Raw genomic sequence first — 72,089 nt, forward strand, 5'->3', positions numbered from 1 at the left:
TCTCAAGTCGGATGAATCCCAGCCGATGAGGGGATCCAACGGCTCTCATACAAGCTCTCATTTAAGTCTCATGCGGCCTTGTGCGCAGGAGACCGGGACTCTATATATATATATATATATATATATATACAAACCATTTGTGGTGGATTTTTTGATTTCCTGAATTTGTATATTGGAAGACTTTTAATTCTTTTTATTTATTTATTTAATTACCAAGTTCCTTATTTATGCCCATTTTGTCAATTTAGTTGCAAGTTTAAGAACTAAGGCTACCAAACTCACTATACACAATAGTGGGTATGGCATTTCCGGTGGATAGGAATGGAGACTGATATATGAGAGTGCTACAAAGAGGGGAGTGGATTAGGTGCCGCCCCGGCCTCACCCAAGACAATGCAGCCCTTACCGTGGGGCCCACATTGATGTACATATTCTATATACACATTGTTCATCTGTTTTGTCATATAATTTTAGGGCATGAGCGTAAAATGAAGAAGATCCAAACTCAGGTGGACCATACAATAAGAAACAATGGTGATTGAACGCCACACCATTAACAACTTCCTAGTGCCTGCCATAAAACAATGATTTCCTAATATTTATTTGCCATCCAATCTGTTAATAAGGTCACATAAATCTGGATGAAGGGATAAAACAAATATCAACTTGATTCAAAACTTTTGTAGCCTATTGATGTTCAATCACCATTGCTTCCTATGGTATGGTCCACCTGAGGATTGGATTGCTTCATTTTTGGGCTCATTCCCTAAAACGATCTGGCACAACATATGAATGGTGTGAATATAGAATTCATACAACAAGGTGGGGCCCATGGTAATCCCCTCCCTGCAAGGAGGGGGTACAAGCTAGAGAGAGAGAGAGGGTTTTGACTACATGAGAGAGAGAGAGAGAAGGGGTTTTGACTTCATGCACGTTGTTACTCGCATCAAATATTTAAATTAAAATGTTAGAAATACCCATTAGTGGGCAAAATCAGCACACCATAAAGCAAGCGGTTAAAATATGAATGGTTTGTAAAAGTCACCACCAAATTGCCTAAATATCTCATCTTTATCTAAATTTCATTTCCATTTCTTTTGAAAATCCAAGGTTCGGTTCTCTCCAAAAACTAGTTGCATAGGTAAAATTGTCCCTAACCACGCAGCATCATATATAGTAGAGATTATGAATTTGATAATTATAAAATTGTGAAATTACTGAATTTAATCCCCATCCAAACACCCCAAGCTGTTTTTTTTAACATTTGTTTGAATACCGATTTTCTATAGTTAAGAAAAAAGTGATTGCTTATTGCCAAATTGACATAGTTTTGGAAGAAATTGGAGACCCTTTTTGGCCGTGGCGCGGTTTCATATCTTGATCTTGCAGATGGCTCGGTCTGATCAAAACCTAATCCAACCATCGGTGTGTCCAATTTCTACAACATTGCTCTCAATCCCCATCTCTGCTATCTCGTAACAGGGAACATGGCTATTTACCTAGCCATTTAACCCTATAATGAGGACAGGGCTACTGATAGGCTAGGCCTACTGATAGATCCGTTCACAAGTTAATTGAGCTTAGTTCAGCTATAATCTAGAGGCTATTTAACCTTGGATTTGAATTTAAGTAAGTACATGTTGAGGAAAGCTCTATTAACATGTATAGCTTGTTCATGGTTTGTCAAACTCATTGTCAAGCATATATTGACGAATTCAAAATTAAATAGATATTAGGCTATAGAGGAACAAGCCCTATATCTACAAAAAATTTCTTATGCTACTAGCACTTCTCCTATTACATCTCGCCCACTTAGTGAACATACTTGCTAGATTTTCCGACGGAGGGACATGGATGGTAAGCTCCACCAACATCCAAATCCCACACCTGCAATTCCTAGTCTCCTAATATGTGGTCGAAGCTGTGGAGGTTAATAGGGAGGAGAACACTGGGTTCCACCATTCTGTGACGTGAGCCATTGATATTGTGGGACCCACCAAGGATGGAAGATGTGCTTTTAAAAAAATTGGACCTGTATGGAACATAAGATTAAATGATATGGAATGTAGGATTATTATACAATGATTACATGTCTGGAAATACCATGGTATTTTGACTATTCAATTCCACTTTTGAGATCAGATTCTTTCTTTAGGAAATATACCTCATTAAGTAAAGCTTGTGATTGGCGGACTATGGAACTGTAATTGATATTGACCAAATTCCACAACTAATGTTGGTCTCTTATACACATGCAACTTGAATGTTTTAAAGGGCATATATGGATGAACACATGTAAATGGCACACATAGATAGACGGTATGGATAAAACATATGCATCAACTTAAAGCCTGATATAGTGATTTTCAAATTCCACTAGAATTCTTGCAATATTTATTATCGACTCTAGATGATATAATACCTCTTTCCTATTATTTTCAAATGTTGGGGGAAATTCAATGATCCCGTGGCTTCACCAACTCCATAGCTCTGGACACTGCTTATGTGGATCCCCAACTGTGGGACCCATTGTGATGTATGTGCCTTGCATTCACTCCGTCCATCCATTTCAATAGCTCATTTTAAGGTATGATCCTAAAAATGAAGCAAATCCAAATCTCAGGTGGACCACACCGCAAGAAGCAATGGTGATTGAATACTCACCATATAAACTTGGGCCGCCGGAATGTTTATTTGCCATCCAACTCGTTGATAAGGTCACAAAGACTTAGATGAAAGGACCACACAAATATCACTTGATCCTAAAATTTTGTCACCCCCAATAAGTATTTAATGGTCAATCACGACTGTTACCTAAGGTGTGATCCACTTCAAATTTGGATCTATTTTATTTTTGGATGATGCCCTAAAATGATCTGCTAAAACAGATGGACAACATGGATGTAAGGCACATACATCATAGTGGGCCCTATATTCAAGGATCCACTTACCTCAGTGGATCAGGTGATTTTCCGAAGCTGCGCCCCATAGCTCTATCAGAAAATTATGTCCCACATGTTGCGTACAATCCGCACAACTTCGGTGGATCCCCATACCATCGAGGTGGTTGGGATCCTTGACTGTGGAGCCCACCATGATGTATGTGCCTTAAATTTACACTGTCCATTTGTATTGAAAAATCATTTTAGGGCATGATCTAAAAAGTGAAGTACACCTATATCTTAGGTAGACCAAGGTATAGAAAATAATGGTAATTGACTATTAAAAACGCCTCATGGGCCACCAAAGTTTTGGATCAAAGATGATACTTGTGTGGTCTTTTCATCCAGGTCTTTGTGACCTTATCAACAGGTTGGATGGAAAATAAACATTTTATTAAACCCGTGAAGTCTTTAATGGTAGGGATTCAATCACAACTATTTCATGTGGTGTGGTCCATTGGAGATTTGGATCTTATTCGTTTTTGAAATCATGTCCTAAAATGATTTTTCAACATGGATGAACGGCATGGATGTTAAGGCATGTGCATCATGCGCATAGGCGCCACAATTAGGGATCCCACCCACCTAGGTGGATCCGGGGATCCACTAAAGCTGCGCCTGCATACAACAGCCCCACCATGAAGATGCATGTAAAGCTCAGCATGGCTGACTCTTGTCGGGTGGGCCACCCTGTTAAAGAACAATGTATACTTGAAAAACCTGCCAGTGATCCGCATATACCTGCATATATGCTAGTGATTGAATATTTGGGGCGCTGATTGGCTGATGTCACCAAGTTCCGTAGATTCCACCATGATGCCTATGTTTGTCCACACCAACCATCCATTTGGAAGAGAACATCTCGGGATCGGAGTCAAAGAATGAGGCAGATCCAAAGCTCAAGCGAACCCTACCACATATAACAATGAGACAATACAAGTTGAAATCTTCTTAGCGCCACTATATATAATGTTTATTTGAAATTCAACTCATTTATAAGTTTGTATGGACAGCAGGAAAACAAAAATATCACCTCGATGGAAAACTTATGTAGCCCTTGAGAAGTTTTTAATGGTAGGCGTTCAATCCCTACTACTTTATGTGGTGGGTCCACTTTAGCTTTAGAGATATCTGAATTTTTGTTCATTTCTTGAGATGATTTCTCCAAATGGATGGTTGGTGTGGATAAACACATACATCATGTTCGGGCAATTCTGTGATATCACTTAGTCCCTATATGTCGGTAGCTAATCTGCTTCCAAATATTTGTCGACTGGTCTAAGTTTTGCATATGGTCATTTTTATTGTATCCTAAAAGTTGATTGCTCTATAAATCTATTGCACTTAGAATACTATATAATGAAAGTAAATTCAATTTCAAGCCAAATAACTTATAGGACGTGACTCAATTATTTAACTATTATATCTCATTTATTTTTATTTTCTTTTTTATTTTCAATTTTAATAGTCTATTTTATTCAACCAAATAATCCAACAAGATTTATCACAAATATCATTATAACCTCATGGTACCATAAAATTCATATGAAAGGATTGATCAGCGTCATGCATTTTCATCCGTCCATGGCATCAAGTTCATCCAAAAGGCTTAATTCCACTCCGTCTATAACTTGTGCCATTTTTCCAATTTGAGATAAGACCGAAATCGTTTATTCGGTATTTACATAGATGGCTCTCGTTCAAAAGTCACAACACTTGGACGATCCCAGCCTTATAATCGGTGGGATACATATGAACCCCAAAAGATAAAACTCAGGAATGGTTCCCGTTTAGCAAAAAAAAGGGTCCACCCATTAGAAGGTTGAGATGATCTAATAACAATTTTTTTCTCCAAAACCTATTAAAACGGCATCCCATACGATGTCTGGTTTGGATCATCGTAAAAATATGTCACGTGGCACACGATATGGGGACGCCAAAATACCATACTCCGGTGGGCACGGAAGCTGCTCCAATAGAGTTGCAACTGCGAATTTTCTACACAATAGAGCTGAGAAGCCCGAGTACGCGGATTTCCTGTAAAAACCTTTCGCAGGAAGTTCCTGCTCGAGGATTCTGCGTGGGGGCTACTGCAATGTTTGTGGGAAAGTCACTCCGTTTATCTATTTTTCGATCTCATTTTAGGACATGCCAGCAAAAATAAGATGCATTCAAACCTTAAAGGGGTTGCATGAAAAGAAACAATGAGGATTTAGTGACTACTATTGAAATATTTATATGGCCATAAAAGTTTCATATCAACTTAAGTTTATAGGCTTTTCATTTCATTTCACTGAAAATGACTTTATAAATGGTTTGGATTGCATATGAACAACAAGGTAGAATCTAAGAAGGTTTCAACTGGGCATCCCTTTTTCCTGTGTTTCATCTTGTGTGGACCATTTAAGTTTTGAATGCACCTTATTTTTTGCCGAATGTCTTAAAATGAACTCTAAAAACGGATGTACAGAGTGACTTTCTCACGAACATTACAGTTGGCCTCACACAATTCCTTTGATAGGAAATCCACATCCTAAGAGAAAGCAAAATACTCTGTGGGGCCCACCATGATGTTTCTGCAGCATCCAATCTGTCTATCATTTTCTCTCTCATTTTTGGATTTGAAGCCACCCATATCTCAAATAAGCCATACCACGTGGAAAAGCCGGGATGGAGGCGCTACTGTAGAAATCTTCTTGGGCCCACCGAAATTTCGTATCAACCAGATGTTTAGTTCCTCCCTTCATCTTGGTGAGATTCACCTTATGAATGGGTTGGATAGCATATAAACATAACCAAGGGCTTTCCCATCTCCTCTCCCTGTGGTGTGTCATATCTGGGCATTGGACTGTCCTGAGATTTGTCTTACTTCGTAATATGAGCTGTTGAAAAATGATGGACGGAGTGGATGAAACATGCACATATCAAGGTGGGTCCACTGAGCTTTTTTCTGGGTTGTAGGAAATTCAAGTCTCCGGGAGATCCATTGGGTCCCACCGAGGCCTGCAATAGAACAGTAAAAACTAAAAACTAAAGTTACATCGATAAGTCAGTTAATGGACGGTAAGGATTGGACGGTTCCATCACCAAGAGTGGGCCCACCGTTGTCTTCGAGGTTTCGGTGAGTACAATTTCAGAAGTCCCGCGGACTACATCGAACTGATTTAAAATGAAATTAGGGCATTTTTCTCCACATACATCTAAAGGCTCCACGGAGACGAGAGGAAATAATCAGGGGCTATCAATGCAATTCCCCTGCTTCTTCTTTTCACAGAACTAGAGTTTCTCTTCCATCTCTTCTCCCAAAACCCTAACCCTAATATCTCTATACCAAACCTTCATTTCTCTCGTAAAATCATACCTCCAATGGTGCGATCCAACGGTGCCAGGCTCGCCTACTGGTTCGCGCGCAGGTCTCTCTCATCCAAGCTTCTCGAAGATTCTCCAATCATCGTAAGCCTCCCTATCTTCTTCCTATTTCTTTTCGAATCTCCTTCGGTGGCATAACTGTAATTTCATGCCATTCCTTCAAAGGATTCAACGCGGCGGGGATTCGTTTCCGGAATCTGCAATTCGCGCCGGGTCTTGGGAAGTGGGGATTCGGAGACAGGTTGGTTTTTATTTTTTAATTTTTATTTTTGTGATGTTTGAGCTAATTAGGATTAAAATTCTCATGAATTTTGATTCGATTTTTCTGGTTTTGTGGATTTTTTGGTTTGGGATTTGCTTTTATCGAGCAGTGAAACAGAGGAATGGGATATGGAGCGGAGGATTGGATTGCAATTTGGGTGCAAAGAGATCGATTCATGCCACAGGTATTTGAAAATTTTGTTTTTGTTTTACATATATTATATATTGAATTGATAATCACATAATAGCCACTTCTTTTTTACTTTTTGAATGATCACATTACAACTTCGCACTATCACATTATCATAATAAGTGGAGAGGGTGGGTGTTAGAAGTTGTTCCCTGTTCGCATGCATATGTATATGTGTCCATTAATTTATTTTTGAGTAAATGATTATTTATTTAATTAAATTTTTTTTTTTTTTGGGCTTAGGATGGAGGTCGATGGCAACAAGAGATTATTATGATGTTCTCGGAGTGAGCAAGAATGCAAGTCCATCAGATATCAAGAAAGCTTATTATGCGGTAGGTTTTAGTTTTTCATATATATATATATATATATATATATATATATGTATTTTACGTATCTTATATTGTGTACGTGGAACTTAACAAATAACATCTTCAACTACCAAGAGGAACAAAAAAGGAAAAAAGCAAAAAAAGAAGACTTCGTTTGCTTGCCTGAAGATGGCTGATCAATTATGTGGATAAATAGTCGAATTACTATCTAGCCATCTGATAACTAGGAAAAGTTCTCCAGTTGGGCAAACTTAGCCATCCAATTATTTCCTTGCAAATGAATGGTTAATTTAGCTCTTGAATGCCAATTGGCTCATGCTTAGTGTTTAGGACATTGGTTGGCATTGTTTAGGTTTCATTGTTTCTTATTGCCTGAGTATAATATTCTCTTTGAGGAATTATAAGGTCCCGTTGCATCGGAACATGACTAGTGCCCTGATGCACAAGTTGGTACAAATGGGGCACATGGCTTGTGAAAGATGTTGATCTGATTGGCCCTACCATGGATGGGAGATCCCCCCCCGCCAAATCTACCGGATTAGAGGTTCCTAACCCTTTGGCCTATCATCATGATCATCAAAGCCTTATCCCAACTAATCAAGGTCAGCTACACGAATCCTGTTGCCATTCCACTCGATCATGGACCATATCCTTAGATAAATCATAGGTCCTCGAGTCCTTTCTTACAACCTCCACCCATGTCCTTTTCGGTCTTACCCTTGTCGAGCCTTCAACTTGAATTGCCTCACTCCTAACGGGTGTAGTTCTTGGTCTCTGTTGCACATGGCCAAACTATTTAATTGTATTTTGTCTCAACTTGTTACCTATTGGTGCTACTCCTAAGTTTCCTCGAATGCATTCATCCCTAGTTTTATCCTTGTCTTGCTACTTGTTAGAGTATGGGCTAGCATTTCTAGTCAATTTGTGGAGTACAATTAGGGGAGGGAGTGTGTTTGTAGGTTTGTGGTACTGGAGAGTACCATACAATTGTGGAGAGATCTTGCTTATCTGATTAGATATGTTAATATCTTCGTATCTTTGACTACGAATAAAGGACTTGCGAGAGGAACATAATAAGTCTCCAATTTCTCCCGAGTCCATTATTTATAGTCTAAGATACGAAGGGATTAACATCTCATTAGGTAATCATGTATCTCATCGGATTAAGAGAAGCCAAGATCTCTCCACAATGGTATGATACTCTCAAGTACCGCATAGCTACAGCCTACATATACCCTCACTCCCCTAACCATACTCTACACATGCATTGGAAACGAGAGCACCATACCATTGTGGAGAGATCCTAGCCTATTGCAATATGATGAGATATGTTAATCTCTTTGTATCTTTAACTATAATAAAGGACTTGGGAGAGGGGACGTATCAAGTCTCCAATTTCTCCCGAGTCCTCTATTTTTAGTTAAATATAAAAAGAAATTAATATATCTCATTAGATAAAAAATATCTAATTAGATCAAGAAAAGCCAGGATCTCTCCACAATGGCATGGAACTCTCAAGCAATGTTTTCCTTATCGTTATCGTGTAATGTATTAGACCTTTGGGATATGGATACATATTGGTTATCACATAGAATATATCAGTTGTATTGCGTAACGTATCGTTGTCGTTAGGAAACATTGGGAAATTGGTCGGATTTTTCAATGAAACTCTAGGGATTGTTTAAAAAAACCCATCAATGCACACTTAAAAATCAAAACATTACAAAAAACAAGTACACAAGATAGACTTCATCTGCATGGGGTCCTAATCTATGCATTGTTTGATTGAACTAATGCAAGTATTTTCAAAATCCATTCATATCATTTATAAATGTAAGAAGGTATATATGGAAACACAAGCAATACATTCAAAAGCAAAAGAAGTATAAAGCTAGAAATACACGTGAATAATGTGTGCGGCTGTGGCTCAGACCCACACGGAGTTATGCGGTGGCTCAAAATCATCATCTCAATCTTGATAGGGCTAGGCATAGTACTGCTGTTCCACAAACCGACAATACTATTCTTAGGTCACAGTAGAAAGATACCAATGAAGATATTCTCTAATATAACGTTGGAACTCTTCCTCCCCGATTTGAGAAAATTTGGGGAAATTTTAAAAATTTCCCAATTTTCTACAAATCGGCCCATCTTCCCCTAGGTCCCAAAATTATGTTGTATGTGATGATGATGATTTCATCAAACACTCCTGAATACTCTAAAATGGGGGCCAATTGACCGCCGATTGAAGTGGAATTTTGGAAAATTTTTTTTTTTCACATTTTAACTAAAAAATATTTTTTTCCTGAAAATCCCCAAATTACCAAGAATCACTACATCAGATTATATGCATGTTTGATTTTGTGTTTGGACACAAAAATTGCAACCAATTTGTAAGAAATTGGGAAATTTTATTTTTTTCCAAATTTCGGCAACTCGGCTTATCTCTCCCAAATCTCAAAATTGAAGCTCCAAATCAATAGTTTTTTTTTAATGCAAAACATGAAGAATCATGGATTTGTAACAATTTAACACTGATTTAACACGATTTACAGCAAACAAAGAAGGGGTTGAAAAATGAAAATGCTCACTGGATTGAACAGGTGGGATATATCGGTACTACCTGTGCATTTCGTATTGCACACGTGGGATACAAGATATATCGTGGATATATTGGCCGATATTGTCGATACTGAAAACATTGCTCTTAAGTACCATGCACCTACATACACTCACTCCCCTAACTGTACTGCCCACATGCATTGGAAATGATACTTTATCCTCTAACACCACTCATTTGTCTCAACAGCCTCATTTGTGCTATGCTCATCCTATGAACATGTTGTTCTTTGATTGCCCAACATTCTTCTCTAACAAACCATGGCTGGTCTTATACCTATCTTATAAAATTTCCCCAGTTTCACTGGTGTGCAGCTCACATAGAACTCCGGAGGCTCATCTCTACTTCATCGACCCAGCTCTAGTTCCATGGAAAACATCTTTTTTCAACCTCATCACTTCCCTGCATTATTGACCCAAATATTGAAGTTGGTCATTTCGAGGTAGTCTTGGTCAACAATCTTAACTAATTCCTAACCCCTTGATCCATGGACGACAAATAGATAAGAGAGAAATGCTGCAACAGTTCAAAGAAAAGGCCATGGATTGTGATTGTCTAGCCAGAGTCTTTCAATCTGGAAAATGTATTGTTCACCCCCTATCGACAATGATTCCCACAAGATCAGTAGTCTAGATTGACAAATCATTGGGTATTTAGATTGTTCTGTCGATGGCATGTTGGAATGCTGATCAGTTGTGTAGGTCATTTTCTGGTAAAAGTTGACTGGATATTCTGCTCAAAACAGCCAAAATATTTGTCAGTATTATGATTTAATGGAAAATGAAGGATATATAATTAAAATGGTCAACTTTAGGCTTGACAGCTTGACGGCTCAGTTCTTATAAGCGGGCTTGACATCTTGGATGAGCATATATTTGTGCAACATGTCTTTAACTGATGCATGCTCTTGCAGCTTGCAAAGAAGCTTCATCCAGATACAAATAAAGATGATGCTGATGCCGAAAGAAAGTTTCAAGAGGTGCAGCGTGCCTATGAGGTATACTTTAGCTTTCAATAAGTTGTGAGTCAGCGATGTGCTATGATGCACTTTGTAAAGAATAAAATAGTGTCTTTCTATGTTTTCCTCAGGTTCTAAAAGATGAGGAGAAGCGATCACTATATGACCAGGTGTGTTGGTTAACTTCCTTTTACTAGTTATCCAAAATGTTGTGAAAATTGGAATACCATCATAAACCATTGGTGTTCAACCAAATCATTCTTGGAATTGTAAGATTTTACTGATATTTATTGAAAATTTAGGTGAATGTTAGAATATCATAAAAAAATATGGTATTGGTTAAATATCCATTTCCATTCGCATCCATTGATTAAGCAACAAAGATTCACACTGCGATATTTATACAAAAACCAAATTGTTAATGGAGTTGAACATCAGTTGTCTTTTTTTTTTAGTCACCTTTGAATCACATCAGTTGAAAATCGAGTTAAGCATTAGTTTTGTCATTCATCATCGATCATGGTTTCAGAAAGGTCCATCAATATAAAATGCATCTTAAGAAAATCGAAGATCCTTGTAGCTATATCCCCACAATGATATGATTCATATGAAGGTTTGTTTCTCTTATGTAGAGTCCTCTTGATTTGTAATTAGATAAACAAATTAATTGGTTCTGTCAGGCTAACTTTATTTGATGTAATATCACCTATGTCCACAAAAGGTGGTGAGATGATATATTGAGTAGTTGTGTCTAGGGCTCTTGATGCAAATGTATGCATTCCGTGTACCATATAGATTACTTCTGACCCCTTCCAAATATCCTACTACAGTACCAGAGTAAATATGATCTCCACCAGACATGTAATGCTTTAACGAGTACATGAAAGTGTATACCATAATTCTTGTCCATCAATAACTATTGTGAAGTGGCCTCTCTTGCTCAATTTGGGCAAACCTTGATACTGCATTGGAAAAGATGGATCGAAATCCTATTGACAGCTACAAATGTTTGCTTCCCTCCAAAGAAATCCATTGTTTACAAGAAATAGACAGGATTACACAACACAGTCAAATTCTTTCGGTAAGCATGCTGTATCAGCCTGATGAAAGGTACTAACTATTCAAACGAGCTTATCTTCTCTAATGTTTCTCTAACAAATCCCATGTGGCCTTCTTATCATGCTTGCAGTTTTGTTAATAGGATTAGCATTAGAGGTTTGTGCTCAACCTAGAGTCCAATGGTTGTACCTTTTTTATTGTTAAAAAATATTACTATATCTTTTGAATGGCGCGCTAAACACAAATATTGGGCATAAAGTATATGAAAGAAAAAGAGGCAGCTGCTACCACAAATTGAAGGAGAAGCCAAGAGATCTCGTTAAATTTTGTTTTATTTAGAATGTTGACTCAACTTCAGTTTACATGTCAGAAAGAAACTGGAAAACTCTTTACATGCTCCCAATTTTCTCCAAGTAATCTTCTAAATGATGCAGGGACATGTGATGGCCTAACCTTAAATGCATGTATAATCAGGTTAAAGAGATTCGAATAATAAAATTAATCAACTAACTATTTTCAATCAAGGGGATTAAGCAAATCTCAACACAGAGATGAAATCATTCCGTCAGGCCCCTTAGCATCACGTAAACAGTAAAAAAATAGAGGACCTAGGGATATGAGGATATCCCAGATCTAGCATAAGCCAGTCCACAGTCAAGTTTGGATCCGATTCTCCTGACTAGCCATCTCTCTTTTCCGTTTAAACCAAAAGGGAATATCCAAAGAGGAACGAAAGATATGAATAAGATATGGGTTCGAGATGAAAAGAAGTACGGATTCTAGGGCATCAAAGAAAAGAACACGACTGATTCTTACATTTTGCTGCACCTCGAAGATCTGGAAAGAGGGAAAATCTGAAACCGGAGCGGAATCCTCAAACTGTTAAGGGCCAGTTCTGAAAACCTAATCTCTTTGGTAAAAGAGGAAGAAAGCATACAAATTCTCATTCATTCAATAATAAAATAGGGTTTCTCATAGCGTATATACAAGTCACGGAAAAAAAAGTGCACTAAAGCCCTTGAAAATAGGGAAAAGAACAAAAAAAGACACCTAAAACTAAAATACCCTCGTGACAGGGTGTGATAGGCCGGCGGTCAGGGTGCAGTCATGCCACTCTTGCACTCGTAGCGCGTTAGAAAATGGGTCCGATGGACCCCACGTCCATCCACATCAACTCTTCCGCTCAAGTATTTTGTTGGCGACGCCTCCTCTGGTGCACTCTTAAGGGGTGTGCCACTGATGTCCGCATCAATTCTCCCCAGGTAGGAAGAATTTGCCACGAGAGAAAGTGAACTTCTGTATCTCTCGAGAAAATCGGGGTTGATGCGCTGCAGCTCCATCTCTGTGATTCAAGAGTATCACAAGAGTTATCTGTAACGGTCCTGTTCCTCTGTAACGGTCCTGTTCCTTCACTTGACTAGGAATTTCTGGAAACCCTCAGAGCGAGTGGAAACCGTGGAGTCCAAAATTTCCCCTATCTTGTCTATTGTCGGTGCAGGCGGAAGAGAATGTAAGATGGGTACAGGAAAGTCAGGCTGTGGGGGGGGCAAGAAACAGGGGAACTAGTAGATAGAGGTGATGACTCGTGATAGGAAACTAGATTTTACACATTAAATGTGGAACTGATGCCCATGGTAGCAGGGATATCAACAACATAAGAATTAGACCCCCAACCTTTTTACAATTTTATGTGGGCCTCTGCTACGGGCATAAAGCTTCTTCACGGATCTAGGTAGAAACCGATCAGACCTAATACGCACCATGACGTCATCTCTAGGTTGAAATTCCCTAAAACTCATGTGAGTGTCAGTAGAAAATTTATAATGTTCATTACTTGAATTTAATCTTCCTCCTGATCTCACTATGTAATGCATGTAAATGCTAGGCGAAGGACCCCTAACTCTGAAGGACGTAGTGGTGTAACCATGGGGATCAAATCCATGGGGGCTTGGCGTCTAAGACCTAAAACAATTTCAAACAAGCTCATTCCTGTCGACCTGTTCACCAAAGAATTATACGCGAACTCTGTTGTGGGAAAAACAATGACCCAGGTCCTTTGGTGGTCTTTAACCAGACATCTCAACAAATTCCCTAAGCTACGGTTTACTGCCTTTGTTTGACCATCCGACTGGGGATGATATGCTGAAGAAAACTAGAGCCTCGTATCCAAAAGATGCCAGAGAGTTCCAAAAATAACTAGTGAACTTAGTATCTTTGTCGGACATCATGGATCTAGGTACTCCACGAAGTCTCACAACCTCTTGAAAGAATAACTTAGTAACGTGGGAGTCATATGAAGTCTTATAACAGGGTAGGAAATGGACCATCTTAGAAAACCGATCAACAACCACAAGTATGGTATCGTGCTTACAAATAGTCTTAGGAAGCCCAAGCACGAAGTCCATACTGACTCTTGCCACGGGGCATGTGGAATTGGTAAAAGATTATATAAACCTATATTTTGTTTCATCTGCTTCACCAGTTGACATATCCGACACTGCCCTACAAACTTAGCCACATCTTGCTGGAAATTAGGCCAATAAAAACGATTAGACACAAGGGCAACTGTTTTATCTCAACTAAAGTGACTTGCCATCCCTCTAGCATGCAGTTCCTAAAATAGAAAATCACGGAGGGATGTGTGTGGGATACAGAGCTTGTCCTCTCTAAAAAGATATCCATTTGTACGGATGAACACTGCACTCCTCGAGGGCGGGTCACTAGACAATGACACATAAATGATCCCAAAATCAGAACAATTTAAGTACTCACCCTTGAGTTGCTCAAAGCCTGTAACTTCAATGCTTATGGACCGCAGTGTCATGACAAGACGACTAAACTCGTCAGCAACCTTATTCTCTTTTTTGGCCTTGTGCTTAAGCACAAACGTGAACTCTTGAAGAAATTGTGCCCCACTTGGCATGCTTATGGCTCAACTTCTTTTGAAAATTCAAATATTTCAAGGCCTCATGATCAGAGAACATGACGAATGTTTGCGGTAATAAATAATGCCGCCAATGGCGCAATGATTGCACAACCGCATAGAACTCTTTGTCATAAGTGGAGTAGTGTTGTTTAGCCTCGTTCAGCTTCTCATTGAAAAATGCCACAGGATGTCCCTCTTAGCTTAACACTCCGCCTATGGCAATTCCTGACGTGTCATATGCTACCTCAAAGACTTTGGCAAAGCCAGGTAGACGCATGATTGACACGTCCGTCATCTTCTTTTTAATTTCTCAGAAAGCCCGCACCGCAGTTTGTCCATTGAAACTTTCCTTTTCGTATGCAATTTGTGATGAGAGCCATAATCGAGCTAAATCCACAGATAAACCGCCAATAGAACGTAGTTAGGTTGTGAAAGCTTCGCATGTCGTGTATGGTACGCGGCCCATGCCAATTGACAATGGCCTTGACTTTCTCGGGGTCTGCAGACATACCCTCTGATGACACAATCAACCCTAGGAAGATAACTCAGGAGGTCAAGAAGGAACATTTTTTGAGGTTCGCATATAGCTTTTCTGCGCGCAAGGTGCTGCAGACCCGCCTCAAGTGCTCGATGTGCTAGCTAGGGGATGTACTATAGATGGGGATATCATCGAAGTACACAACTAAAAACTTGCCCATAAAAGGGTCACAACACCGGGGTCATCACCTTCATAAATGTACTTGGGGCATTGGTTAACCCGAAGGGCATAACTAACCACTCGTATAGCCCGCCTTTCGTCTTGAAGGCAGTCTTCCATTCATCTCCTGGGCGAACACGGATTTGGTGATAACCACTCTTGAGGTGAATTTTCGAAAAGATAGCAAAGACGACCATAATGGGAAACCAATACTTGGCAGTGATCTTGTTTATGGCTCTACTATCGACACACATGCGCCACGTGCCGTCTTTCTTGGGCGTAAGAAGCGCAGGCACGACGCATGGGCTCAGACTCTCATGAATGAATCCTTTTTTAAGCAATTCATCCCCCTGCCTTTTCAACTCGGCATGCTTGGTGGGGTTCATTCTATAGTGAGAGAGGTTTGGTAGGGTAGCCCTTGGGATGAGATCTATCGCATACTGAATGTCTCGCATCGGTGGAAGCTCGTCTGAAAGGTATTCAAGGAAGACATCCTGAAACTTCTCTAGGATCGGACGAACCTCTTGGGGTATCCCCATAGCAACTTCGAGTGCTCTCCCTAACCAGTTGGCCCTACACCATAGTCCCCGCCTTGGTCTCTCTCAAACTCCTTAGCATTTATGATGTGGAGATACTTCGATTGAGGCGCCCTTTGACTCTTAGAACCAATTGGGGATGCAACATCTTTCGCTTCCGTGGACGATTTGGGAGGGAGCGGGCTCATGACAAGCTTCTTTCTTTCATACTTAAACACAATTATTCGTACGCTGAATATCATGACATCTTTGTGCTAGAGCCATGGCTTTCCCAATATGATATGACTAGCGTCCATAATGACCACATCACATCATAACTTGTCCTTTGTATTGTCCAAACTCATTCGGAACAAGGCATCGCTGGGTCACAGGGAGGGATGTCACATCCACTTAAGAAACTCCGAATGGGGTTGGGGTGAGGTATTGGCTTCAACACCAGGCGACTCAAAGTAACTAGAGAAATTACATTCTCATAGCTTTTGTTGTCTATGATCACTTTGTAGCTCTTTTGTCAAAACTTGGCATAAGTGTGGAAAATGGTGGTTCTGCACCAATCTTCATTTTCCTTCACATGGGTCAAGGCGCACCTCACCACTGCAAGTGGGGTAGTCTCCACGGTATCATTCTCGACATCACAAGTCAGCTCAAGGGGTTAGATAATGATCTCCTCATCATCTTGGTTACCTTCAACTTTATTTGCCACTTCTTCTTTTGTGTGGTGTTCAGAAACAAAGGCAATGCGCCCACCCTTGTTTGAACACTCCGCGACGATGTGACCCATGCCACCACAACGGTAGCACTGCCTTGGCATTGCGGGCCTATTACTTGGTCTAGCCGCGTTGTTACCTCGATTTCTGTTGATTGGCTGGCTGGGTACTAGGTCGAGCTCTGGGTTGATTTTCGATCTAGGGTCTCGCTCCCTGCAGCGCTACTCTAGGCACAATAGGTCGAAGATCAAGTGCCCTCACATTGGACTGGCGCACACAATGCTCCATTTCCTGCACCGCCTGGTAAGCATGTTCTAGACTAGTGACCATGTGAAGCGTGAGCTCTCGCTAAAGTTAGGGCCTGAAGCACATACGGAAATGGGAGAGAACCACAATAGGGTCCTCATCCACATCTCACCTCATCATGTGTTCATCGAACTCAGCAGTGTATTCTGTCACCGTCATGGATCCTTGGTGCAAAGTGTGCCATTGATCGAACAACCTCTGCCTGTAAGAAAGGGGAACATACTTATCTCGCAACAACTCTTTCATCTCAATCCAAAAGAGAACTGGCCCCTCTCCAGATCGCTCGTGGCAGCACTCCACATTTCCCCAATATAGTTTTGCTTGGCCCACCAATTTCATCTTTGTGAACCTGACCCGTCGTGGGTTTGGCAGACTACGCCACTCAAAGAAGTGGTTCATGTCTGCTAACCAGTCGGAAAAACTTTTGGGTCCAATATCCCATCAAAACTGGGGGCGTCAACCTTGATACCCTTCATAACCCTAGCGACAGGGTCCTCGTGCTCATGGTATTTCTGAGGTTGTTGAAGACGCACCCCACTATGGCCCTCTCATTGGGTGGGAAGAACAGGATCATGATTGTGTGTGAGTGATAATGGATCCCACCATGGCCCTCTCATTGGGTGGGAAGAACAAGATCATGATTGTGTGTGAGTGATAATGGATATACCCCATCGTGTCCGTTGCTGGGCCCACAGGCCTGGCCTACGCCCAAATCATCCCTAGGCAGATCAGGGTCCACAACTTGGGACTGATCGACAACCCAGTGTCGGGGGTCGCTTGGGCACCACCTACAATGGCGGTTGGAGTACCGGCCTCTGAACACAACTCTCTCATCTAGACGCGTGAACCTACCATCCTGATGCGCAAACTGGTGCGCGATCTCATCCCTCAAGGTTCAAAACTGTTGATTCATTCTCTTAATTAGGCCCTTCATAGCCTTGGCAAATTGATCGGAGTCCATTGTGTAATGGAGACCCAATCCATGACTAGTGCGCATGGGCATACACTGGGAATGAAAAGTGACAGGTCCTAGATCTAGATGCGCAAAGGGGTAAAAAAAATATAAATGTTGATACCAGCGCAATACAACTAACCTATATGGCCTAAATCTATATGCGGACACAACAAAACCTAGGAAAAGGGCAGAGCGCCCTAAAGCTCTACGATTTTACAATTTGGGTTAAGGGGTTCTTTAGTAAAATTTCATCACAAAGATTGTCGACAGACTGACCTACTATAAAAACATGGCTCTGATACCAAAACTGATGCAGGGACATGTGATGGCCTAACCCTAAATGCATGTATAATCAGGTTGAAGAGATTCAAATAATAAAATTTATCAACTAACTATTTTCAATTAAGGAGATCAAGCAAACCTCAACACAGATGAAATCATTCCGTTAGGATCATGCCCCTTAGCATAAAATCACGTAAATAGTAAAAAAAATAGAGGACTTAGGGATATGAGGATATCTAAGATCTAGCATAAGCTAGTACACAATAAAGTTTGGATCCGATTCTCCTGACTAATCATCCCTCTTTTCTGTTCAAACCAAAATGGAATATCCAGAAAGGAACGAAAGAGATGAAGAAGATATGGGTTCGAGATGAAAGAAAGTACGGATTCTAAGGCATCAAAGAAAAGAAGACGACTGATTCTTACCTTTTGTTGCACCTCGAAGATCTAGAAAGAATGAAAATATGAAATTAGGGTGGAATCCTCAACACCCAAGGGCTAATCCTGAAACCCTAATATCTTTGGTAAAAGAGGAAGAAAGCATACGAATTCTCATCATTCAATAATAAAATAGGGTTTCTCACAGTGTATATATAAACCACGGAAACAAAAAAAAAAAAAACAGAAAGTGCACTAAAGCCCCTACAAACAAGGAAAAGAACAAAAAGTAAGCCTAAAACTAAAACACCCGCACGACAGGGTGCGATGGGCCTGCGGTCAGGGTGCAGTCATGCAACTCCTGCACTCGTAGCGCGTCAAAAAATGGGTCCGATGGATCCGGCGTCCATCCACATCAACTCCTCTTCGGTAATCTGTCGGCGACGCCGCCTCCTCTAGTACATGCTAAAGGCTGTACCACTGATGACCGCATCACTAAATGCAAGGATCATAGTTATACTCCCATTGAGATCTCCACAGTTTGCCAACTTGAATTGTGAGAATGAACATTCATGCAAGCATCTACGGAGGCCAACTCCATTGTTGAAGGGGTAGTTGAGGAAGTTGTACATAAGGAAACGATGCTTTGGAGTATCTAAAGGTCATTCTCAAGCATCCACCTTGGACTTTGGAAGTGTTACAAGTCACAACTCGCAAAATAATAGGGTGCCATTGGTAACCTGAGGTCAATAATTGGGTGATTTACCCATCCTCCTGAAACCTTGGGTCAACTTGGTTGTAATGCTCTCTCAGCAAGTTTGCTCAATACTTTTAAAGGATAGGGCTTTTACTTGACACAACTTTCTCTCAAAATGAAGCTTTAAGAGACTCATTAACTCGAACAGAGAATTGCATAGTAGGTGATAAAGAAACTACCATCGTATCCAACCATCGATCGGGTCCATTCTTTCAAACATGTTGTGAAGAGATTATATTATAATTATATTCCTCTCCTTCCTAAACCTTTTGTTCAAATCTAAGCACTTGCAAGCTACTAGAGTATTGTCAATTTCCAAAATCTGTCTACCTCACAACCCTGGCTTATGAAATCATCCTTATACAATACCGAGTTGGTGAGGCACTAGAATTTAGAGGCTAAAAATAGCATAACCAAGATGGAACATTTCTACTGCAACTTTAGTAGGAACAGTTGTAGAGGTGAGGCTTTAGTAAAAATCAATGATTAAGAGAGTCCTCAAAGTGGTGAGCTTTGTTATCTTGGTATTTAAAAGGATCCGGTTATTTAAGGAGTTTCCAATAGAGTTAGAGCTAGGCGGATGAAGTGGAGAAATGCTTCTGAAGTGTTATTTGATTACTGCATGCCTATGAAACTTAAGGTAAACTTTTTTATAAGACAATTATTAGACTTGCTATGTACAGGGAGCAACATGTTGGCATAGAAGGTAACATGAGTAGAGATTGAGTGATGCAGAGATGTGGCTCTAGTTAAAATCGATGGTAAAGAGATTTCTCAAAGTGATTAGTTTTGTCATCTTGGCCTTTTTATTTATTATTCATTAGGATGGGGAAGTTGAGGGATGAGTTTCCAATAGAATTGAATCTGGGTGGATGAAGTGGAGAAATGCTTCTTGAGTATATTGTTATCATGGCCAGTGTTCGAAATATCAGTATCGCACAATGTATCGCACCCTTGAGATACAGATACGTATCGGTTATCGCACGGGATATATCGTTTGTATCGCATAGTTTATCGCACTTTTTGGGAAACATAGGGAAACATTGGGAAAATGGTTGAATTTTTTAATGAAACTTTGGGGATTGTTAAAAAACCCCTTAATACACACTTTTAAATCATATCATCTCAAAAAAAATATACACATAATAAGTTTCCTTTGTATAGGGTCCTAAGCCATGCGATGTTTAACTGAACTAATGCAACTATATTAAAATTGGATGCATGATATTTATAAATATATTATAGTCATGTATGAAAACACAACCAATTCATTGAAAAGACAAAGAATAACTGAAAAAGTAAATTTTGAGAAATATACTTATGATTAATGGGGATATGAAGTGACGTCACCAAGTTCTGAAGGGCCCACCATGATGTATGTGTTGTATCCACATCGTCCATCCATTTGAAGATATCATTTTAGGCCATGAGAAAAAGAATGAGTCAGATCCAAAGCTCGAGTGGACCCCACCACAGAAAACAGTGGAGAGAGTGATGCCCACCATTAAAAATTTCTAAGGGCCACAAAAGTCTTTGATCAAGCTGAAAGTTGTTTTTTCCCTTTTTTCATGTCTGACTTAACTTATAAACAGGTTGGATCTCAGATAAACATCATAGTGGACCCATGATCAGGGTTTCAAGGGTGGGCGTCCCTCTCCCCACTGTTTTCTATGGTGGGGTCCACTCCAGATTTGGATCTGACCCATTCTTTGTCTCGTGCCGTAATATGATCTAGCCAAATGGATGGACGGTGTGGATACAACACATATATCATGGTGGGCCACACAGAACTTGGTGACGTCACTTTAGTAGCCGGTCTGGCTACGCGTCCTGAGAATCCAAGGACGCGGATTTCTTGCGCAAGCCATTTGCAGGAAGTTCCGGCGCTGAAAACTTAAATGGGGCCCAACGTGATGTTTGTGAGTAATCCACTCCGTCCATCCGTTTTTTGAGATCATTTTAGAACAAAGAGCCAAAAATGAACAGGATTCAATTTTCAAATGGGCTGAAACCGTAAGGATTGAACATCCACAGTCGAAATATTCGTGGGGCCATAAAAGTTTTGAATCAGGTTAATATTTGTGATTTCAGTTCATCTCAGATCCGTGGGCCCAACCATAATGTATTTGTTTCATCCATTCCGTTCATCCATTTTTATGGATCATTTTAGTGCCTGATACAAAAAATTATAGGGATATGATCGCATGTGGACCACACCACAGGAAAACAATAATGATTGGATATCCACCATTAAAATCCTCCTAAGGCCCACTGTACTGTTTATTTGACATCCAATCTGTTGATTGGGTCATAAAGACCCAGATGAAGGGAAAAAATAAATATCTAGTTGGATGACAAACAAACATCACTGTGGGCCTTAAAAAGGTTTCAACGGTAGAAATTAACAGTTCCACTGTTTCTTGTGGTATGGTCCACTTGAGTTGTGGATATGGTTCAATTTTGGGCTGAACACCTAAAATGATCGGTAAAAACGAATGGACGGCATGGATAAACCACATGCAATCACGGTGGCCCAACAGAGTTTACTCGGTACCAGCGTACCATGTCGCCCGTCATTGACGGAAACGTCATTGACGGAAACGGATTGGCTACTCCACCAGCCAATGGCTGATGGTCGGTGCTCTGTGGGCCCCACCATGATGTATGTGTTTCATCCATGACGTCCATCTATTGTTATATATCATTTTATGATATTACACAAAAAATTAGATATATTCCAATATCAACTGGACCACATTACAGGTAACAGTGTGGAATGAACGTTGACCATTAAAAACTTTTTGGGGTCCATAAAAGTATTGGATCTAGCTGATATTTGTTTTTTCCCTTCATCTCGGTCTTTATGACCTAATCAATAGATTTGATGTCAAATTAAAAGTACAGTGGGCCTTAGGAGGATTTAAATGATGGATATCCAATCACTATTGTTTTCTTGTGGTGTGGTCCACCTGAGATTTGTAACCCTCTAGTTTTTGGGATAGAGCCATAAAATGATCTTTAAAAATGGATGAACGGAATGGATGAAATAAATACATTATTGTGGGGCCCACAAAGCACCGACCACATCCAATCTGTTTCCGTCATTGACGGCCCCAATGCCACGTGACCAACTTACGTGGGTCCCACCATGATGTATTTTTTATATCCACATCGTCTATACATTTGAAGAGATCATTTTATGGCATGAGCCAAAAAATGGGTCAGATCCAGAGCTCGAGTGGACCCCACCATAGAAAACAGTGGAAAGAGTGACTCCTTTAAGGTGGGCCCTTAAAATTCCTAAATTTAGGGATCAACCTCTTAAATTAGATGGGAAAACGAATGGATGGCGTGGATAGACTACATACATTAAAGGTTGGCCCAACTGAGTTTATTGAGTACGATAAGAGCGTACTCCATAGCCCACCGCACAATCAAAAACCCCTTTTCACCCCATCTCCACGCCCTTCTTCTTCATTTTCCCTCTCCTTCACGCACGCGGAGGTTCCGACGATCGCGGCGACGACGATTCTCGTTCCGGAGGAAGGGGTTCCTCAATCTGGTCCGATTTCTCGCCAGAATCTCCGAGAAATCCCCACAGATATATCGTAATGGCCCACCTCCGATCACCAATCTTTGCGGGTACTCTCCGATTTCTCCTTTTTTTCTCTAATTCAAATTTTTTTTATTCTCCACCCAAACGCATGGCGATATCGTGCGATATCTAAATTTTTGTATTTTTGGTATCTTCCGGGTGTTATCGCCCGGGTATCGTCTCGTTGGGGGCCGATAACGATAATATCGGCCGATAGTATCGATATTTCGAACACTGATCATGGCATGCTTATGAAATTTAAGTGAAAATTTTATATGACAATTATTTAACTTGCTTTGTTACATGGAGCAATGTGCTGGTGAGTTAGAAGGTAACATGAGTAGAGATTTGAGTGATGTAGAGTGAGGATGTTGAGATGGAGGTACTAGAAAAAATACAATTGATAATGACATCATTCAAAGTATCGCAATACTCAATAAGAGAAATGATGGAGAGTAGATTGGATGGTTTGGTCATGTGCAACAAAGACTGTGAAGGCTCTAATGAGAGGAATATTGATGCAGATGGAAGGGCCTTAAAAGAGGATGAGATTAAAAGCTTGAAAGGATGTTGGTTGAGGTGGTGAGAATTGATAATGACATCATTCAAAGTATCGCAATACTCAATAAGAGAAATGATGGAGAGTAGATTGGATGGTTTGGTCATGTGCAACAAAGACTGTGAAGGCTCTAATGAGAGGAATATTGATGCAGATGGAAGGGACTTAAAAGAGGATGAGATTAAAAGCTTGAAAGGATGTTGGTTGAGGTGGTGAGAATTGAGAAGGGAGATGAAGGCTTACTCACTACCAAGGATAGAGACTTAGATGGGAATGATTGAATGAACATCGTTTCACAAAACTGAACTTAAATGGCCACGATAGTGATGATGATGGTTGAGTCAGGAACAAAACAAGTCAAGCGTGCAAGCATTCATCAATTATCACCAAGAATGAACAACTTGGGATGAGTCATTTTGGGTTTGGTTTTGCCATTTAACTCATTCTAGGATTATATCCTCATTTTATATTTCATCAAATCTTTTCTTACGATCTCCACCCATGTACTTATAGGCCCTTCCCTTGCCACGAAAATAGCAGAACCAAGCTGGAGTATCTGGAGTGCAACTTTGGTAGGAACAATAATAGAGGAGAGTCTCTAGTTAAATCAATGATCAAGGCAATCCTCAAAGCAGTAGTTTTGCTATCTTGGCTTTCTCATTCAAAAGGATGGGGAAATTGAGGATGAATTTTTTTATATCATTAAAACTAGGTGGATGAAGGGGAGATAGTTTATGAAGTATTATGTGATCACTACATGCCAATGAAACTTATGGGGAAATTTTATAATCAATTATTTGCACTACCATGTTAGATGGGGCAACATGTTGAACAATTAGAGGGTAACATGAGCAGAGATCGAGCAATGTGGAGATGAGGACATTGAGATGGAGTTAAGACTAAGAAGATCGTATTAAGAATGAAGTCATTCAAAATATTATGGCAGTCAATGAGAGAAAATGATGGAGAGCAAATTTAGGTGGTTTGGTTATGCACAACAAAGGCTAGAGAAGGTTTTGATGAGGGAAACATTACGAGGACTGAGGATTGAAGGCATAATATACAAAAACGGTTACGTAATGGCCGTTACATAATGGTAATAATGGTGCATGTTGTGCGACACGGGGCCATAACACCTGATTTGAAAATAAAAGGCCTGTAACGGTCCGATACGGCCACGTAATGGATAGGCCCATAGCAGGCTTATATGGATCCAATATCCTTTTTTTTAAAATAATATTGAAAATATTATTAAAAGCTAGAAACACCAAAAGAATATGAAAAAAACAAAAGAAAAAAAAAACAAACAAAGAAAACTAGACACCAAAGCACCAACAAAACAGAAAAACAACAAATAAAAGAGAGAGAAACAGAAACAAAGCATCAACAAAACAGAAAAACAACAAAGAAGAGAAACAGAAACAAACAAACAACCAGAAAAACAACTATACAACTCGAAACGGGGAACAAAGCCTTGACGATATAGACACTAAGGGGGAGGGGTGTGTTGATCTGAAGGCGGGAGGCCAAAAGACCAATCAATGACGTCTCTCAAGATCAGGGCTAACACCCGGGTATAAGAAGATGGGGAGTCTTGAAAAGTCTAGAGGTTTCTCTCCCTTTAGATGGCCCAGAAGATGGCAAGGATAAAGAGGCGCCATCAAGCTTTTCGAACTACACCACCATGAGCACCATGCTAAGCGAAAAGAAGGTTGCAAACGTAGGAACGTAACGACCATTACAGCACATATCACTATCATAAGGTTGATTGTTATGGCCACCATTACAGTTTACATTTTTCCCTTAGAAAAAAAATCAACCATTACAGGCCTTAATGGCTGTTACAGCTTGTATCTAGAGGTGTACACGAGTCGAACCGCGTCTAGCTTGGCACAACTCTACTCGGCTTGACCACTAGCTGACCCCAGCTCGAACTCGGCTCGGCTCGAGCCTGATTGGCTAGCTTGGTTCGGTTCGGTCAGTAGCTCAGGCCAGTTCAAGCCAAGATTGAGCCGAGTTCGCCTATGCAGCATTTTCACAAACACATGGACTGCACCTTCAAATTCTCACTGTTTGTAAAACAACAACAGTGGTTTTATAAGTATTTCATCAAACACCTTGTAGGCAACATCAAAATCATGAAAGACAGTGTATTTGTTTCATATACATACCTTCCTTGCCACTAGCCGACACTTCGCTGAGTCATTTCATCAAACACTTGGTGAGCAACATCAATGTCAAAGTAACCGAGTCACCAAACTGGTTCGATCCAAGTTTGATTCGAGTTGGTGTTCGATCTGAGTCGAGTCGAGCTCGGGTAAGCTCAAACTCGGTTCGAAATTTTTTCAAGCTCAAAACATTAGCTTGACTCGACTCGAACTCAGTTTCTAACCGAGTCGAATCGAGCTTTTTTGAGTCGAGTCGAGCGAGCTAACCGAGCTAACTCGGTTCGTGTACAGCCCTACCTGTATCACAACAATAAGGCTGGCCTTATGGCCACAATTGCCGTTATTGAATAACTTGGTTTAAGGGCCTCAAAATAGGATTAGAGGACAGCTTAAAAGAGTTTGATTGAGGTGGTGAGAAGACATACGGAGGTTTGCTTGGATGCAAACGATTGATGGAACATATTGACAAAACCAATCCTAAATAGCTAGGATAAGGTTGTGTCCCAGCGGGGAACAAAACGAGTCATGCACCCAAATCATTCTTTGATTTTGACCAAGTAGGAACAAACTGGGACAAGTCATGTTGAGTTTAGTCTCCGCAATTCCGCTATATCAAGGATCATATCCTCACTAAAACCATGAGTCATCAAGTCTTTTCTTATTGACCCCACCCACTTCCTTTTGGGCCTACCACCTGCTACTCTGGAGCCCTCAACTTAAACCAACTCACTCCTAACCATCTTATTCTTGTCTTCTTGATCTTGATTGCACATGGCCAAACCATCCAAATTCCAAGTCTATTTTCCCTCATCGTATTACCTATTGGTGCCACTCTTAATTTCTCTTGAATGCATTCGTTTCTAATTCGATCCGTCCTTGTCTTGCTAGGTATCCATCTCAATATCATGCATTCTATTAACATGCTATTTCTTGATTGCCCAACATTCCATCCCAAAAAGAATGGCTACTTTTACGGCTTTCTTATAAATCTCCCTTCAGTTTGATTGGTATGAGGCTATCACATACATCTCCACTTCCACGTTGCTCTAATTTTATAGGCAATATCCTCCCAAACTCTTTGCTCTCATGAATTATCAACCCAAGATATTGAAAATGGTTGTCTTAAGGTACTCATTGTCAGCAATTTTAACTCCTATCATCACTAAAATTGCATTCCATATACAAGTTTTTGTCCGGCTGATTTAAAACCTTTAGATTCTAAAGCATCCATTTTTAGTTTAGTTTTGTGTTTACCCCATCCGTCTCCTCAAACAAAACTATGGCACCTGCCAACGTCAACCTCTTTGTATAAATGCATTGTCAAATCATCCTTAACCAATGCAGAAAGATATGGGTTCAATATTGACCTTTGGCACAAGCCTACAATAATTGCTTTCTCACTTCCCTTCACTGGTGGTCCTCACATTTGTTGCTATTCCCTTGTACACATCTCTAATCATGTCAACGTAACCTCTTGAGACTCCTTTCTTTCCCAACAATCACTAGATCTCTCTAGGGAGTAGGGACCCTATCTCATGCTTTCTTGAAGTCAATAAAAGACCATTTGGACATCCTTCTTCCTCTCCCTATATTTCTCCATCAAATATCTAAGTAGGAAAATAGCCTCAATGGTTGACCTTCAACCTGAACTGTTTTTCTGATACACTTGTTGCCTTAATCTTTGCTCAATTACTCTCTCACAAAGTTTCATAATATAAACATATAGTTAGTGCAGTTTTGTATGCCACCCTTCGTTCTTGTAAGCAGGAACCTTGGTACTTCTCCTCCATATGTTTGGCATTTACTTCGATCTTACAAACATGTTGAGCAACTCTGTCAACCAAAATAAACCAATATCCGCCGTGCACTTCCAAACCTCTAATGGTATATCATTTAGTCTGAGAGCCTTCCCTGTCTTCATCTTTCCCAAAGCTCCCTTTACATTAGGTATCCTTATCCTAAGAAAGTATCCATGGGACATTTGAGTTTATGATTCTTTATATCCCTAAGTTCTCAGATGTTTATCATTTAACAAGTTCTGGAAATAGCTTCTGTACTTTCATTGGTGTCGTCGTCCTTACCCATACCTTATGGTCATTGCTCTTAATGCATCTTACATGATTTAGATCCTTACCATTCTTTTTCTCATATTTGCAAGTTTGGATACATTTTTCTCACCTTTTCTTGTCCTCAATCTGTTGTATGCATCATCATACACCTCAAGTTTAGCCTCACTACTTTCTTAGTGTTCTTTTTGGCATTTCCATATTCTTCTCAATTTTCCTCGATTCTATTCCATTGACAAACTTTGAAACATGATTCTCACAATTGCTAATAGTCTAGGCCCTTGTCACCCCTTTTGGTTTTTCTTCTTGTTTTTTGTATTTTTGGCCAGCCAAAGAAGTGACGCAAGGTTTACCCTTCTAGGGCTGTATTCTCTGTTTCTTCTTTAATAAAATTGTCATCTTTCAAAAAGAAAAATTAATAATAACACATGGCTAAACTCCATTGTCATTCTTTACTGTTCAAATTATTTATTGAGCATGCTATCTATCGTGTTGTACTTTCTTAGTATTGCATAATCATATAGACTGACCTGTTGAGCTCGTACTTTTCTCTGTAATTCTGTTGTATCCTGTTAAAGTTCCTCTCTCTGCAAAATGCAAATTTCAGGTTGGTCCTGAGGCATTTGAACAAGCTGCTACAGGAGGTGGTCCTGGTGGTCCATTTGGAGGTGCTGGATTTGGCAACCCATTTGAAGACATTTTTGGTGGTGGTGGAATGAATGATGTAACTACTCCTACCTGTGTACTCAAAATCATTTTCTTCTTTTTTCCCTTAAACGTTTTTCTTCATTTGTAGTATAGTTTCTTCAACCTCTCTCAGGCTGCTCTTAGTTTGGCCCATGTTTGATGTCAAAAGTGAAAAAATATGAAGGAGATAAGTTATATGCTTTATTCTCCTAGACAACGGTAAAAATCCGTGTTCTTCCTGTGGTGACGATTAACACTTTTTGGCTTCTCCTGTGATGTGAGTTTAGAAAGGCTGTGACTTGTGAGAAGATTTCTCTGCTAAGACATTCTCAGGTTTTTTGATCCATTGATTTGTTGCTTGCTCATGTTTTTCATACTTTCTCACTTTGTAGTATCTTTAAAATACATGTTCCATGTGAATTGTAAGGTAAACCATGTGATATCTATTGACATTATTATAGCGGTTATGGGCACAGCATTGCATCCGTTATCACTACCTGCTCTCTCACTAGGATTTCATTTAAAAAGTAAGCCTTGCCCCATTCACTCTTCTAGCTTGTCCATGCACATCCCTGATAGCTTCCCCCATACCTTTTGATACAACAGCCAAGCCATGTGCACACCTATTCATGCATCTTTCAAACTTGATATGAGGGGCGTGCAAGCGCCCTCTTGACTTCTTTCATGCTTCTGCCCTGGGCCATGGTCACCTAATTGCCTATTGTTATTGCTCTATTCATGTGTGGGGATAGCACTATTGTGTTTTATCCTTCATTTTTTCATGACTGATCTTCTATGTCTGGCTTCTGTCCTTCCACATCTTCGGTTCTGGTTTCTGACATTTAGACTGTTTGCACTTTGGATGCACTATTGAATTGGATTGTGATAAATAGTTCAATAAAGTGGAATCACCAAAACTCAATTATCATCCACAGCATTTGGTGGCTAGGCTGCAAATTGCTGTTATGTTAAAGCAATGTAAAAGCAATATGAGGCCGCTTCTTAGAAAATTCTAAGAATCAACATAATGTTGTTATTTCCTCTTGATTGAACTGAATTTTCAGAATTCAGTTCTGTTATGTCCCAATATACCTTTAATGTTGTCATTTCTGATGCTTGATGTTACACTACAGATTACTGATCAGAAAAATGCTACGCTGCAAATTTAGGGCCCCTTCACATGTTAGAAAAAAAACGAATTGAACTCATTTTCCACATTTCAATGCGTGGCGAGATTGGTGGCAGAACTCATCTAGGTACTGTTGTGCAGGATAGGAGATGAATGATCTGGGTTTGGTGTACTAGCAGAACTCATTTAGTTACTGTTGTGCAGGAAAAAAGAGATGAATGATCTGGATTTGACGCACTGTTGTGGCCCACCTGAAGATCACATGAGCTAGAATTTCGAGGGTTTTGTGATGGTTCTGTCCACCTGATGAATGGTTGGGATGTTTTCAAGTGCAACACCCACAAAGTTACCTCTTAGAACCAAGAAATAGAGCATGGAAAAAGGGTGAATCCTCTTTTAGGACATTTTTGTGGTTCCCATCAAATTACTACTTTTACGAGCTCTTTTCCTATACATTGAAATGTGGAGAAAGGGTTGACCTCGTTTTTTGCCTGACATCCAGATGGGCCCTTTAGAGTTTCCGCTTTATAATAACAGGCTCGCAGCTCAATGATGCAGTTCTCAGATTACTGATCAGAAGAATTCTATGTTGGAAAATTTAGAGTTTCCTTGTAGTAACAGTTGAGCCAGTGCTCTCGGAGTGCTATGAGTTATAGTGCTCCTAGTTGCATTGGGATACTTGCCAGTGTCATCAATCAATCTGGACTGTGATTAGCTCCAGCATACATTTCACTACCATGTGAAAATTACACTGATTGAATTATCCAATCCATCCACATGTTGTCCTTTCTGCCACCATCCATTTGCCAAGCTTTGATGTATGGGATTGCCTGATAGGAGTGATTCTTTAGAACATGAAGGGTGCCAACATATAATCACTCAATTTTTTTATCGGACACTTTTCCATAAATGCTATTGACCACCCATTTGATAGGCTGTTGACCGGTTTGGCCAGGACAGTCGAGTTAGTGTCATTTTTGCATGGTAATCCATAGTTGTGTGCTGTATTTAACAGATGACTAAGATGGATTGATTGGTCTTTCCATGTGTCCCAATGCTATGAGGAGTACTGTAACTTATTGTGCTCTGAGCGCATTAGATCGTTTCTCCTATGAAGTGTTTTATGCACACAGTTTCCCAACTTTAATGACTGATGGAACGTTGATTTTCCTGCTAGATTAGTGTATTTTGACATGTGGCGAGAAATACATTTGTAAATTGCAATAGACGGGGTTGTAATGCCTGCATTTATCTTCTATGGGATGTATATTTCTAGTCTTGTTATGTAGTTCTGATTTTGTTACTTCTTTGGTGTGGCATATTGTTCTGGCAACCAGTTCTTCAAAGGCATTTTCAATCAAAGAGGGATTGGAGGCCAAGATGTCAAGGTTTTCTCTCTATCTATGATGTGCTCTTACCTTGTATATGTTAGTTTGGATTTTTGCTTCTAGTTATTTTATGGACCTTTTGCTTCCTTTTATTGATCATGTATAGGTCACTCTTGAACTATCATTCATGGAAGCTGTCCAAGGGTGCACAAAAACTGTGACGTTCCAAACTGCATTACCCTGTGATGCTTGTGGTATGGAATCCTTTCCTCCCGAAAAAAAATGTTTTTACCATCATTTAGATGATTATAGATTATAATGATCCAAACCGCATTACCTGGGGATGCTTGTGGTTTGGAATCCTTTCCTCCAGAAAAAAAAAAAGTGTTCACCATCATTTAGATGATTATAGCTTATGGCCACTTTCTTTAGTCATTTTAATCCTTTTGTGTGTTTCTTTCCTTTGCCCTGTAAGCTTAGTTTAGTACCTAGTGAAGAGCTCCTAACTCTGTGTGGATTATGCTTTTCGCAGATGGAACTGGCGTTCCTCCTGGAACCAGACCTGAGACATGCCGACCTTGTAGAGGCTCAGGAATGGTCAGATATCCTAAACACTGTAATGTTAATATACATTTGATTGTACTGAAATTTAGAGGTGATTTTGGGCATTTATAGACATGTTTTATTATGTCTACAGATCTTCATGCAAAAGGGTCCATTTAGGTTGCAGTCCACCTGTTCACAGTGTGGTGGTACTGGGAAAACTGTAACGGTATGAGAATCTTATTTGATTTCTATGTCATAATTTAACAATTATTCTTCCAGAGTACCTCTGACATCATGGAACTATAGATAACTGCCATTAATTTGTTTTTTGTTTTTGTTTAAGCTTATTATGAATATATTGGTTTCTGTCTTTGAAGCTTTGTCAAGGGGTTAACCACGTCACATAAATTTTAAGGGAAAGATTGGTAATGCATTTCATTTTCATATAAAACTGTGGAACTCTTTGATTATTTCTGCAGGTTCCCATTGCACTCAGCAATTTATGATTGCATACTTGCACATGCATGCTTGCACGCATGTGGTGAAATATTATCTCGTTCCCATTGACAGCCACATTCGGTATATTATTATTATTATTATTTTTCATTTTTTTCTTTTTTTTTGCGCAGAATTAAGATTGCAAAGACAGGCGGAAGATTGTGAAAGGATGTAAATCTAGAAAGGGGCCTTTCATCCTGTTTGTTGCTAATATCCTCTTTGAAATCTCTAGAAGGGTCCTTTCATCCTGTTCGTTACTAATATCCTCTTTGAAATCTTTAGAAATGACCCAAGGGAGGCTCTCTACAAATACAGGGATTTGCGGTCGTTTTAATCCTAGACTCAAAATCTCCTGAGTTCTGCATTCGTTAGGTTTTGGCATGTTGATCATGCACACAAAGCAACAGAAGTAATGAGTGGCAAAAAGCTTGGAGGGAGGATTACTGTAGTGTTACTAGTGTACAAGCCGTGAGGCTAGTGATTTTGGTAAAGGTGCTAGGTAGCAACCAATGGACTCGGCTACAACTGGGTTTAGTAGGAAGGCTTTGGTTGGGCATGATGATAAAGGCGATGTCCTATTGCAATCTGTTTAGTTGTGTGAGTTCAATATTCTAAACACAAGGAACAAGCAAGTTTCTGATTGAAGTTTGGAAGAGCTAGCTTTTGATTTGGTAGGGAGGGCTGCTCATGGGGGATTACCCAATCTGAAGGGCTTCCATTTGATGTTTAATTTTGAGGGAAGAGATGGTGGTTTTTTTCAAATATTCAACTTTGCACCAAGCTATGGCTCTAGAGAAAGTGGAGGCGTGGAACACCTCAAAAGCATGCACAAGTAGGGGGAAATTGGTTTGGAATCGCCTACACATGCATGGTTGGAATGAGTGATCATTAACCTAGGCTCCAGGTCTCTAGATTTGGAAAGTCATTGAGCTGGATAAGAGGATGATGAAGGAATCCTTTTTATGTTTGCTAGGGACAGGGTGCTCTTGATCAGAGGCAGGGGTAGGGATCGTGTGGACCTAGAAATATGCGGCCATGTTGATGATCAAAGCCATTGGTTCTCAAGATCGAGGGCAAGGTGTTGTTGAAAATGGGTTAATGGTTGGTCCTTTTGTCAGGGTATTGTTCAGATCTCAGAGAGCAGGAATGGTGGTGATGCGGCAGCCATGACGATTTATCTTGAGCCCACGTGTAGGGCTAATGTGGCAGTTGACTCATTTGGAATTAGTCAGGTTTTACAATGGAACTTCAACAAGAGGGGGTCCTCTAGGGGCTGGGTGTCATTTGGCATCAAACAGTTCTAAATAAGCTGGATTCCTATCAAAAGTTTAAAGTATTGTCCTACATAGGTTAGTATTGCCCAATATGTACAAGTATCATCCATGAACAATACGGCTATTTCGCCTCACATTGCATGAAATAACTTGATATAGGGTGATACGAACCCGTATCAGTGATGAAGGATATGATACCCAATACACCGATTTTAAACCTTGTTCATGGCAGTGAAAATGGTTGCCTTTGATTTTATTTAGTCCAATTTCTGAGGGTGGCACGTGGGTTCGATCTTCTGTTTATGGGCTGAATGAGCCAATGTTGCAGCTTGCTTTCTAGGAGGAACTAGGAAGGGTAAAAGCATGTTGGGGATTGCCCATGGTCGTGGGCGGAGATTTCAGTGCAAGAAGTCTGACTAGTTGCAGATTACTGCTAGTGTGTGTTATTTTAGCTCGTTTGTCGATTAGTGGAAATTAGTTGGCCATCCCCTAAATGGAGATCAATTCACTTGATTCAATGGTCAATTCTTTTTGCTTGGATTCGCAACCCAAGTTTGAAACGTGGGGCCCGAAGCCATTCCATTTCAAGGCCATATGGCTCAATCATCTAGGCTTCTTGCTGCAGTTGAGAGATAGTGGCCCTCCATTGTGATAGCTAACACGAGAGTTTGATTCGGGGCCAAATGAAGGTGCTTGAAAGAAAAATTCAAAGTTTAAAATAAGGTATTTGATGAAATCATCGAGATCAAAGCTTGTCTTCAGCAAGACATGGTGGATATCAATGGGGAGGAATTGTCAAGGAGTCATAACTTCAGAATTTAATTTCCTGCGGCCACAAAGTTCTTTGATTTGTTTGTAAGGGTAGGTTTCAGTCATGGATGCGCTATGCTCGCTCAATTGTCAGAACCAAAAAAGTCCTACGGTTAGGTTTTCTAACATATACATAATCTTTTCTAGGAGAGAGGAAACAGCAAAAGAGTTTGAAGTGATCCGTACGTGAGGTGATATTCTAGAGGTATCGATCACAAGATCGATGGATTAAAGGTGACTCCAATTTAGCTTGTTTTCATAAGATTGCCAGTGCAAGAGGGGCTAACCGTATATCGCCAATCAACAACAGTGATCTCTTCGGCAGTGGTTTTCTCTAAAGTTCTGATCCTCTTTCGCGATTAGGCTCCTTGATGTGTTTTAAGTTTGAGGGGGCTTTGTATTTTTTTATTTTTTTTCCAGAGTCTGTATAGTTGGTTGGGTGGCTCTTGCTGCCTTTTTGAAATAAATTCTTAAAACAGTGAGCAAATGTTCTTTCGGAAGGAGGAAGTATGTGGCTCCAGCAATGCAATAGGTTGGGTGAGTGGGAGTCCTTGATGCATTGTGGACTCCATGGAGGAGCATCATGATATCTGTAGGGATTAGTTTATCTCCTTCAAGCGTATTCCAAGAGAATCCGATGGGAAGGCCAACTTCCTTGCTAAGATGGGATCTGTAAGTCCAGAGCTCGGTACTGTGGATGTGCGCTGCTGTGTGGTGGCTGGGCCGTATTATTTTTTGTTATATTTTATTTTCATCTTGTCTTTTGCCATTGTAGCTGCTGTTCCTGGGGTTTGTTACCTTCTGCTGTTGTATGTTTTTTGTGCTGTGTTTTTAATAAATTTTGTGTCCCTCAAGCAAAACTATATGATTATGCATGGAATTTCTAGCAGTACCTTGTTCTTCTATGGATTTTTGCATGGACCTACATGACATTGTCATTTGCCACATCACTTGTGAAATCTCCCAACTTGAAATACCTTCTCATCTGAATCTCAAATTAAAAACTCCACAGATTATGAGGGAGGTTTCCCATGAGTCATAACTTCAGAATTTAATTTCCTGCGGCCACAAAGTTCTTTGATTTGTTTGTAAGGGTAGGTTTCAGTCATGGATGCGCTATGCTCGCTCAATTGTCAGAACCAAAAAAGTCCTACGGTTAGGTTTTCTAACATATACATAATCTTTTTATGTAAAAATACCACAGTAGTCAATTCCTCTTTGCTCTGGACAAAACATTTTGGACTGGTCATCAAATTGGAATGATGACGTGACCAAAACATTCCATCCTAAATGACAAACTGTTTTTTACATTCCAGATTTGCCTCTAGCTGATTCTAGCTGAAATAAGAACTTCATCATTTTTGCTGGAAAAATTGGTGGCTGTCAGGGTCCTTTTATGTTATTTTACCTCCCCAGTTTTATGGGGGTTGGAAACCAAACGTTACCTGTAAAATTTTTAATGTTTTCTTGCTACTTGAAAGATGGAAGCTCCCTTCCAAGTATCTTGATCTACCCATAGGGCGGAAAATAATCAGGTTGAAGGAAATATTTGTCATTTAGGGCCTGCATTACCCTTAACGACCTCTAGCTAACATGCTGATCTCCTACATGTCTTTTTCCATTGCTCAATGAGTGCTTGAATATATATTATCATAGGGCTTTTGTATTCAGTTTTCAGAGTATCAATATTGTTACATGTATCAATGTCTGGGGATACAAAACATGTATTGGTATCCTCGATATTATCGCCGATACTCGGAAAAATATCATTGTCTGAGGGAAACATTGGGGAAATGTTACATGTATCACTGACTGGAGATACAAAAACATAAAACATGTATTGGTATCGTCGATATTATCGCTGATACTTGGAAAAATATTGTTGTTTGAGGAAAACATTGGAGAAATGTTGAAAAAAGGTGGAATTTTTCAGTAAAACTTCAAGGGATGTTAAGGGCGTGTTTGTTTTTCCAATTACAATGGTAAATGGCTGAAAATGGGTAATGATTACTTACTCATATAATTGTATGGTGACATCACCTACATTTGACTGCAATGATGAGTTTGCTACCATTGTTTGTTTTACCCAGACATCACTGTAAAAATGGTAGTTTTATATTGTAAAAATGCAATGATTACAAAATTCTTTATCTGTTTCCTTTGTAGGTGATTTGACTCTCAATTTATGAGTCATAATTCTTGTTTAAACAAATAGCATGAAATGATAATGATGGCTCATTCACTTTGTATTACACAGGAAATTGGAAAACCAAACACGCCCTAAAAGACATGTCTACACATCTTGGAATCAAAACATTGCAAAAAAAAGAAGAAGAGAGAGACTAAAACTTTCCGTTTTATGGGGGCCTAACCATGTGTTGTCGAGCAATCTAGCATAATATAAATATATAAGAATTGTAGCCAATCAACAGATCAGCCAACACTCATTAATATATAAAATTTCCATGATCATTAACAAAGAAAAATACATTTTCCAATAGAACAATGAAAAAAATTAGGATTTCACCAATTTCCCCCATTTCACTTAAATGTTAATTTATTTTTTTTCCCTCACAAATCCATGTCAATGCATGAGAATTATGCATAGACATGGATTTCCATTTCAATCCATAGTGTTACATTTGAAGAAATTTTTTTTTATGGATTTTTCATCACCTTTGAGTCCTACCCTTCTTCATTTCAAGTTAAGATTTCTCCCCAAATCCAAACTTTGATTCAATAAATACCAAGAGTGATTGAAATCACCTAAGAAACAATTAAAATAAATAAATAAATAAAAAATGGAGATTTTTTGGGGTTTTGATCAAATTTCCAATTTTCTGTCAATTTTCGCATATTTATGGATGTTTCCTTGGTATTGAGGATATTATCATGGTATCGCCGATACCAGGTAACTTTTATAAGGGATTCTTCTCAAGATATTGCCGATATTGATAATATTGTCGAAAGTATCGGTGATATTTGGAAATTTTTTTAACTGCCAACAATTTCAATATCGCTGACCTAGCAATATTATTAACAACATCGCCAATATTTGGAACACCGGTTGTATTTGATGACTTATCGTGAATCAAATGCTCCCAGTTTATTTTCTTTGTTCTTTGTTTGGACTCTCTTAATTTCATATATGGGTTGCTGATTTTCATGATGGCTATTGCCTCTGTGAAAGCTGGTTCTTTAAGTTTCTAACTTGATATAATTCATGTATAGAACTTCTGCAAGGCATGCAAGGGAGACCGAGTTGTGAGAGGAACAAAATCAGTCAAGTTAGATGTGGTGCCTGGTATGTTTGAAGTTTTTCTTTTGGACATTTGTGGTGGCTATGTTGACATGCATCGTTGACAATTTTTTAGCTTTATTATTCTTTTATATGTTGCCTTACAGAAGTTTGCATTGTTTTCTCTTGCTTCATCATGCAATCCTCTATGGCTTTATAGCAGTTTGCATTGTTTTCTCTTGCTTCATCATGCAATCACTTTTCCTGCAGTGTCTCCATTACCTTTGTTGAACATCCTATTGCTTGTTGTCCTTTGCACTTTCTTTGAGATTTGTCATTTTCCATAGTTGTTGGCATGCACATGCCTCTTGTCAAATTCTGTTGTGCAACTGGAACATGAGTTTATGCTTCGTTTTTTTTTTTTTTTTCTGAGTCATGGTGAGAACCTTGAACCTTTTTCCTCTAATGGATCAACTCCCATCGGGACCTCAGACCAATCCTATTACCATTGTGCATGAATGCATAGGTCTTAAGAAAACCACAGTGCTGCACCTTATAATCATGCAACTTTGTACCAACAGTATGTGACTAACTTTCATGGGAATGATGTCAAAACAAACAGACTTGGTGTAATGCAGTCCCATCAAGTATGTAATCAAACAACGATTATATACTGGAATTAATGTTCCATTTACTCACCCAATCTGGTATGATTCCAATGCCTAAAATTAAACAGGATGAAGAGAAATTGATCCAAAATTGAACGAGGACAAATTCAGATGCCAGATTTGTAACTCAATGTTGATCTCAATGCAAGCGTTTGCTTGTAGGAAGTGAAGAAGGTAGGAAATTAGTGAAGAATAGGCGAATGAATAAGTATAGGGTGTCACACCTCTATATTAAAGGAGCATCACACCCCACAAGATTAACCCATCCCAGTTTTTTTTAAAGAAGAATTCTTTTAATCATCAAAATAACCATGCCTCTTCACGGATATGTATGCCTATATATGGCATGCACGTACTAACTTTCCTAATTTAAATAAGAGGTTTCAAGTCCAACCTTTTGGATGACAAGTAATCATCCACCCAGCGAATAACTTCCGACCTTTCATGTGTGCACAAAATCCAACCCTTGCAATAGGTTGTCCACATCATGAGGATCAACTTTGTAAAAAATCTGCCATGTCCACTCATTGAGTGGACCACACTGTATTTGTTATTCATCAAATGGCAAAATTCGTTTTCTATGGTATGGCCTACCTGATGACTGATGAGTGGATGAGGCTGATTTTTACACAAGGTGATCCTTGTGGTTGGCCTAGCGTATTAGTAGGGTTGGTGCGACATGAACACGATAGAATGGAATTTATTCATTGGGTAGACAGTAAAATGTTGTCCAACCAGTTGGACTTGAGACGTTCGCTTTAAATAAGGTTCCAACTATTACTTGCTAAAGGAGTCTAATCATAAAATAGGAGGCTAACCAAATTTAAGAGGAAATAAGCTTAACCGCTTGACCAATGGAACTAGTGGACCATACAGTTAGTGATAGAATTGTGCAATTGTCCTTTGGCCCCCCAAAGGTCAATCAGACCACTATATATGTCATCTGATTGGATCTTTGGGCTCACAGTTCAATCAGGCAGCCCGATGGCCAAAGATTATGGATTGACAAACGGATAGGACCTGCCCCCTTGCATCATCCCTGGATGCGTTTCATGCAATTTGTGTCATCTGTCTTTTATGCTTTCTGAAGAACTGGTCCTCTTGCACAGTGGACTCATGTTGGTTGGCCAGAAGCATCTGACCTGCCAACGACATTTCTTTTAGAAGTTGTACATCTGTGGGCATGCGCACTATAATGATTTTATCATCAGTGGTGAGCACCGAGAAGCTAGCATTATGCGTCTGCCATTCAATTTTGTTTCTTTTGCTTGTTGATCAGCAAACTGAAACTGTGAGCCATATGGCATCTTTAGTTTCTTTTGCTTGTTGATCAGCAAACTGAAACTGTGACCCATATGGCATCTTTAGTTTCTGAACTTCCTGTATGTAGTTTATACTGATAATGCTGCTGATGCCTGCTCCTGATAGATTGGGCCGGTGAGCATTACTGTCTTCATGTAGGCTACTACTGCTCATGCTGCGAAATCCTTCTCAGAAGTTTGTTTCGGTCGAGTCATTTCTTGTTTCCTGAGCAAGCATTGTCTTTGTAGCTTCAGGCTGTTTCTTTTCGATGTAGTTACTGAAGTTCCATGTAGTTATTGAAATTGGTTATGTTCAAATAGCAAGGGTAGGGTTAAGAGACTCTAGCCAATCTTATAATACTCTGGGATCAGTCATGTACGTGAGCATGATATTTTCTTCTGGTAATCAATAGATTCATTACCACAGTAATGCTAACCATTTTATCGGCATCTTTTTTCCTGCTTTTTCATGAAATTCAGTGTTCCAGATGCTTTATTCTTGGAATTCAGTGTCCCAGAGAAAAGGGCTAACCACTCATCAGCATCTGTTTTTTATTTTTTATTTTCGATAGAATGTTGGGCGGTCAAGGAACAACATGTTCATTGGATGAGCATTGCGGAAATGAAGATGTTGAGATGGATGAGTGGCAAGGCAATGAAGGATAGAATTTGGAGTGAATGCATTTGAGGGAACATGGGAGTATCACCAATGGGTAATGGAGAAGTAGCCTTTGATCATTAGGCCAACTGCAATGGAGACCAATTGCTGCACTGGTTAGGACTTAGGAGTGAATTGGTTCAAGTGGAAGGCTCTAAAAGAGCAAGGGGAAGTCCCAAAAGGATGTGGGTGGATGTTGTAAGAAAAGGACTTAGTTTTGGACCTATGGCTTAACTGAGGATATGGTCCATGATTGAGAGCGGAATGGCATAACAGGATTCGTGTAGCTGATCCCATTTAGTTGGATAAGGTTTTGATGATAGATAAGCTGGGCCTGAACGTGATACCTCAATATTGAAAGCCACCCTGCCCCATGAATGGTTTGTTAATGCATCCATTTTGTGGAAGTGGGAAGCTCATTTAAGTGATTCAAACTGTTGATACAATGGGAGCAACCATCCATGTCTAATGCGACAAAACTCTCAAGATTGGATAATCTCATCCATTCCATCTAGCGATGTTATTTCAGACTGTTGTGATTTATTCCCAACCATTTGTTTTAGGCAACTAATCATAGTTTAGTAACAAGTCAAAGATGATTAGCTGATTGCTCTGATGGGCCTTGATTTTTAAGCATTTAAAGATGTAGACAACAAACTTTTGCACTGAATATGTCTCTTCATCTTATAAGGTTGTGTTTTCACAACACGAGGGAGGGATTATCTGGGTTTTTATAGAAATGAGCTTCCTCTGTAAGATGACTTCCATCAAAATACGGTGTGCTAAATCATGGAACCTCCTGATTCCATGATAGATCCTTTCCATTCCCCATCTTCCATGCATCCAGATGGCCTCTGAAGTAGTCCTCATGGCATGAACTATTGTTCACTATATAATGTCAGAGTTGATTGCCTAGATGCCCTTGTTTGTTTTCATCTACAGTATCCGAGGGATGAAATGCAATGTAGAGAAATGAAGTGACTCCTGCAATAAGCTTTTAGTGCTTGCTGTGCAATCTCATTGCCTGATAGTATACTCACTAACTTCTCTTTGTTCATTGTGTTTTTGCAGGGGTGGATGATAATGAAACAATAAAGGTATATAGAAGTGGCGGAGCCGATCCTGATGGCGATCAACCTGGTGATCTTTTTGTTACAATCAAGGTAACTCGTCTGCTTCATTGTTTTAGCTGAAACCAGTTTCTTTTGCTTGGAAGCTGACACTGGAATTAATTACCTTAAACTTTTTTTGTAGGTCCGGGAAGACCCAGTTTTCCGAAGAGAAGGTCCAGACATCCATGTAGATGCTGTTATAAGCATCACTCAGGTGCTTGCTGCTCTAATTTCTTTAAGTCTGGTTTGAAGTGGAGAATATGTTAGTGTTTTATTCTACTATTGCGGATCATATTTGAGCTAAGATTCCCAAATTTCCCGTGTAGTTAAGCCTAGATGCATGCCTGAGGCATGGGGCCACCTGCGCTTTACCTGGGCCTTAGGGGAGGTTCTAATGCCTACGTGTTCACCTAGCTTCTAGGTAACCTGTGTGCATCTCTGAAATGACATGAAGTACCCTTATGGGTACCTCAGAAAGGGTATTTGGGTATTTTGACACCCACTAAGGGTGGAGAGTCTCAATGGGGCTTGCAAACCCCTCTTGGAACACTTTTTCCCATTACTTTTGGATCAAGGATTTGATTCATGTAAAATACCTCCTCCCAAATTTCATAGATTTTTCATACAATTATGAGATCTTCAGTGGTTTAAGATCACTTCATAGGACTTCTAGGAAGTAATTTGAGCTTCGATTTGTGCCTTTTGACATGAATTTGCTTTTGTAAGGTTGTTGGGACTATAGGTTTTTAAGTTTTTAAACTCAAAACAATTTTTTTAAAAAAGACAGTAGTGGCTTTAGCTTTTTTATTATGGCAGCTAGTTTAGTAATTTGATGAATGGTTTGGTTAAAATGATTAGTTGATTACTAGATTGATCATTAGATGGTTAGGTGCATAACTTGCTTCTTAGTTTCATAGGCTTTACTTTGCAATTTCCTTGAAACGGTGTTCTATTGGATTTAGGCGTCATTAGGGAGCATGTATTCGATATGCATTGCCAATTACCATGGAGTCCAAATGAATTGGAATCACCAATTGTCTTTAGCAGTCGTAATCAGAATCCACTGGAATTCATTTGAATGTGTTTGGCAGCCTGATGCATTGGTTGAGAGAAAGTGAGAGAGGATTGTGACTGGTGAATCGATGGTAATCGGAATCCATGTGAAAATGGAATCACATGGTTTTGTTGTGATTTTATTTTTTATTTTTTAAAAAGGGGCTTTTGGTGTATTCGATGTGAATCGGATTCCAATTAACACTAATTACCACCGACTACGCACACCCAAACGACCCCTTAGTGTAAATGGAACAGTTTGTCGTTCCGTTCTAATGTTCTAGTGGATGTAAATTTTTGGAAGTAGTGTCTTTCACTCTTATTTATTTGTCTAAATCACATAAAATTTTTCTTATTCCGATGGATTAAAATTAGTGTTAAAGGTAAAACTATTATGAAAAAAATAGTGTATTTATTTGTCTATATGTAATGTGCATGATATAAAATAAATTTAGATAGAAAATTGTTCATGGATTCTCCAGCCATGTGCCTATGCGTTTCAGGCCTTCCAAGGGCACTTGCGCCTAGTGTGAACCTAGAACCTTCAATTACACCGCAAGTTGTACTTATTATGATCAAAACACAACCAAACCATGTGAAAATGGAATCACATGGTTTTGTTGTGATTTTTTTTTATTTTTTTTTATTTTTTTTATTTTTTTATTTTTTTTAATTATAAGGGGCTTTTGGTGTATTCAATGTGAATTGGATTCCAATTGACACTAATTACCACCGACTGCGCACACCCAAACGACCCCTTAGTGTAAATGGAACAGTTTGTCGTTCTGTTCTAATGTTCTAGTGGATGTAAATTTTTGGAAGTGGTGTCTTTCACTCTTATCTATTTGTCTAAATCACATAAAATTTGTCTTATTCCGATGGGTTAAAATTAGTGTTAGAGGTAAAACTATTATGAAAAAAATAGTGTATGTATTTGTCTATATGTAATGTGCATGATATAAAATAAATTTAGATAGAAAATTGTTAATGGATTCTCCAGCTGTGTGCCTAAGCGTTTCAGGCCTTCCAAGGGCACTTGCACCTAGTGTGAACCTAGAACCTTCAATTACACCGCAAGTTGTACTTATTATGATCAAAACACAACATACTAGTTGCTTTCCCTCTTCCTTCTTCTTGTTCTTCTTTTTTTTTTTTTTTTTTTTTTTTTTGCTTGTGATGAATAAGTAATTACTTTATTCAAAAGGAAGAGAACACGAACACCCTCAAGAGGAAACTCACAGTACAAATACAGCCACCTAGCCACCCAATGCAGAACCAAAAACAAAAGAAAACAAGACAGTACAGACACCAGAAGGGTTTAGCTTGTTTTGAATGGATAGACCAGACAGAAGCATCCTTATACTGGTTCTCATGTGTGTTGGATATGGAAAGGAAGATGAGGCTGGTTCCAATTTGCAATAGGTACCATTTAGTAAATGTTATCAGGGATATGTTATTTATCTTTCGGGGGCCACATCACCCTTATAAAATCAGTGTTATCCAACCTTCCTCTATATTTTATGTCATTATTCAAATGCCCTGCTTCGGTTCTGGCGATCCTCGAGAAATTAAGACGAGACTTTCTTTGGCATGGGAAGGAGGAAAAAAAGAAATTTCACTTGGTCAAATGGAAGGAAGTATGTAAGCAATATCAGATGGAGGCGTTGGGTTAAAAAGCCTAAGTTAATGAACCAAGCCCTCTTAGGCAAGTGGATATGGCTCTGAGGGAACGAGAATGGAACAGGTTTATTAAAAGCAAATACGGCCAATCTAGAGGCGGACGGTGGACAAAAGATTCTTCTTCTTATGAGGCTTCCGCTCTATGGAGGGATGTCCTCTCTATGAAAGAGGTCCTCAAAGGTGTGGGCTTTGTTATTGGTAATGGTGCTAAAGTTTAATTTTGGAAAGACATTTGGGTGGGAGAAGCAGCCCTCAAAGTGGATTTATCAAATATTTATCGTATATCTCCAAACCAAGCCATTGCTGTAGCCAACTGCTTCTCCTTTATCTGTGGGAAACTGGTTTGGAATCCGGAATGTAGAAGGAATTTACAGGACTGGGAGGTCGCTGAATTTGGGGCGCTTCTAACTCATATCTCCAACAGCAAACTGGATCTATTGGGTGAAGATAACTAGTTTGGAAGGCTGAAAAATCTGGTACGTTTTCGGTTAAATCTCTCTACAAAATCCTGGACAGCAAACCCCTCCCCGAAGAAGTTATTTCAACAGATCGGATTTGGCATTACTCGGTCCCTCCTAAGATTTCATTCTTCGGGTGGCTGGTTGGAAAGAAAAAGGTTCTCACAATCGATAATCTTAGGAAAAGAGGCATGATTCTCCTGAACATGTCTTTGTTGCATGGCTAACGAAGAGTCGGTAGATCATCTGTTTATTCACTGCCCTTATATTCAGCAAATCTGGCCTCAAATCTTCAGGCCTTTTAGTATTTCCTGGTCCTTCCCCGACTCTACTGACCGGCTATTGTTGGCGTGGCACGGCGTCAGCCTTGGCAAGCAGAGAACTCCAATTGGAGAATAACCCTCCTAGCTACTTGGTGGGCAGTATAGGAAGAAAGGAATTGTAGAACTTTCAGGAACGAGTCCAAATCAGTGGATTCCTTAGTTCGTAAGGCTAAACAGACGATCATAGAATGGGCCGTTAATGTAGATTCTCTTAAGGGTTGTAATATTCTTTTCTTAGGCGCATAGGCGGCCTGCTTTCTCAGCAACCCCTATCCCTCTGTTTTTCTATTTTTTCAATAAAATTCTTGTGATCCTTCAAAAGAAAAAGCTCTTTCTATCAATCCAAACCAAGCAATTGATAGGCGACAACACAAACTGGGCATGCGAAAGAAGTTTGGAGATTGGGTTTCTTAACCATTCTATCTTTAGGTGTTTTTTTTTACCAGAACCATTCTCCAATTTTCTTCAAACTCCAGATAGAGTTTTTATCAGCTTCTGGTCAGCATGGTCTTTTGGGCTATGGGTTATCCTGCAGGTGGTCTGCAAATTGAATGGTCTGGATCAGCAGCATTATTCTTTGGCAATCATCATCCAATGGGTGCATTGCAAGGATTTTTTATTTTTTATTTTAAATTATATGTATGCCCATGGGTGTGGCATGTGAACTATATGTCGAGCATAAAATCTGGCTCATGACACTGACTGGGAGCAGGTAAAATCTGAGCCATGCAGAATTATGCCAATTACCTAAATACCCTCACACAACTCTCTAAAGACTAATTGCATGGTAAAATTCTCCATGGCTGCTTGTGTTATATATGGTAGAGGTTTGCGGTTTTACCAAATTCCCCGTGTTTTCTTTCTAAAACATTTCAGGCAACTTTAACTTCTTTTACTGATAGAGGCTATTGGGTCGCTTGCATGCAGGCAATCTTGGGAGGAACCATTCAAGTGCCAACTCTTACCGGAGATGTCGTTCTTAAGGTTAGCTTGATCTCTATATCTGATTTTTCCAGTTTTTCCCCCCTACTTTAATAGCAGATATGCCCATCCAATAATATCCATGGTGTCCATCTTTGCTATGTAATTCGTATTGGGGGTTTCCTTGAAAAAAGAAAAGAAAAAAAGAAAAAAACACAAAGAAAAGGAGAATAGAGGGTCGATCATTTGATTCACTGTCAGTTGGTATGAATAACTTTTTCGTATTTTCTCAGGTTCAGCAAGGTACTCAGCCTGGTCAAAAGGTCGTTTTGAAGGGAAAAGGTGAGGAGCACCCGGATATGGCTCACTATTTTCATTTTTCTTTCTTCTTATCTCAATACAAGGACATTCTTCATGCAAAGCCATACTTTGTTCTTGCCGTCTTCATGCTTCAAATTCATTTTGATCGCTTGCTTGGATTTTATGTCATATTTATTACTATTGTTATTATTATTATTATTATTACTACCACTAATATTATTTTGTGCTTGTAAGGTTGCTAGGATGGATCAATTTTAGGATATATCATTTACCACAGGATACATATTTATTATAAGAGTATATCTTGGATGTTTGTCTGATAAGTCATTTTTGGAGAGGATGTAGTTTGTGATTTTCCATTTACATTCTCCAGGGATAAAAACCAGAAATTCCACCTTCTACGGTAATCAGTATGTCCATTTCAATGTCAGCATCCCAACGTAAGTTTCTTGTTCTCAGAAATGTCATTCTCACCTACTGTCCTTGTTAAGGCATTATATGCTCTCCAATGTGAGAAGAGAATTCTGTTTCCAGGGATGGTGTTTTCTTGAAGATATCTTGGATTTCAGTCTTCATCTGATCGGAGGTTTTTGTTTTGCAGGAGTTTGACACAGAGGCAACGCACGCTAATTGAAGAATTTGCAAAAGATGAGCAGGGAGAATACGATAAGGGAGCTGCTGCTGCAGGGGCATCTGGGTAGAATATAACCAGGCTGCGGCTAGGGTATTTATTTGAGCTTTAACCCCGCTCGATTTTGGAATTTTTTGTAGTAGAAATGTAGGTTTTTGCTATTTACTTGCTTTAGTTTTGTTCGATATGTATTTCATCTATATATCCATCCAAGGGAGAAAAAAAGGGACATTGTATCCCTTCTATAAAGGGCATGGATGGCATTTGAAATCAGGAGTGGTTAATCTACATGTATATATGGATTTATCATAATGAATGAGGTTAGAATGCTTCTGTGACATGAAATATCGGCCTTACTCTTTAGTGGAGTTTGGGTTATGTTAGGTTAAATTGTAGGGCCAGGGATTTGGCTTAGGTTTGATGTGTAGTTCAAAAATCTAAAAACTGAACACGGCTAGATGATTGATCGGGTTGACTCAAAGACTCAACTGAGTATTTACTTAAATCAACTCTACATTATTTATAGTTAAATAAAATATTTAGTGCGGCAATAACTATTTGACGTATAGAACTCAAAATATGGCTTACATAGACATAAGAGCTGCATATTTACTGTTTAAAGCCCTTCCCTTGGCAGGGGTATGGGTTCAAAACTCGACGGTGCAGTTTCTTTTCTATTAAAAAAAGGTAGCTTGACCAGGCAAGTGTCTCGGCCAGAATCACGGTGACCTCAGGTCATTGATTGGAGCTGAAATACATCCACAAACAAAAATATCATAAGACTGTTGATAAGCTTCATACCAGTCCTTATCACATAATTCAGCTTAATTTGAATATCCAATGCCGAAAATAATTCTAAGCCTTCACCAACTCATGGGTGCTGCCATCATTAATTACATTTCCCAACTAATAAAATCAGTGGCAGAAACACACTTGACTCCTCCCAACCACATTCCATGAGAGATTTAAATTTTCTAAGCTCCATGACAGCATATCATAAAAAGAATTCTCGTTTCTTTCATATGATTCATAAGATAACATGAGGGAGCACTCTCCACAAGATATCACATTGCAGTTAAAAATTATTATTATTTAAAAAAGGAAAAAGAAAAAAGAAGGCCCAAGTCCCCAGCTTTTGAAGTGGTCCTTGTATTGGCATATCACCTGTCTTGGCTCACGTCGATTAAAGACCGACAGATGCTTCAGGTTTTCATCTATTGGAGAAAAAGATGATCGATTGTGCATACTTGGGATAGACCAGTTTCATTTCTTCGAGTTATCAAAGGTAAGAATTTTGCTTGCATGTGCCAGCGAATAAAAAGCTTCTATGCTTGACCTCAGGTATGAGGATATTTCAGGCAAGATGCTCTGAAAAACTGTTTGGAAGAGAGAAGAACCCTGCCAGGTAGATGTTCTCTCCAAAAAATACGTTTGCTCTATTCAACAGATGGACCACCATCTCAGAAGCAATTGCACAGTCAAGAAAACTTCAGCTAGTATTTTGGTGGTAAATTTGTCTTGTAAACTGTGGTCCACATGACGATGGGACCACTGACTGAGCTTGAGTATAGGATTCTGACTCATTCCTAGATTTGATGTTAGAAAAAACATCTTCATAGAAATTAGCATCCACCGACTCAATTATATTGTTAGATTTTGTCTCTGTGAATCTGTATAAAGTATTGCTTGGTGAATACCCTGTATACACATTTTTTAAGTGTTGGGTCCTAATTTGAATATGTTTGGGTTAATCATTCTGACGTACATTGGACATCCTCATGCTCGGAGGTGTAGGAGACTAGAAGTACTGCCTTTGTATGGCTCGTATGATATCTGGTTAGTTTTTAAATAGGAAAATTTGTTAAGGAGGTAGCACAGACAAGAGAGCTTGTCCTTGTATATTCTCTGGATGACCTGAACTAATTAGCATGGTGTTAACCATTTCCACTAAGGTTCAGATTTTTTTTTTAATAGCCCCGTCTTGTTGTGGTAAGGTGCTATTACTTGTTTAGTCATTGGATTCACAAAACGCAAAGAAGGTTTTAGAGGTTTATTCACCCCCTTTATCGCTTATGGGGATTTTTATGTCATATGATCTAAATGATTTTCTACTTTGGAATTGTAAACCTTGAGTATTTTTCTGAAACTCTATCATTACTTCTCAGTAGGTATATCTATGTAAACTTAGAGCAATCATTTATGAATGTTATGAAATATAATTTACCTCCACGGGCCAGTGTTTTTCATATCACAATTATCATTAATGTACACAAGGTTTAGAGTATTTGTGTTCCTTTCAACATTTGGGGAAGACTTCCTATCTTTTTTTTTGTAGACGCAGGGTGTCCCCCACCTCTTTTTTGAAGTGAGACTAATCCCTGCGGATACACGCAATCGCCCACAACCACGTGTATCGGGTAAAGCTGAGGGGAATCAAACCCTCACCTATAGGGAGCAAACCTATGGTGAAGACCATTCGCCCAAATCTCGTTGAGTTAAAGACTTCCTATCTTTGATTGATAACATATTTCACATTTTTATATTCATCACTAACAATTGGAATTATTCAGTTTTAATAATTTCTGTAGAGTGTTAGAGATCATATATCCTAATCTCCATCCTATACACATGGAGATTCAATCATATAAGTAAAAGGAGTGCCATCTTTATTCATGATACTCAGTTTATTATCCCTTAAGTAAAACTATTTTCCAACTAGCACATTTTTATCTGAAAGAACAAACTGGTCAGATTCTATTACAATCTTAAACACAGCCTTTTTCAGCATATACTCGAAGTCTAGTAATAGTTTTCTATGGTGTGGTCTGCTTGATGAACGGACAGGGCTGATTCTTGCCTAAGGTTATCCTCAAGGCGGGGTCAAGCAACTGGATGGGTTAGATCTCGCATGCGCTTAATAGGTTGGAAGTTGTCTATTTGGTGGACTGTAACATGTCCAACCAGTTGGACTTGAGACCACCTCTCTCTCTCTCTCTCTCTCTCTCTCTCTCTCTCTCTCTCTCTCTCTCTCTATATATATATATATATATATATATATATATATAGGGATGATGAGAGATTCATTATTGATTTAAAGCATTTTAATGTTTAAAAACTCATTTAAACGTAAGAATTTAAAAAGACTTGCTTGGAAGGTACACATTGCACCATGCCATGTCTGCGACTTTGGATGAGCCTTGCCTTTCTTTGCACACACTAGTGGAAAAGATAGCATATGGCAAGTTTTAATTGAAAGGAAATCTTTAGAATGAATCAATAAAATACATCAATTCAAATTATGGATCTTTGAAAGGGATTAAGAATTCTCACTACTTAGATTCATGGACCAAATTCAATTCATTGGGATCTTTCACTCCATAGATGAAATAAATCCAAAATTGAAATTTTGTTCAAGAATGAAATCTTATGAAATTGCCCATATCTAATTTATCCTTGGAAACCAGATCACTTCCTAGAATTGAAATGATATTTTGTGAATTAGCAAATTATATTGAATATATCAACCATTCTTTATTTTTTGATCGCATGCACTTCAAAGCATAACCTGCTCAAACCTCTTTGTGAGAAGATTCTTATGCAAAAAAGGGCTATACTTCTCTTCCCAAATGAATATGGGACAAAATAAAAACTTGTCAAAAATACACTTGTTTATTTTGAAACCTTTATAAACATAACTTTCCTCATGCAGAAAATAAGTATATTCGTGTGGGTGCAAGATAAAAGCTGCTTTATCTGCTCATCGTTCCACTCCCACTGTCTAATATCTCAGAAGTAGGGATGATCTTAGAAATCGAGCCGATTAGGTCAACTTGATCTTGTACATGACATCTCTTAGTAGAAACTGCTTGATGAACGGTTCCGATGAGCATGCACGTCACTTGTTGCCACATAGAAGCCTTGTGCTATTCCTCCTCTGCATATGCAGGTTTGCTACAATACACCTCAACAGATAATTGCCCTTTTTTTCTCGTGGGGAACTGTGGCCGTGGATCCGGATTGTATTACAATGATCCAAACCATTAAATACTAAGCGCCACAAAATGGATGGATGATGCTCTAATCTTCAAGATTGCAAGATCGAATGGCCCACAAAACGACGGTTAAACGAGACAGACATATTCAAATGAAAAAAAGCTAACTAATAAAAGGGTTGAGATGGTCTGATATCGAAGCTTTTATTTTGGTAATCCTTCATAACTGGTGAGGCCCATCATTTAAACGGTTTGGATTATTACAACCTGACTCCAGATTCAACAGCTACAGTCTGGAAATTAAAACAGTTGGTGGGGTGTGTTTACAGCAAACCTCCAATATCTAGTTTAGTTTGCCATCCCCACACGCATCTGTACACTCAGCACACGTGGAAACTTGGAAACTACTTGGGACATGTGCATCATGCGTAAGATAGCCTCGACTGACGGTAAAATAGAATTTAGATTGGTCCATTGGTCAGGTGCTCCACTCCTATACAAAAAACAGTGGGCCGTTTGGGAGAAAGACTCTCTCGCTGTTCGTGTTCAACGTATATGTGGGCCCCGCCTGTTGAATGTGGACCCTGCCTGATGAGTTTTGCTACTTGCAGCTCATACGGCACGTGTAAATTTTGCCTAAAACCTCTCAATGAATGAGGTATGGTACATGTGAGTTTCGTGATTTATGAGAGGACCTTCATTTTGGTTAGAAGAGTCATGTGAATCGATTGGATGTGGATTGTATACAGAACTAAGGGTGGCGTCTTATCCTAGCTCTTCCTTATGGTGTGGCCCACCTGATTTTTGGGCTGATCTTTTTTCTTTTTCTTTTTTTTCTTTCAACGTAAACATGAGGCGGTGTCTGGGGATCTGGATGTGTCGTTGGCATTGATGAGTGTATTTTATAAATGGGAAATACATCTAGAGCGAGAAGCAATCTTCCTAGGGGATTTTTGGGTGAGAGATTTCTTTTGCAATATAATAGTCATAGTGAGAGGTAAGATTTTTAATTCTGATTTTTCTTATTTTTAGTGAAGAAGAAAGTTCTGTGTTATTGTCCCATGAACGTATGTATATTGTCAAATCACATAAATCTTTGTGCCTCTTATCCTTTGTTCTTTTTTTTTTTTCCTTTTTTTTTTTTATAAACATTCTTGGTTTTAATTTTAGATATTTCTTTTTGTGACTTTGTGTTGCTGGCATTGAATGTGTGCTTGTATAGTTGAGCAATAACTAGTATCAGAGTTTTAGTTTGGATTTTGGTTGGTTTGTGCTTTTTTCTTATACACTTTTGATTAGCAATTCATTGGCAACTAAAAGTGTGCAATGGCTACAAAGTCGTCATATGAAAAGTTTGAGGTGGAGAAATTCGATAGCATGAATAAATTTAACACATAGCAAGTTAATGTACATGATTTACTTATTCAACAAGGTTTGCACAATATTGAAGGGAAGATCGAAGAATACAACATTAAATGATTGTGAGTGGGAAGATTTGAACTTGCAATTGTTAGCGCAATAACTTATGTCTTGGGGATGAAGTTTTTTATAATCTCATAAATGAAAATTTTGCTGAAAGCATTGAGAAAAGCTAAAAGTTTTCTATATGCTAAGTCACTAATCAACAAGTTATATTTAAAGTAATAGTTATATACCTTTGAGATGAAAGAAGATATGTTTGCCCATGAACATGTGAATCAGTTAAATAAGATTATTTGTCGACTATTAAAAATTGATGTGAAGTTAATGAAGTAGATAATACCTTAATTTTATTGCATTCACTTTCTCTATCATATCGTCACATTTTTATAATTTTTATTTATAGGAAAGACCACAACCATAAATGATGTTGTATCTCATTTGCGATTAAAAAAAGTTTGTAAAATAGTTAGGAGATGAAGAATGACATGTTAAATGTTTGATCGCTAAAGGCATATCTACAGAAAAGTAGGGTAACAAGTCTAGATATGAAAAAGAAAAACTTGAAGTGTTAGATTTACAAAAAGATGAGACGCATAAAGAAGTATAGTAAACTTGAAAAGAGAGAAAAGAAAGAAAATATTCAAATACAATAAGTATAACAAAAAGTTCTTCTTATGAGATGGATAGTGTTGTTTTATTGGTAGTCATGAGTGATAATAATTTTTTGAAATATGTGGATCTGGATTTTACTTGTTCTCATCATGTGTTCTAAGAAGAATTAGTGTGCAACTTATAAGTTATTTAATAATGGAATAATCTTGATGGAAAATAATGGTACTTACAAGACCATTGGAATTGGAACTGTCAGAATTATAATATATAATAGTATTGTTAAAATTCTTACAGAAGTGTAACACGTTTAAGATTCGAAGAAAACTTTAATATCTTTAAGTGCACTTGACTCCAATGGTTACAAGATCACAACAAAATGTGGTATTATAAAAGTTATAAAAGGAGTCTCAATTGTGATAAAAGAAAAGAAAGTGTGTAACTTGTATTAACTTTTGGAAAGTACAATTTTAGGTGGTGCATTAGTAACTATTATAGGTGATGCAGGTTAGTCACTTTTAGGCCATATGCATTTGGGCCACATAAGCGAATATGATTTCTTAGAATTATATAAGAGGAACTTACTCAATGATATAAAATCTTGTAAGTTGGACTTTTTGTGAGCATTATGTTTTTGGAAAGCAGTGTACAACGAGTTTCAAGGTTATAGTTTATCATATGAAGGATATTTTGGATTATGTGTACTCAGATATATGTGGCTTCTAAAGTCTCTTCAAAGGAGGATTAAATTATTTTGTTTTCTTTATTAATGATAATTCTAAAAAAGTATGGGTCTACATTTTGAAGCAACAGTTCGAATTATTCATTACTTTTAAGAAGTGGAAAGCCAAAGTTAAAAAACAAACAAACGAGAGGGTGAAGTGGTTGATGATGAAAAATGGTGGAAATTTCAAGTCAACTTAGTTCATAAAATATTGTAAAGATGAGGGTATTATTTATCACTTGATTGCACCAAATATACCATAATAAAACCGTGTTGCAAAATGGATGAACATGACACTTTTACAGATTCACGCAATATATTGAGTAAACTTGTCTATCAAATGGCTTTTGGGTAGAAGCAGTACATACAACATGTTTATTTGTTAACATATCATCTAATACAAAAATAAAGTTGAAAACTCCTAAAGAGGTATAGTTTGGTCAACCTCTTAGTTACTTTGATTTGCATATATTCGGTTGTCTTGCATATGTTTATGCCAGTACTAATAAGTTAGAACCGAGGGTTAAAAAAATATATTTTTCTCAATTACACAACAGGTGTCAAGGGTTTCATGTGTAGTATTGTTGTTTTGAAAAGCCTAAGTTCATTATCAGCAAGGATGTTCAATTTGATAAGTTTAACATGATGAAAGTAACTAAACCAAATGTGCAAAACAACATTCATGTGGAGTTTGACGTTAATGATCAGTCAAACAATAATACTCTGATAGATAATATAGAAAAATACATAAATGAGTAAGAGGCACGAGATAAACTTAAGAATAAAAAACAATTGTAGACATACAATAATTGAAAATTTAAAAAGAATCAGAAGCTTAAGGTGATGTTAGATATAATTATTTATGCTTTATTGATAAAGCACTGAGTTTCATATACATTCCAGAATACTTTCGATAATAAAGATTTTATTAAGTGGACATCTACTATGGAGAAAGGGATGGAATCTCTTTATAAAAATCAAACATAAAATATGGTTGAATTATTTAAAGGATAAAAAGTTATTAATTGTAAGTGGGGTCTTTAGAAAAATGGAAGGTTTTCCTTATTGTAAAAATGTAGTATATAAGGTAAGATTGGTGGCAAAGGATTATACACGAAAGAAATGTGATAACTTCAATGAAATATTCTCATCAATTGTAAAGCATTATTCTATTCAGATTTTACTTATCATTGTTGTATTATTTAATCATGAGTTAGAGTAACTTTATTTTAAAACAACATTTTTACATGAAAAGTTAGAAGAGCAAATTTATATGCATTTGTTAGAAGGATTTCAAATGAGACATAAGAAAGATCATGTGTGTGACTTGGTGAAGACTTTGTATGGGTTAAAAAATCCTTAAGCAATGGTATAATATTTTGACATGTTTATAAGCAGACAAGAATACACTAGTAATAGGTATGAGTAGTATTTTCACTTTAAGAAGCTTCTTGAAAATCCTTTTATATAATTGGTGATATATTTTGATGACATTTTGACGCAATAAAAGATATATCTGAAATTAATGTGTTGAAGGCCCAACTCAGTACGAAGTTTGAGTCTTTGAGATGAAGGATTTAAACACTGTGATAAAAAAAATTGGCATGGAAATACAAAGAGATAAAAATGTGGGAAGGTTATGCTTGTAATAAAGGAAGTACATTGAGAGGGTTTTGGCTAAGTTTGGCATAGAGAATTCTAAGTCAGTGGCTTTTCCATTTGCTACTTATTTTAAGCTTTTGATAGCTCAATCTCTAATCATAAATGATGAGATGGACCACACATCACAAGTTCTCTATTTTACTGGAGTTAGTAGAGTAATACATGTTATGGTATGAATTAGGCTAGATATTTCACAGGAAGTTAGCGTTATAAGTAGGATATAACATGAGTTCTACACCACTTAAGGACATTTAAGGTATTGCGTTAGTGTTTAATAAGAACAATGATAAAAAAGACAATGCCATTAATATGTGGTTATCAATTTTGCAGGTGATTTGGACAAGAGAAACTCAATTACGAACTGTGTTCAATCTTATTAGGGGTCCGATTAGCTGAAAATCGATGTTACAATCAACAGTTGTTATATCTACTATTGAGGCAAAGTATATGGTCACTACAAAAGTTATGGAAAAAAATTATAATTAAAAGTCTTGGTTAGTGAACTTAGTTTAGGACATGAGAAGATTTATGTCTATTTTGATAGTTTAAGTGTTTTATATTTTACTAACAACTAAGTTTACCATGTGACATTCAAACATATAAATGTGTGGTATCATTATATTCAAATAGTTATCTCTGAAGGTGCAATATCATTGATGATGATTCACACAAAATACAACAAAGCATACATGCTAACAAAGCCTGTACAAGGGAGAATTTTGTTTAGTGCATGACTTCTCTTGAGGTTCATGTTACCAAGCGATTGGCAATGTTTGGATAGCTACCATCGCGAGTTTTTTTTCATACTAGAGAAACTAGTCTCCAAGTGGGAGAATGTTAAGCTGGTAGCATGAGGGAGAGGAGGTGTTTCCTCTTATGGGACATCAACTACCTTTTCCCCTCTTACGTACGTATGTGCATGCGTGTGTGACATTCTCCTCTTAGAAGTATGTATGTGAAGTTCAATCTTCTATTTACTTTGCACTTGCTATCTCTACAAGTATAGTCTATAAAAATGGAATATATGCAAAGAGATGAGCGATATTTTTAAAGAGTTCCGGGTGAGAGGTCTCTAGGTGAGAGATTTTTGTTGTTGTTAATAAGTAGGTGAGAGGTAAGCCTTATAATTCTGATTTCTCTTATTTTTAGTGAAGAAAGTTTTGTGTTAATACTCCATGGACATAAGCATATTGTTTAACTACATATATCTCTATGCCTTGCCTTTTATTTTTAGTTTGGCCTTTTGTGTTTATCTTTCTTTTGTGGTTTTGTGCTTTTACCATCGAATGTGTATAATTCCGTAGCTGAGCAACTATTATAGTAATGAGAGAGTTTGTGTATTAGGTGGTCCTGCGAACCATAATTATTTTTTCATATATTTTATTATTATAAATAAGAAAGGGGTGGAGAAACAAATCTCCCTAATTAAAACCTAATTATACACTTACATGGTATCAAAGTGGAAAGTATTGTGTTTGAATTATGAGAATATCACATATGCCTCCCTAATATATTCTCTCACGAGGGGCCATTTATGGTGTTACTTGTGAGTGTCCCTCCACCCTTGCCCAATATGTTCACATGAGGAGCTCCACCCACTCTACACATGTGGGGGCATGTTAAATTCCCTTGATATACTTTAATACACCATCCTTTAATGACTCGAGCTTTTAAATCAATTGGTTATTTGACAACAACAAAACAGCCTGGATCTCATGCCTCCACTAAGCCTAGCCAGGATAACGCAATTCATTCACAAGGAAATTTTATCAAAAAGTTATTTTTACCACAAAATTTCTCAGGAATTCAAATTTTATAAAATAATGCTTCCAAGAAAAAAATTGTAGTGCCTTTTAAGGGCTAAAATTACAAAATGTTTCCTTTTATTTTTTTAATAAAAAAAAAGTGATAAAGTAAAAAATTATGAGGCCTATGTTCTACGTATATGACATATAACTTGTGCAATAAATAAATCTGATCGTAAACATTAGGTAAATAAAAATCAAATAGATCCAAGTAGAAGGTGGGTCATACCATGGAAAATAATATACACTATCAAAAACATCCAAATTCATGTATAACCCATTTGATGATTCGATGGACCAAATATTTTGTCCATGTGATCATCATGGTAGGGGCATATGTTGGATAGGTTGGATGTCATACACATCATATGGGGCCTCACAATTTTGAACTTCATTACTTTCAAAAGAAAAATATATGTAAGGGTAATTTAGTCATTTCATTCCCTATAAGTCACTGCTTAGTAAATTTAATTTGTGGAGTCATTATTTGGAAAACTATGAACTTTAAAGGAAATTTACAGAAAAATTCTGATCGAAAACTTTATAAATTTGAATTTTGCTAAAAAAAATCTTGGTGAAATTCTTGGAGTAGTGGTGCTTTTTCATGGATAATTTCTAAAACTTTATTTTTTTTCCTTAAAAAATTAGTTAATTTTTTAGAATTATGACCCACATGCTATGCATATGACACCCCACCCATCCAATAGATGCAACCCACCATAATGATCAAACAAACAAAAAAAATCCGGTGCATCTAATCATAAGGGAGGCCACACTGAAAAAATCAATATACACCACACAAAAGCATCTAACTTTACCCGTAGTTTATTTAATGATTTTATCAATATGATTTTTTGTTCATGGGATCACAGTGGTGGATTAATATATTGGACAAGTTGGATATCATACAAATGCCATGCAAACTTCACAATTCTCAACTTTATCACTTTTTGAAGAAAACATAAATTAATATATATATATATATATATATATATATATATGTATTTTTATTGATATTGATTTTCTACGGGCATTCATAAATATTATGAAAAATATACAGAAATTTTTTTAAAAAAAAAGTGTATATAGTTAACCATATTAATAAAAGCTTTTAAAATATATACACCAACCAACATGAATAATATGAAAATGGAGTGTTGGATGATGGGCTATATGAGGGAGCAATGGACACATGCTAATGAAGGAGCGTTGGACACATCTAAATTTACAAAAAGAATTTTCATAATGACGATATGATTTTTTCATATTTTTGAAAATCTATTTATTGTACATTACAAGGTTTCCTTGTTTGTGGGGATTTGTAAGTTGTATGAAATGTTACAGAGTTTGATATTGATGATGGTCTAATATCATCTCACAAAGTGATGGAAAGATCATATACCTTCAATTTGGCTCATAAAGCTTGGAGGCCTATTGAAGATAGTCCTTTGCTAAAGATGTCAACAATTAATCTGATTTTGAAATTATATATAATGAATGTTTAGATCATTTTTTATGAATTTCTTTCAAATGTAATGACAATCAACCTCAATATGTTTACTTCAGGCATGAAAGACATGGATGGAGGTCAATAAAATAGTATTGAAATTGTCAAACTAAATAGATAGCGAAGAGGGTAGATAGACACGAAGATCTTTGAGAAGAGTTCAAATCTAAAAAATCTCAGTAGTCATACGAGCAAGGGTCCAATACTCATATTCAATGCTAGATCGTGGAATAGTTAATTGTTTCTTGAAAATTTAGAAATAATGTTGGACCCTAAATAGACACAGAAACCACTTATGGATTTACAGTCATTAGGGCTACTAGCCCAGTCGACGTCTGACTATGCTTCTAAACCAATGACACCTGATAGATGTGAATACCATGAGTAAGTGTGTCTTTTGTATACTAGAGAATGTGCTAGAAAACTATTAAGAGGTCCTTGGTAGGTTGATGCATAAATTGCAAACTTAGTTAACTACATTAGAGAGATCTGGTTGCGTGCATGCAATATATTGGAGAGCATCGACTATACTGATGTTTAGTAACATTATGAAGAAGATGTCCATTTCCTTACACAAATTTCTATTTATTTATAGCTGGAGAGGAGTAAGGTTTTGATCCTAGCATTATATTCAGGTAAGGAGTTGCAGAGCATACTTGATTTGAGAGGGAAAAAAATGTCGTCGTGATCCCGTAAAACTTCAAGGCTAAGAAAGTAATGGAGAGGACTTGAGTCTTTCATAGAAAATGATTTCCCTAATGATAAAATGAGGGATGGGAGAGAGGATGAGACATTGCTTGTAATGGTGATGCCATTAACATATATCAAAAGAACAATGATGTGTGAATTTACCCAATGAATAAAAAGAGACGAATTAACCTGGGATCCGATGAAGCCCAACTATAATAACTAGTTTATGAAGTTTTCAAACCAAGTCTGTGGGGCTTGTCTGAGGCCATCGATGAATTTATATAGGTGAGACACATGGTTAGGGAATTGAGAATTCATAAATTTAGGAGTTGCTGTATATAAACCTCTTCTTGGAGAGTGTTATGTAATAACACATTTTGCACATCTAATTGACGGATGAGCCACTCAAACTTGATTATGAGTGCGAAAACAACCTTGATGGTGGTAGAAGGTACGTTTTGCAATAGGGTTGAAAATTTTGTGAAGTTAATACCAGATTGATGATGATACCCCTTAGCTACAAGTCGAGCTTTATAGCGTTCAAGTGAGTCATCTAAATGGATTTTGATATCAACCAAAAGAAATTTAGACATCACGAGATTGAAATAATACATTTTTCATTATTTTTAAAAGATCTAAAAAAATATCAATTGATTTGAAATTTCATCATTAGAATAATCCTATAGTTGAGATGAAATTAATATTTATATACTTTCTAATAACTTTCGTAAATAATTTAATAAATTAATTACCCAATTCTAATTATATAAACATTATACTTCTATCTATTGGAATTAAATTTCCATACTCTGACTTAATAAAATTAATCAATCAATTCTTAAATTTTAAAATTTTAAATGAATTTCCATTTACATTAATAATTTAATTTTATACATTCTAGAATTTAATCTAAATTTAACTATTATTATAAATAAAAAATATCATCCTAGAATTTACTAGCTGACCTGAAATTTTAAAATATTTATTGGAAAGAAGTATTTTGATACTTGGTTGAACATGATGGATGAAATATATAAGCACTTAAAACTGCATACATTATATATATTAAAATTTTAAATTGATCCGTTTAAATTATGTATTGCTTAAGATGTATGATGAATAATGAAAAATTTTGATTATTTGATTATCTAACTATCAAATAAATTGGTGGAACTTTATCTAATAATTAAGAAATGAAGTATATCCAATGGTCTTATTTCAAATCTAAGTATTTATAATCAAAGGATAGATTTGCCCAATCAATCTTTTTTCTTTTCCTTCTTTTTTTTTTTTTAAAGATCCACTCAGTCTATCAGTAGGCCTCTCAATACTGGGTAGTGGGACTAAAAATCAACCCAATCCACAAGTTAAGTGGGCCACCCCATAGGCAAAATTGAGAAGAGAATGACTTTCATAGGTTTGTGTGTGAGATCAACCATGGTGTCCATGCTCATCTACTTATATTGTTGTACATATGTGATCTACCCGAGCTACAGATTGGGCAAGTTTTGGGCTATGAGAAATAGCATTTTTCTATTGATTTATAAACATATCCAGTAAACTTCTTAAGAGAACATGTTGTTGATAGCCGAACACAAAAATTGTTTAAAAAATAAAAAGAATATTTAATTTCTCATGAATTTCATTTATCTTGTTTTACTTAAAACAAGGGAATCTAGCCATGATAGAAGGATGGGTTTCAAATGGCTAGCCTTTTATCTTGGAACGTGCATGGAATTGGAAACAAGCCAACTCCCAAATTCCTTAAACGACTTATCCGGTCCAGGAAAATTGATCTCTTATTGTTACAAGAGCAAATGATTCGCTCATCCAGGAGGAAAACAGTCACAACCACCTTGGGTTTTCAGCAATCCATCGAAGAGGCATCAGTTGAAGGAAAAGTCTGGATTCTTGCTAATCCTCCTTTATCAGTTCACACTGTAGCAGCGTCCAAGCAGAGTATTAGCATCCATGTCACAACTACTAAGCACAACATATCTGTTCACATTACTTCAATCTATGCAGCGTGTAATTGGCACGAGAGACAATCCCTCTGGGAAGAAATCCAGGCATTATCCACCACAATCTCTAGCCCTTGGCTTTTATGTGGTGACTTCAACACCACCGCTAGTCCTGAAGAAAGAATTGGGACATCTCATCCAAACTCTAGGAGCATGGAAGATTTCAGGACTGTTATTTCCAATGCAGGACTATTGGATGCAGGCTACATTGGATCCAAATTTATCTGGTGCAACAACAGATCAGTGCTTAGTAGGCGCTGGGCTAGGGTAGACAGGATGTTATTCAACATGGTTTTCTTGTAAGCTTTTCCTAATAGTAGGGTTAAACACCTAACTAGGCTCTTCTCTTATCATTCCCCTCTCCTCGTGACGTTACAGCAACCTATTACCTCAGGACCAATTCCGTTCAGATTCCAAAATATGTGGACTCTTCATGAGAACTTTCTCAATATAGTCCAAGCATCATGGGCGCACAAGGAGCAGGCCTCTCCCATGTTCCATCTGTTTCTTAAGATGAAGAGGCTTAAGGCCACTCTCAAGGCATGGAATATCACTGTTTTTGGAAACATTTTCCAATTTGTTAAGAATGCTGAAGATGAGGTGACCAATGCTGAATTCAATCTCATACAATCCGGAACTGATGAGGACAGAGAGAAATTGAACCTGGCTGAAGCTCAGCTTAAGAGGGCCCTCCAAGAAGAAACTTATTGGAAACAGAAGTCCAGAGTCACATGGTTGGATGTTAGAGACAGGAACACCAGTTTTTTTCACTCTTCAGTGGTCGACAAAAAAAGAAGAGCATCCATCTCCTCTACCCGCCTTCCCTCAGGTTCCTCTCTTCACTCAGAATCAGACATTGGAGCAGAAGCCATTAGGTATTTTTCTCAACTCTTTACCTCTAATAACCCCATGCTATCCTCGGACCTGCTCAATTGTATCCCCAATCTTATATCCAATAACATGAACACAATGCTATTGAGACCTCCAACCTTAGAGGAGGTCAAAGCCGCAACCTCCTACATCCCTACCGACAACGCACCTAGCCCAAATGGCTTTTCGGGAGGCTTCTTCACATTGTGCTGGGACATCATCAAGAACGATATCCATCTAGCGGCCATTGATTTTTTTCAGGGAGGCCAAATACCAAGATCTTTCTGTTGCACCTCGATCTTCCTCATCCTAAAGAAAGCAAATCCAACCAACTTCATAGACTTCAGGCCCATCAGCCTTTACGACTGTATACACAAGATCTTCTCTAAGATCATTGCTTTCAGACTGTCCAACATTCTTCCAACAATCATATCCAAGGAGTAGAGTGGCTTCACTAAGGATAGATCCATTGCCGAAAGCATTTCTATAGCATCTGAAATTGCTTTTGACATAAACAGGAAAATTGTTGGGGGCAACATTATATTCAAGTTGGACATGGAGAAGGCCTACGACAGGATGGAATGGGTTTTCATTGGGAAGGTTCTCCTATCCTTACACCCAGATCCATAAGATACCTCGTTTCAACACTGAGGTCTTGGCATCAATTCCCTAGTGGGGGTGGCTAACAGTGAAGTGTGATCTGACAGTGGGTGTACTAATAAGCTAACAAAAAAAAAAGGTTCTCCTATCCTTTGGTTTCAACCCAGAGTGGGTTCGCTTAGCTTAACAATGTTGGGAGGGCTACTGGTTTTCTATTATCATTAATGGAAAATCTTTTGGCTTCTTCCAATCGTCCAGGGGTCTTCTCTAAAGAGATTCCCTCTCCCCGTCCATCTTCATCATAGCGGCGGAGGTTTTAAGTAGAGGTTTAAAGAACCTCTTCCAATTCGGGGCCTGCATGCCTTACAAACTTCTCAGGGGCAGCACGACAATAACACACTTGTTATTTGCTGATGACACAATTATCTTTCTTAATGGCGGGATATCTTCAATTCGCTCCTTGCTATCCTTCATTCATGCCTATGAGTCAGGATCGGGGCAGAAAGTCAACGCACCAAAAAGTTGCTTCATCCTCCCAAAAAAGGCCCCAATTGGAAGGGCGAGACAGATTGCTCATCTCACTGGCTTCCAACCATCAACCTTTCCCCTCACTTACCTGGGAGCCCCACTGGTTAAAGGAAAGATCCGACATCAGTAGCTTCTACCTCTCATCAACAAGATTGAACAACGCACAACAAGCTGGAAGGCTAAGCTGCTCAACCAGGCTGCTAAATTGGTGTTGATAAAACACATTCCGAATAGCATTCCCATTCATATCCTCTCAGCCCTCCACATCCCAAAAAATATCCTACCACCAGATTGAAAAAATGATAACATCCTTCTTTTGGGGAAGCTTGGATACCGGCAATCGTAGGCACTAGGTTAGATAGAGTGAATTATGTTATCCAACCAACGAGGGTGGGCTTGGCATAAGAAGACTCGCAGATGTTATGCATGCCCTTTGATGCAAGATGGCATGGAGAGTGCTATAAGGAAATTCTCTATAGGTCAATCTTTTCAATGCAAAATACTTCTCCAAATTCACCATCACCAAAAATTTAACCAACATTAGAGGATCGAGCATATAGGTCCAAGTCAGAGGCACACTCTTATTTTATATCCTCAATTTGAGGTGGCTGATTGGCAAAGGTAATGTCAAATTTTTGTTTCAAAATTAACGGATTGCTTATTAGAGCTTCTCCCCCCCCCTTTCTCGGCCCCTCCAAAGATGACCTAGTTAAGGATTTTTGGAATCAAGCAGATGGCTGGAACCTCTCATTTATAGCAGCCCTTCTCCCTGAATCTATCACTTGGTTAATCTCATACAGTGACATCTCTATTTCCAATAGACAAGACAAGCTAATCTAGAAACTTTTGCCGTCTGGAAAGTTCAACTCAAAATCTGCTTAGAATGCCATCCGAGCCTTCGCCTCAATCAACCATGGACACCCTGGGCTTGGAATAAATTCCTTCCTCCAAAGATTGGCATTTTCATGTCGAAAGTGATGCATGGAGCAGTCCCAGTTGATTCTGCAGTTCAGAAATTAGGCATCAGCCTGGCGTCTAGATGTGAATATTGCAAGCCCTCCCACCCAAGCAACCAGCAGTCACAAGCAGCCCTACTTCTTTCCTCACACGTCTAGCCTATTATCCCAGTCTCCACTCCACCCGACGTAACAATTCTATCACCACATCCACATCCCACTCCCACGGTCACCAGTCAGATCGCTCAGGTCCAGCCACAAAACCATATTAGCAATCAACTAGTTCCTATCTCCCTCCGCTTCGTCTAAGACCTCGACCACCTTCTCTGCCATGGTCTGGTTACGTCCCAAGTCTGAAATTTCTTCACTCAACTCCTCAAGGTCTGTCTCTATCAGGGACAATCCATATCCAACCGGCTCCTTCGATGGACAATGGCCTCAAAGAAATCTTCCTCTTAGAAGATCCTACGTGGCCTCACTCCCCCTCTCATCATCTGGGAACTATGGCTTGGGGAAAACGTAGCTAGATTCGATAATCGCCCTTTTACTGCAGCCGCTACCATCGCTAACATCTTTAAATGGATCAAAGAACTACACCCTCAACTGCCTCAACTGGGCATCTCTTCAGATCACGGGATGCATATTGGGAGAACTCTGAGAATGCATATACAATCTTCCCCTATCCCAAATAGATCTCATATCATCACATGGTGCAAACCCCCAATTGGATGGGTCAAGATGAATGTGGATGGTTCAGCTAGGGGAAATCTAGGTGAGGGGGGTGGAGGCAGAATTTGCAGAGATCACCTTGGTAACTTTATCTTCACCTTCCACAACAAATATGGCCCTATCTCCAACACTGTTGCTGAGGCCCATGCGCTTGCTGATGGACTGATCCATTGCAGGGATAGAGGGCTATCTCAAATCATGACAGACACTAACTCACGGGTAATCTTTGATGCGATGACTAATCAAGATAAGTCTTGTAGCTGGAGCACTTGGTACCATTTGAGAATTATCCAACATCTGACCCAAGCCCTCAATATCCACTTTTGCTTCACATTTAGGGAAAGTAACTCTGTAGCCAACGGTCTGGCCAAATTGGCAAGTGGGGGCACCTCGAACAAGCTCTATCTTAGTCAGAATGACCTCCCTAGGCCCATCAGAGGCTCCATATTCCTGGACAGATCAAACTTTGGTTACATCAGATTATCCAAACCAAGAACAGGGGTCGACTAAGCCTTAATCGTCCTTCTTCGCCTTTCCCTGCGGGCGAGTCCTTCCATCCTACTACCCATTTTTCCTTGGCTTCATCTAGCTCTAACTCTCCTTGGAGGTCTCTTTCACCTCTAGCCAGAAATTCTGCGTATTAGCTCATCTCTAATAGTTGGACGCATTCTCGCCCCTGAATCTGCTCTCTAATGTCTTTCACTTCCTGTCATTCTTGTTTTCTTTACAAAAACAAAAGGGGTAACAAATGTTGTCTTCGTTCTGGGGAGGTCGCTGTTGGAACTGCTATCAGCTTTCTTGGGAGAGAATGGCTGCAGGTGGGTACTTTTGCTTCCTCTGTTTTTCAACAGGGCTATCTTCGGTTGGGTTGTCTGCAGCTGCTCTGGGAGGGGCTGGCTCTCATCTTCCTTCTATCTAATTTCTGCGGCAACCTGGAAGTCGGGCGCTTCTACCTCTAGCCTAACTAGTTTGTCTTAATGTGTAGCCATTTTCTTTTCTTCCTATATGATAGGTGTGGTCCTATTCTTTTTATTCGGACCCACCCGAATGGCTGTAAATCTTGTTAATTCAATAAATTGCTAGTGGAATATGTCCTCCTTTCTTTTAAAAAAAAAAAAAAGGTTTCTCACACAACGACATTTTTTTCCACACTTTAAGCCAATCTAAACAGGACCTTAAATCATTAAATTTTGATATTTCTAAATTAATTTTGATAATTTGCAATCCATCCCAGATAATAATCTAACTTAACTGAATTATTTCTAAAATTTCAGAACTTAATCAGATCAAAGTTAAAATTAAACAAATGGATATAAAACATCCAAATTCAAAATTTTAAGATCTAAGCAACTAAAAATTAACATTTATAAAACTAAAATTCTCATTTTTGTCGAGGGTCCGAATTCAATTTGACACCACCCAAATATGAACCGAACGTGGCCCGATCGCAACGGCAATTCTCTCTATCTATCTATATGATGATCTCCCTCTCTGTTTTTTTTTTTTTAATTATTATTTATAAGGATGAAGAGAGAAACAGAGTGGAGGGGGAAGATTGGCTCGTCGTGTTGGTGGCGACATGCGACAGCAACACATGTTGCTGATATTATTATTTTTTCAGTTATTTAAAAAATTATCTTTTTAGTTATTTAAAAAAAAAAATCTAAGGTCCACAAGATGAACAAAGAAGAATGAAAGGGGGTCAGGCTCCCCTAGTTTCATGGCAACGTGCATTGCACAGCAACACATGTTGTGTATGTGTGCATGTTAGAATAAGCTTGTAGGCCCCACTATGATGTCATGAAAAATCTACCCCGTCCAACTGCTTTGCCCGATCATGTGAAGGCATGGACCCAACATGAGGCAAATCCAAAACTTAAGTGGGCCACACCACAGGAAACGGTGGGAATGGTTTATGCCCATCGTTGAAACTTCCTTAGAGTCCACAGTGGGTCCCACAGCAAAAACAATGGGGTATTACATACACACACAAAGATCAACCTCTCTTCCTCCCACCTCCATCATAGGTGAGACACATGTGGAGTCCACCCATGTGAATGGCGTGCGTCTCCCTTGGCCCTACCAAAGGGGTGACTGATCAGGCTTTCACCTCTCCTCCATATGGGATATATCTGGGAGAGATTTTCCAGGTTAGAAGATTGGCATCGGACAGTTTCACATCAACAGTGATTAAGTAAATCTTAACCAGATTTGTTATATTTTTATTTTCTTGAAACTTAGATATATTTAAACAGGGATCTATGAGATTTAATGTTATAGTAAAGGTTTTTAAGCACTTTTTTACTTTTGCATTTTGAAAAACCTAACAACACCTGCCACTATCCATCTTAAAGTATCCCACATATGCTAATGTGTCAATTATAACCATGTGACACGTGCCACTTCATCACACACATACATCACCTTCCATCTTTAAGTAAAATTTTCAAGAAAAGTTACTTTATGCCAAACAGTATATTTGGAAGTGAAGAATTTTTTATTTTATTTTTTATAATCTTGTTGAAAAACAATAAAAAGAAACAACTTTTCATTGTTCACTATTTTCTAAAAATGGTGTTTCTCAAAAAATCACTATTTTTCTCAAATTTGTTTCCATGAATCTAAGTTGGCTCTCTTTTACTTTGATTGATGGGTACAGGATATTAGCAAAGAAAATTATTGTTTTACCCTCAAGAAACAACCATTTGATTGTTTTACATTGAAATGTTGTCTCCCACTTTGATGTCTATATGACATCCACTTCGTCCATTCATTTTGCCGACATATGTTGGGCCTCAAGCCCAAAAGTCAAGTAGATTCAAAACTCAAGTGGGTCATACAATAAGGTTTCATCCTAGTGGGGATTGAACCCCTACCATTGAACCTTTTTTGGAACCCAAAGAAGTTTTGGATCAGGTTGATCTTTGTTTTCCCCCTTCATCCTAGTAGGAATAACCTCACAAGCGTATTAGATCACATAGTTATACAAGGATGGGCTCCAAGAAGGTTTCAATGGTGGGTGTTTACATCCCACTATTTCCTTTTGTGTAGCCTGATCGAGCATTGGATCTTCCTTCTTTTTGAGCACACATCCTAACATGAGCTTGCAAAACTGATGGTTGGAGTGAATGTCTAAGAAAAAGTAATATGTTGAACCACACAGCTATATTTGACGCCAATCATTGAAGTAAAATTAAGCATTATGGTCATATAAAATTAGAAAATTTCCTTTATAAACTCCATCCTTGGTCCAATTCCATATAAATTCCACCCTTTTTAGAACTCCCAAATAAGGGCCTATTGGAAATGGATGGTGTGAGGGAGGAACGAGAGCTTGCAGTGAACAAACGGAGGATGGGAGGAGGATGATGACCATCGAAAGTGAGGTAGCACTTAACAACTCTTCACGCCAATAATAAAAAAAATGCCCCTACCATTAGTCCGCCATATAAAGGGCATATGAAGTAATGCCTTGTTTTTGTACCACAAAAATATCCATATTAACTTTAGTGGTAAGGATCAAATACAATGTGGTGTCTGCTATGTTACTCTTTTAGACATCCACTCAGTCCATCATTTTTGCCAACTCATGTTAGGACGTGAACTCAAAAATAAGGTAGATCTAATGCTCTAGTAGGCTACACAGAGGAAATAGTGGAATGTAAACACCCACCATTGAAACCTTCATGGGGCCCACCGTCACGTAACTATGCAATTCAACCCAGTCATGAGGTTATTCCCACTAGGATGAAGAGAAAACACAAAGATCACTCAGATCCAAAACTTCTATAGGTCCCAAGAAGATTTTAATGGTGGGTGTTCAATCCTCCCTGTTTCTTCTTATATGACCCACTTGAGTTTTGAATCTTCTTAAATTTTGGGCTCAAGTCCCAACTTATGCCTGCCAGATGAATGGACGAAGTTGATGTTATACAAACCTCAAAGTAAGCCTAGACATTTCAATGCCCAACATTCATCTTCTTTGCTAAATAGTCCATACCCTTACTTCACTGTCAGCCAAAGTAAGAAAAGGGATTTTTTTTTTTTTTTACTGTATGCCCAATCAAAAAGACCTTATTTGGAGATTCCCAAAATGGTGGACATGGAATTGGACCAAAGGACAGGATTTTATAAGGAAAAATCCTTATAAAAATAAGTGCAACTCGGTCAGGTTTAGGGTAAACCTTAGCACAACCCAACCTGACCTGAATTCCAACCAATGGTTCCTGACCTTAACCCAGCTTGATTTTCTCTATACTCAACCCTAAACTAACCCAAGTCAACATAACCCAAATACATAGGATTATTTGCAACCTAGCCTAACCTGTCTTGAATTTGCTCAACTCAAACACAACCCAATTTCAAATTAGGTTGGAGTTTTCGAACCGTAACCCAACCCAAAGGCCCTGACAACCCGGTCAACCCAACTCGCACCTCGATTGGGTCAACCTGGTTTTAGGTTGACCAAAACCTAAATTCAGCAACCCAACCTGACCTGAATTCCAATCAATGGCGCCTGATCCCAACCTGCCCGAATTTCTTTATACCCAAACCTTAAACTGACCTGACCAGACTCTACCTGACCCAAATACATGATCATTCCCAACCCTGCCTAATCAGACTCTGGAATTTGCTCAACTCAAAGTCAACCTATTTCAAATCAGGTTGGAGTTCTCCCTGATGAATGGTCAGGATCTCTGGATTGTGTGTGATGGCCACACGCATCTCTAACATGTGTTCCACCCTTTTGTAAAGGGAACAAGGAGACTTGATTGGCAGGGAAGTATTTATAAATATTACCAAATGTTAGGAGATCATAGCCATTGATCAATGGACACTTTAATCTAGCAAATAGATCACTAGGAAAATGACAAATCCAATGGTGGTAAAAATCCCCCAACCAATGGCTAGGATCGGTCTTCTGTCGGATGGCGTATCCACGGTAAGGTACACTAGACCAATGGTGGGGATCTCGAGTACGTGTGCCATAATAGGTAGGAGTGGCCTCGAACCCATGTATACAAAGCCCAAAGATAAAACCTGGGAGCCAGCTTATGGACCGAATGCTCAAGCCCAAGCCCTAACGTGTGTGAGAAAGAAGTTGCAACTGGGCTGTTGAGGCCTAGCCCACTTGTTACCATTTTCAGACCGCCTGGGCCTAAACTAAAGGCCCAATAACAACCCATCTTAAGACTAGCTAGTCATGGCTACTTAAATGGGCATTTCCACTGTTAAATGAGAAATGATTACAAACTACTCTTGTATCTATAATTCTCTTCTTTCCTGCCAACGTGTCATGTTTCTAGGAAATCCGGTCCATTGAAAAGGTGGGACTTACAACGTAGATCACCTAGTATGAAGATCAAGCCCATCCACTCATTTGGTGGGCTATATGTAGACATTGAGTCATACCACTGGATATTGGTTGATTTGAATATGTGTCCCATCCAATGAGTGGACCATGCTTATTTCCCACCATGCCCATATTATTACAAGGCCGAGATTCATCTGCCATGAATAAAGGACTACATGTGAAAGTTCACATTATATTAGGTGGCCATCTTTTCTCCTCTCACATATATTTTTAGACTTTAAAGGGGCGTTTGGAATGTAAGTTACTTAAGCTTTTTTTTTTTTCCACACACACTCACACCACACTGGGATTTCACCACAATGGGTACTTGAACCCATGACCTCGTGTTGAAACTCTTGTGAGTCTAACACGAGGTATGAGTAAAGACCCCCGGCCCTTAAGATAAGATAAGCTTATCTTGATTAAGTACTTATGTCTTGAGATAACTATTGTGAGTCTACTTAAGATAACTTACTTATTCCTTAAGTAGTTTATCTTGATTTATGCTTATTAAATTGAAGTGATTAAGTAATTTGAAATATAATAATTATTTATAACTAATCATGGGTCGTTACTCATGCCTCAGTGGTAGACTCGCAAGAGTTTCAACACGAGGTCATGGGTTCAAGTACCCATTGTGGTGAAATCCCACTATGGTGTGAGTGCTTGTGTAAAAAAATACCCAACTAATCGAATTGCAACATGAGCCATGTGCTATCCTTTTGGCCTTGGTATGATCCATCCAAGCCAAGTAAGGAAAGGTAGGAACCACCTGAACGCAAGGGCCCGTGTCTATACCAGCAAATAAGTTACCTTTTCTACTTACAATAGTAGATAAGTGACTTATTTCAGATAAGTTTGGATTATGATTAGTTATAAGTAACTTTTTTACTTAAAAGTACATAATTACTTAAGCTAATTTTTTTTAGCTTTTTTACTTTTCATAAGTTGCTAGAAGTTGATACGCATGTTGTTTGTCGAACATAATTATCTTCTTATTAAGTAAAAATTAAGATAAGCTACTTGTGGAATAAGTAGCTTATTTTAAGAAACTCACATTCCGAATGGCCCCTAATGAGTGGCATGTAGCATAAATCAAAGTTCGAAAATATCCAACTAATAGAAAAGAATTTGCAGCATGAGCCATGTGCTATCCTTTTCATATTTGCTTGATCCATTCAAGCAATACAGGGAAAGATAGGACCCACCAGAATGCCATGGCATGAGTATAATAGAACCTACCATACATCTTCTTAGGTTTTAAATGACTCACATCTAGCATGAATATTCCTAGTATGAAAATATCAAACTAATAGAAGATAATTGCAATATGATCCATGTGCTATCCTTTTTGTATTCGCTTGACCCATCCATGCAATGGAAGGAAAGACAGGACCCACTGGAATGCCATGGCATGATGGATCCAAGCCATGCGATCATTTCTCATATCATACTTTTTCTTAGACTTTAAATGACTAGAATCGCATAAATCAAAGTACGAAAATACCTAACTAGCTATTAAAAGATACTTGTAACATGAGCCATGGCATGACGGATCTAAACCAGGTGATCGTATCTTCTATTAGACATCTTCTTAAACTTTAAATTACTAGAATCTAGCACAAATCAAAGCACAAAAATACCTAACTAATAGAAAAGAATTGCAATATTAGTCATGTATATCATCCTTTTCATATTTGCTTGATCCATCCAAGTAATGAAAGGAAAGAAAGGACCCACCGAAACACAATGGCATTGAGCATTATCAAAAAGAGAGAAATATCTCTCCCTTTCTCCAACAAATCCAAGTCGTATAATCATTTCTCCTATCATACATCTTAGGCTTTAAATGACTCATATCTAGCATAAATCAAAGTACAAAATTACTCAACTAATAGAAAAGAATTGCAATATTAGTCATGTACCATCCTTTTGCTTGATCCATCCAAGCGATGAAAGGAAATAAAGGACCCACCTAATTAAACACCGTGGCATTGAGCAGTAACAAAAAATAGAGAAATATCTCTTCTTTCTCCAACAAATCTAAGTCATGCGATCATTTTTCCTATCTTACATCTCAGGCTTTAAATGACTCATATCTAGCATAAATCAAAGTATGAAAATATCCAACTAATAGAAAAAAATTTGCAACATGAGCCACATACCATTTATTTCATATACATTCGATCCATCCAAGCCATAGAAGGAAAGATAGGACCCACCAGAATGCCATGGCATGAGCAATATCAAAAAGTGAGAAATCTTTCCCCTTGACAAATCTAAGCCGTGAATTCATTTCTCGCATCTTCTTTGACTTTAGAT

At 38.4% G+C, this 72,089-nt stretch overlaps 2 protein-coding genes and 1 long non-coding RNA gene across 4 annotated transcripts; all 3 read left to right on the forward strand.

Moving 5' to 3' along the window:
• Nucleotides 1-6,136: 6,136 nt before the first annotated feature.
• LOC131237511 (chaperone protein dnaJ GFA2, mitochondrial) lies at nt 6,137-46,644 on the forward strand. 2 transcript variants are annotated; one of them, XM_058235332.1, is made up of 18 exons: nt 6,138-6,395; nt 6,477-6,552; nt 6,683-6,757; nt 7,006-7,097; nt 10,628-10,711; nt 10,804-10,842; nt 28,271-28,387; nt 30,817-30,867; nt 30,974-31,061; nt 31,340-31,404; nt 31,505-31,579; nt 37,167-37,239; nt 40,872-40,963; nt 41,055-41,126; nt 45,354-45,410; nt 45,641-45,689; nt 46,042-46,108; nt 46,270-46,644. In XM_058235332.1, exons 1-18 carry the CDS (start codon nt 6,309-6,311, stop codon nt 46,367-46,369), a joined length of 1,359 nt encoding a protein of 452 aa, XP_058091315.1. In that variant the 5' UTR covers nt 6,138-6,308; the 3' UTR covers nt 46,370-46,644. The 2 variants fall into 2 exon arrangements, 1 of the variants encoding a protein (XP_058091315.1); XR_009167291.1 differs by lacking the exon at nt 45,641-45,689 and having other exon boundaries at nt 6,137-6,395; nt 46,270-46,352.
• LOC131237512 (uncharacterized) lies at nt 41,137-41,568 on the forward strand. Its single transcript, XR_009167292.1, has 2 exons — nt 41,137-41,391; nt 41,429-41,568. It is a non-coding gene; the product is annotated as an uncharacterized LOC131237512 (long non-coding RNA).
• Nucleotides 46,645-60,413: 13,769 nt separating the features above from the next.
• LOC131227248 (uncharacterized) lies at nt 60,414-63,844 on the forward strand. The gene is made up of 4 exons (XM_058222999.1): nt 60,414-61,030; nt 61,142-61,606; nt 62,120-62,201; nt 63,551-63,844. The coding sequence occupies exons 1-4, from the start codon at nt 60,414-60,416 to the stop codon at nt 63,842-63,844; spliced, it is 1,458 nt and encodes a 485-aa protein (XP_058078982.1).
• Nucleotides 63,845-72,089: the final 8,245 nt, after the last annotated feature.

This window comes from Magnolia sinica, chromosome 2 (genome assembly GCF_029962835.1).
Source record: "Magnolia sinica isolate HGM2019 chromosome 2, MsV1, whole genome shotgun sequence".
Taxonomy (NCBI): domain Eukaryota; kingdom Viridiplantae; phylum Streptophyta; class Magnoliopsida; order Magnoliales; family Magnoliaceae; genus Magnolia; species Magnolia sinica.

What these genes read in the sequence shown, in the direction of transcription:
- LOC131227248 (XM_058222999.1), top strand. Translation starts at nt 60,414, where the DNA reads ATGGCTAGCCTTTTATCTTGGAACGTGCATGGAATTGGAAACAAGCCA. An exon ending in ATTGGAGCAGAAGCCATTAG is followed by an intron (nt 61,607 to 62,119) that starts GTATTTTTCTCA and finishes TGACATAAACAG; the next exon opens with GAAAATTGTTGGGGGCAACA. An exon ending in AATGGGTTTTCATTGGGAAG is followed by an intron (nt 62,202 to 63,550) that starts GTTCTCCTATCC and finishes TATTTCCAATAG; the next exon opens with ACAAGACAAGCTAATCTAGA.
- LOC131237511 (XM_058235332.1), top strand. Translation starts at nt 6,309, where the DNA reads ATGGTGCGATCCAACGGTGCCAGGCTCGCCTACTGGTTCGCGCGCAGG. An exon ending in CTGTTATAAGCATCACTCAG is followed by an intron (nt 41,127 to 45,353) that starts GTGCTTGCTGCT and finishes GCTTGCATGCAG; the next exon opens with GCAATCTTGGGAGGAACCAT. An exon ending in GGTCGTTTTGAAGGGAAAAG is followed by an intron (nt 45,690 to 46,041) that starts GTGAGGAGCACC and finishes TACATTCTCCAG; the next exon opens with GGATAAAAACCAGAAATTCC.